The sequence below is a fragment of the Camellia sinensis genome, chromosome 13 (genome assembly GCF_055761805.1).
Source record: "Camellia sinensis isolate YWXY chromosome 13, ASM5576180v1, whole genome shotgun sequence".
Classification (NCBI taxonomy): Eukaryota; Viridiplantae; Streptophyta; class Magnoliopsida; order Ericales; family Theaceae; genus Camellia; species Camellia sinensis.
Genome location: NC_138973.1, coordinates 72,184,498 through 72,256,586, shown reverse-complemented (window position 1 = coordinate 72,256,586; position 72,089 = coordinate 72,184,498). Strand labels below are relative to the sequence as shown.

The following is a 72,089-nucleotide window of genomic DNA, read 5'->3' as shown; positions in this document are numbered from 1 at the left end:
GCACTTTCTAAGCCTAAATGGAGAGATATAGCGGGAGATAGATGTATATGCCTTAGCCAAATTCTGAACCTTCTACAAGGAAGGGAAGGCCTTCCTTTATAGCCAAGATGGTCCAAAGCTTCTCAAAGAAGCTAAAAACAAGCTTGAAGATCCTCCATACACATGTATGGAGGATCCCTTCTGTGCCTTCCAATTGGTACAGCTGGCAATAACTCACAGAGACAAGACTGAGGGAGACAGGCCAACCAGTTCAGGTGGTCGGCCGACCACTTTCCTTGGTCGGCCGACCAGTTCAAAAGGTTCAAGTGGTCGACCAGTCACTTTAGGTGGTCAGCCATCCAGTTCAAAAGGGTCAGGTGGTCGGCCAGCCCATTTGGTGATCTCCCAACTGAATGCAAGCTAGTGGTGTGGTGGGAGACTAGCAATTGTGGCCCAAACATGAGGGAGACCAGTTACCTGACAAGAAAATCGGCCGGCGGGGGAAAAGTGGTCTCCAAGGAGAAAAGGTGGTCTCTCACCCTTGTACCACCTTCCAAACAATGAAAATAAGGTTCATGCCAAAAATGAACCAAGACGGATGCAAAACAAGGGTTCGGGGGTTAAAACGCACAGCCGGGTGCCCTAAAAACTGACTGTTAAGCATCGAAAGTGGCGTGTGACCACAAAGGTAGTCTCCCGGGCCACAGTGTCCCTCTAGAGAGAGGAAACAAGGTGTGTGCCAAAAACCGGAGCAAACGGAGAAAGTTAAGCGGTCCCGAACTGAGGCGCACGGCCGACGGCTCCGAAAATCAGAAACTAGTCTCCAAATGAGAACAATGGTTTACGACCACGAAAAGTAGCCTACGGCCACTGAGAGATGGTCTACAAGACCTCTCCCTCCCTTTGGGAAAGGAAAATAGAACCTGGTTCGCAAACCGAGGCAAAGCATAAAAGAGCCCCGAGGTCCAGAGGCAAGGCTCTCAACCAAGACTCTGTAACCTCAGAACAAGCACAACATGTGTCATCACCGAGCGCTCAATCGATGACATCTGAGTCTTAAGATCGGTCAAAAATGGGGTGTCTACACATAGGAACAATATTTTTGTTTTTGTTTTTTAGCATTTGGTTGACACTTGAAATAAAAATATTTTATTACTTAAAAGAGAAATTTTGATTCAATAAAGTATCGTTTATGATTTTTTTGTGAGTTAAGATATTTATTTAAAAATGCTAAATATGTTAAAAATGTTGCGAGTAAGAGCATCTCCAATCCAGCATCAGATATTTTATCAAATTTGAAATTTGATAAAAAGGGCCAAATGAGACACTCCAACCCTTCCACCAAATTTATATCAAATAGATGCAAAACCAAAGCTTTCATCAAATTTAAATTTACCATTGGGCTAGACATCCTCCCGGAAGTCCACCAAGAGCAATTTTGACAGGTTTTTTGTTCATGTCCGGATGACCTCCAAGACATCTGCTTGACATCCTCTCGGATAACTGGGGATGTAAAAAAATTTGATAAAATTTCTAATCTTAGCATTGGAGTGAATGATATCAAATCAAAATTTTCATCCAAATTTTACTCAAATTTAATGAAATTTTTTATTCACCATTAGAGATGGTCTAAGAGTCAACTTTATAAAAATTGACTTGTGCATTTTTTAATTTTTATAGGTAAGTTATTTTTCAAAAAATGATACAAAAATATTTTCCTTAAAAAATATTTTACTTGCTTTTTGTTTAACCAAAAAATGGAAAATGAGTAAAATATTTTTAACAAAAATATTTTTCTTAACAAAAATATTTTACATCAAAATAAACGGAACCTAAATTTTCTTGAAATTTGAAAAAAAAAATACAATAAATCCATAATTACATTGATTTTTGAAAAATCTAAAAATCCAGAGATAGTGATTTGTGATTATGATTCAATTTTAAACAATTAAAAACAATCTCAATTAAACAATCAATAATAAATTGGTATAACGATTTAACATGGAAAAAAAATCACAATTGGACTCTTCCAATTGTGATTAAAAAAAAAATCACGGGTCAATACCACAAAACAATCCATTAAGAAGATAAAAAGAAACTACACAAGAGAACTCTCAATTACCTAGCGAATCTATGCCTGAATTGAACTAAACCCGATGTGCCTCTTCCAATACCGTCTTTACCTTGGAATTGCTTTACCCAATATTGAATTCACAACGCCGATGTCGAATCCACGACGATAAGCCATTTTGGACCACAAAAGCTTCAGGCCTATGTTCACTAGAATCTACCGATTAACAACTCTCTCTTTTGTGAATTAAAAAACATAATTAACTCTTGATGATTGTTAATATGTAATTTGTTGATCAATCGATTATTTTCTATACATCAAGGAAATTCATATAAACCACCATCTAATGTAGAACACTTTATATTTTACTCTTTGAGAATTTGGACTGGTCTAATCCTAAAAATGGCAAATGGCATACTTTATATAAAACAGAGTTGCGAAAACCGCTTGAGCACACGCTTTACTGCTCAAGCAGTGTAAGTAAAGGCAGTGCAAACATATAGACTAACTGTTCGAGCGCAACATCCACCACTCGAGCGGTGAAACATATTTCCCAAAAGTGTAATTTGCAGGCATAGACACTGAATGAACCACATCACCGCTCGAGCGCACAAATGACCGCTAGAACGGTCAAACAATTTTGTCAGCAAAGTGGCAAACAAAGAATGATAGGAAATGTCAACACAAACTCCTCTACTCTGGTACAACTCGAGTTAAATTTGCATCTAAACTCTCATAACTCACAGATACAATAAAGTGAATAAAAATACAACTAAATGGAGTTTTGTCCAACGGGCTTACCAATTACAAAAACCTAACAATTTTCTTAAGGTTTAATTCACTTGATAGTTAATTCCTTTTTCATTACTAATTCTTTAGTAACATAAATAGAAAAATGATAGTGTCATATGTTATTCAAATTGTGAAATTAATTAAATAGATTTATGAAGAAATCAAAATTATATACCGAGAACATATGCTGATAATTACAACTAAATTTCAACAAAAATACACAAACAATAAAATGATAAAGAAACCAAACTGAAGCCTGCACGGTAGCAGTTTCCTTAAAACAGATTTCGCCGCCTTACGGGTCGAGTGCTTGAGGAATCCTGGCGTCTGTCTCCCAGGATACGACGGTCAAAAACCAGCTACGGCAGAAGCACTCTCTGTCTAGTTAGCGAACAAAACCAGTGGCAGCACTCTCTCACAGTAGGAACTTTCTGGCAAACTGACTAAAGAATGGAAGAAACAATTTCTATGTTGGAGACTTGACAGAAGGGTCTCAATTTATACATGTATAGAGGAGAGAGGAGAAGCCTCCAGCCTTTATGGCTGGTCACTAATGCACCATTAACCTCTACAATAAAGGCAGGAGTTACAAACTCCATTAATGCACTATTAAACTCTGCAATAAAGGTAGAAGTTACAAACCCCATTAACTCTTTCATGAAGCTAACTTCATGGGGCAATTTCTCATTCAATTTTCAATGGTTTTGGCTATACTATTTGTGGTGTAAAGATCTCATTGCAAAGTATCTAGACCCACTTGGACCCAACACAATAGATGGTTGGGACCCACTTTAATATTTAATTAAAGTCACCAAAAAACCATTTTTTCCAACAATCCCCCACATGAATAAAAATTGACCGAAAGACTCAACAAACGGACATCGTTCAACAATAATGACTCGAAGAGAGAGTGCAACGAACTAACCCCGACATCAGAGAAGGTAGCTTTTGGCTTTGAACCTCTGCCAGTGAAAACCTATCGAGTTTACTGGCTGATCAGTGAATAAGACATCTTGAACTGCTCTACCGTTTATGTAAACTGAGACAATAGATCTCACACGGGAATTACTCCTACCACCATTCTGTTCTCACTGGTGTGCCCTGTGTGGCCCTGGGCACTAGCCTGGTTCAGCGAGTGGTTTCAAAGAATCTTGGCCTACCCAATTCTTCTAGAAGTGGCCCCACTTCAAACTAATTTTAGTAATATTTTTCATCTATATAACTATTAATTTGATACCAATTTCACACTTTAAATCTCTCTCATAGTCATTTTTACTTTGATATTTCATCGGAGATTAAAATATATATATATATGTATTAACTATAGTAGAGCGAAACGGTTTCGAAGACGGATTATAAATTTTAAAGTTTAATCCGCAGTTAGCGGATAGATCGATGGGATCGGTGCAAATTTGGAGATTTTAACGGATTTGACGTTATTTTTCTCAGCCCTAGTTGGCTTACATAAATTAAAAAAAAGAATTAGACAAAATAAAGAACATATCTTTTTCATATGTTAACTAGTGAAAAATGAAACGTGTGGTTGAAATTGTTCTTAGAGACAAAATCATTTCTTAGGGACAAAATATCTTAATTATCAAAAGTGTCATTATTGTATTTTTAGCGACAAAATTAGATATTTAGTAATTAATTGCTATCCTTTTGGGACCAAAATATTTTTTCAAAAAAAAAAAAAAAGGACAAAACAAAACTTTCAGTATGAAATTGTTTTGTTGTTAGAAGTCCCTTTTTTTGTACTTTACGTGACGAGCTTTTTGTGACAATTCACATGACGCCTAGAATTAGTCTACTAATATTTGTTGCAACAAAAATTTCACTTTTGGAAATGAAAAAAATTCAATCCCTAAAACCCTCATATTTTGCAGTGTGGCTTTAGGTTTTGATTTCTGATTGAGAAATGCTAAAGACCCACGCTTTTATACCTACAATGATATGACAAAGAAGTTGAGTTATATATCATTAAATGTGTAATAAATCAAAATTTAACACCTATTATATCACATTATTCTGGGTGGATCTCCAACATTTTCATTTCTGATTATGAAATTTTTGTTTACAAAAAAATTGCACCCAACAAGGAGTATGACGGGCTTGCACTATTTTATGGTGTTTTCCTTTTACTGAAAATTTTGATCCAAAATTTGTCCCTATAACCTAGTTGGGAAGTTCTTCTTGATTCTTTTCTTCAATGTGAAGTTAATATGAAAAATAGAATTCTCGCTTCTCACATGAATGTTTCTTTCTTCTTCATAGTAAGTTGGTAATCATGTTACGGCTTTAAAACAATTAATGATAGTTTGGCATGTAACATGTAACATGTAACATAAATGACAAATTTTATTAATGGAGAACCAAAAGCTTTGGCAATATTCGTTGAACATCTAAATTAATAATGGTTTAACTAATCAATTAATTAATTATATTTTATGTCATTCAAATCAAATTATCATCGGCTTCTTATATTGTGGTAAATTGTTACATACATAATAGTTAACGTTAATAATTACATATTCATGACAATCAACCTCAATTTTGACTTTGGGTTGCATAGTGGAAATTGTTTCTGGTGATATTATAATTCTATCCAAAGAAAATGGACGATTTTTTAAATTTTTTATTTTGACTTGTTTTGTTTAAATATTTTAATTTCGTGGCACATCAACCTAGTTAATTGCTTGTATTATGTAAATGTAATAATTCATAGAAGGCGGCCTCCCATTTTTTTCTTATGTTTTTTTGTGATTTTTATTTTTTTTTATTTCGTTTTTTTTAATGATGCCACGGAGGTAGAACACCCCACTTGTTTCTGCAGAAAACGATTAGTGAAATATATATATATATATATATATATATACGTGAGTGTTAATTTTTGACCACACAACCAAACAGGAAAACTCAGCAGAAGAGCACCGGCAGAATAGATTAAGCCCGAACAACCTGTCACAGAAAAATAAGAATTCGGCGGTGGTTCGTCCACTCGGGGGCACTCCGACGATCAGATCAGTAACCAAATATCTCTCAAAGATAACCAATAGTGCTTAACTTACTTAGACAGAACATAAAAAGCATATTGTAGACCCACCGAGGGTGTCTTACTTTTATAATGATCAGCGTCCAACTTCTCTCTATAAGTCTTACTTCATGGGACTTTAGTACATAATGCTCATCTTGGATTCTTAGCCAAATATGGATAAACTCCCTGAGAGCTCTATCTTTATCCAGACTGAGATCCTCCCCTACTCTAGGACTCTTGTCTCTTATCTGCTTATCTCAGATTCCGGTATCTCCACAGATAACCTCGGCCTAGCCAAGATCACCTCGGCATCAGGACCTTGCCACGTGGCACCTTGACTGACACTTTGGCGTCACCTTGGCCACATGATGTCATTCACAAAATATGCTCCCATAACTACCCCCTAGGTTCTATTACCTCGACAACCTGAGGTGATGGGACCTATATCACTAGTTCATTTACCACATCGGCTAAAATTCGTTCTTTCTTCTTCGTCCGAGATCATTACTTGTCGGCTTCATGTACCCAGGACTCAATTGTCCACTCAGCACAAACCAAGAAACCAAAACCAAGGTCCTTAAGTTTTTTCAACCGAAATCGTTCCTCTAGCTGAGGTTTTTGCCTCATTAAATCAAGAACTCCAAAGGTTTTGATTGCAAATGAGTTGTCACGCATGGTTTTCTCAACCGTTTCCGCCACACATCCTTCTCTCATTGATTCATACCTGACACGTGCCATCGGGTCACGTCGCTTCTATGCACGCCGCCTGACAGACACGTCGTCCAAGGCCTATTATTATGGTTTGTCGCCTTTTCATAATTTTAACAAAACTCTTTCCTCTCTCTCCGTCTCTTCACTTCGTATTTTTGTATTCTCAATTTTTCCCTCTCTAAAATTTCTCAATCCTCCATTTCCGTTTCCTCAAAGCTCTGCAACTGTTTTATCCTTTTTTCTCCAGCGAGCTTTCAACTGCCCTGTTCCGTTCAAGTTCTTTAACCCCGGCGTTCTCGCTCTCGGCCCCATTTGGTAAATTTCTAATTTCTTTTTCCTTAACTTCAGTATTCGTGCTGCTTAATATATCTCTGTGTTCATTCATATTGTTCGTGATTCTCGCACATACGTACGTAGTGTTCATAGGTCTAAAGCTTTAACAATTTTGCCACATTCGCACACACCTACTCAGTGTTTCTTGAAAAATGTTACTTTCTTGACTCGGAATCATGTTCTTTTCTGTTTTTCTTTAACTTGTTTCCAGATTCTTGCCCTTGACTCTTGTTTCCGTATAGACTTGGGTTTGGGATTTGATAGAAATCACATTCTTTAGGGAAATTGAAACAAATTCCCCCTAAATCTTCAAAAACCTTTGCCCCGGTTCCAGTTTTGGTCTTAACCGAGGTTATCAATCCCTATCATTTTCTTCTCTCTGACATTCATCCCAAAACACTCTAAGATAATGGGTATGTTTAGATGGAGGGTAAATACCCTAGAAAAACTTGAACACTTTGGGAGAGAGTTTTCTATCCCAGCCGACGTCCAGCTTAGGCTAGCTAGGGAGGAGGACTCCATTATGTCGGATGGGGATTCCATGCCCTTCCCAGTGGTTGCCTTTATCGAATGTGAACTTCGGTTTCCCTTTGACACTCTCTTCCGAGAAATCCTCCATTATTACAAACTTAACCCCATGCAACTTGCTATAAACTCATATAGGGTCATAAATGGCATAATTGAACTAGCACTCCGAGAAAAAGCTAGGATCACTTTAGCCGATATCCAATTTTTCTATACCACGTGTGGCCTTAAGTTTGAAAAAGGCTACATATACTACCTCAAGCCCAAGTCCACTGCTTATAAACTAATAGCCGACCTCCCAGACTCTGACAAGGGTGCTGGAGATGATTATTTCATCGTCTCAGGCAACTGAGAATTTGCACCTAATGACGACCTTCATCTCTATCATCTACGTCGATCGGTGTTTAAGGAGGGTGATGGTAAGAGCTGAGTTACTTTTAATCATATTTCGGCTAGGATTTGTCAATATATACCTGTGATGTTCCTGTTCTTACTTTTCTTTGCAGTTCTTTCCCAGCCAGCAAAGGACTTTCGACAGACCTTTTTCCCTGGTCCTGATCTAAAAAGGCTCTTAGGTTTGGATATCAACAAGCGCAAAGCACCTTTGCTGCTTAATTACATCCCTACCTATAAGTCTGTATTACCCGACGTCCCACGCCAAAGTAAGACTCCCCTATCAGTAACAACTCCAACAGTTGCTTCCTCACCAAGGCCAGACTAGGCCTCATCTTCAGATCCAGCTGAGGCTGCATTAACATCTGCCCTCCAACTTATCCCGACATCACAGCGCCAACGCCGACGTCAAGCTCTACCAAACATACCAGTAGACAGAACTCATAGCTGCAAACGTCAGGGTTTTGAGGCATCGGCTCGCGATCCAACCAATCCTCCTATCGCACTTCCTGACATTCACTTCGGTACCAAAGTTACACTTGCTGCCACTGCCGACGAAATGGGCCGAAAACCAGCCGTCGTTAAGGACCTTCTAGCCAACATTCCTGGGGTCATGATGGTGTAGTCCTCCTCTTGTCCATCTCAACCAAAACCGAAGTTGAAAAGAATAAAAAAGGCCAAGGCTAAGGCCACAATGACTCAGATTGACTCTAAAGACACTGTGCCAATCTCAAAACTAGTCAAGGTCGAGAAAAATACTACTGCTGTCGAAAAGAGGCCATTTGAGGAGGTAACACCTGAAGTCTCCCCATCGAAGAAGCCGAGGTCAGATTGCCCAGAGGGTAGTAGCAGTTTCCCTCGCAACATGACCTGGGCACCCGAAGTCATGGTAGGAGACAGACCTTTAACAACCGGCAACAGCGCGATCAACGACATCGAGGTCGGTGCGGCCCTGTCAACGGCCATGCTCCTACCCAAGGACATGAATCATATAGCTGACCTCCATGAATACGAGAACTTCGGCCTGATGATACAACACTCAGTCTTGGTAAGTCACCTTCTTTATATTTTTTTTTGAAGTTTTTCAATACTTAGTCAAATTTCACTAATCTATTTCAATTCTTGCAGGCCATCCAGCATGCGCATTCGTATGCGGTTAAGACAGAGATGGCAAGGAAGGAGTTGGCAAGGAAGACTAAGGAAGTTGCCAAACTCCTCTCCTCACTCAATCATGCCAAAGCCAACAATCGAGCTCTTTGGATCAGGCTAAGGCTTCTAAAGCTGCTCAGAATCAAGCTGAAGAAAAAGCAAAAATGGTCGATGCTGAAGCCGTAGCCACCAAGGCCGATCTTGAGGCTACCAACGCCAAGGTAGCTGAGCTAGAGGCCAAGCTCCAAGAGCCCTTGACGCAAAGCATGTCGAGGTCAAGGCGGCCGATGAAAAGGCCTTTGAAGAAGGACAAGTCGCCGTTCGCGACCAATACAAAAAGCAAGTTAACTTGGCTTGCAACCGAGGTTATTACCTCGGCTGGATACTGGCGCTCAACAAGATGGTTGTCCTAATGGACTCCCCACGTCGTGATATTGACCAGTTCCAAGTGTCTTTCCCTTCGGCTCCACAAGAATCTAATGATGATGCCGAGGAGGATGACACCGACGAGGAGGCTGCGAATGAAGACGATGCTGCTGTTAAAGCCAAGTCCTCTACTCTGAATGAGCAAGTCCTTGACTTGACTTAAGGTAAGGAGGACGAGGTCTCCAACCAATGCCGAGATTGAGGCATAGAGAACTATCGAGAAGCTTTCCCAACTATCTGCCGAGGTCAATACACAACCAATCGCTGAAGTAGAACAGTACACTTAGAATCTCTTCCCTTTTTGTACTTTGCTCTCTTTCCTTCGTAGTCATTGTAACTTTTTGAACAATGTTTTAGCTTTAGTTTGGCCGATGTGCCTTTTTTGTACCCGAACAAGTTGTCTTTTTTCCAGGCCGAAGTGTCTTTTTGTTTGTGAGCAAGCTCTAACTTGTGAGTGCAAGTCTTATATTTCCTTCAAAGTGTTGAATGCTTTGCTTACTGCTTTCTCTCTATGCATTGCATGCTTTCATACTTAGAATATTTTTGCATGCCTTCAAAGTATACCTTAACTGTATAATAGCTCCGAGATATAATACCTCGAAAATAAACCTTGAATGTTTTCCTCGGCCAACCATTAGCATACCTCGGCTAACACTGTAAAAAATATCAAAATATTTTTACAAGTATTATTCAGTATTGCTTTGTTACCTTCATGTGCTATCTTTTATTAAGACTTCACCCTTTCCAAGTTTTGTCAACCTGGTTGGTCACCTCGGGGTAACATGTATCTCGGATACTTTATTCATAATTATCTCAGCTAACTCCAATTTGTAAATTTCTCCGAAATTTCAACAAGTGTCAAACTCTTAAGTTTGTTCATCACTCCAGCTCTCTGGCCCCTAATGTGAACCTAAGTTCCACTTAAGTTCACATTAAGCATGTGACTATGGTCTTTCGCCGAAGTCAGATTCAAACAAAGGCTCCCCGAGTTGTTTCAACCTTGGTTTCTCTGTTAATGAACTTAGTTTCATTCTGAGTTTGACTCTACCGGTATGGCAAGTCCAGGTTAATTCAACTTAGTTCAACTCCATTATATGCAAGTATAATTCAACTCTGTCATATAATGAGCCTAAGTTATTCGTCATGTTTCATTCGGAAACATCGCCAATTTAGTTCAACTCTATTATATGTAAGTATAATTCAACTCTGTCATATAATAAGTCTAAGTTATTCATCATGTTTCATTCGGAAACATCGCAATTTAGTTCAACTCTATTATATGCAAGTATAATTCAACTCTGCCATATAATAAGTCTAAGTTATTCATCATGTTTCATTCAGAAACATCGTCGTAGGACTAGTTAGTCCTATCACACAAATTTCAAATTCATAAAAATCAAACTAAAATTTTATTATTACTTCGGCTAATGACATAAACTTCAAAAAAAAAAATCTAATGATAGAAAAACTTCAGGTTGCAAGTGTTCCAGGGTCTAGGAAACTCTTTGACATCACTGTCCTCAAGCCAATATGCTCCATTGCCGGTGACCAAGATGACTCTATAAGGCCTTTCCCAATTTGGGCCTAGCTTGCCCTCTCTAGAATCCTTCTTATTACCGACTACTTTCCTCAGCACAAGGTCCCCAACTTTGAACTCTCTTGTGTTGACTTTCTTGTTGTATGCCCAAGCAAGTTGTTGCTGGTATGCCCCCAACCGAATTGCTGCTCTCTTTCTTTTCTCCTCTAGTAAGTCTAGATCTCAAGCTAGAAATGCCTCATTAGTACCATTTTACATTCCCTGGGTTCTGATCCCTAGAATGCCAACTTCTAGTGGGATAACTGCTTTAGTGCCATAAGCCATGGCAAATTGAGACTCCCCAGTTGAACTTATCAGCGTAGTCCGATATGCCCATAGTACATTGGGTAAATTTTCCACCCATTTTCCCTTTGCTGCTTCTAATCTCTTTTTGATCCCATCCAAGATAGTCTTATTGGATACTTCTGCCTGACCATTACTCTGAGGGAAACTTGGAGTAGAGTAGTAGTTCTTGATTTTGTACTTTGCACAGAAGCTTTTGATTAACTTACTGTCAAATTGTGTGTCATTGTCTGTTATTATTGCCCTCGGAATCCCAAACCTGGTGATGATGTTCTTCCATATGAAGTTCTTCACAGCAATATCTCGAATCTTCGCAAGAGGTTCAGCTTCTATCCACTTTGTGAAGTAATCAGTTGCTACTAACAGAAACTTCCTTTGCCTAGTTTCTTAGGGCAGTTGTCCAACAAGGTCCATGCCCCACTAGGCAAATGGCCAAGGGCTGGACACTAGGTTCAAATCTGCTGCTGGTTGATGTATCAAAGGTGCAAACCTTTGACACTTCTCTCACTTTCTGATAAAGGCTTCAACATCCTTCTGCATGTAAGGCTACCAATATCCCTGAGTAATAACCCTATGAGCAAGTGATCTACCCCCAGCATGGCTGAGACATACCCTTTCATGTATTTCATACAAGAAGTCTTTAACCTGGGAGGGATGCATACACCTTAAAAAGGGACCAGTAAAAGACCTTCTATAGAGATGTCGTTTTGCTGTTAGCCTAAGTGTTGCCGACTGCAGTCTGGTCTTGTACGCCTTTTTGCGACCATCTGGTTACTTGTTGTCCCTAAGAAACATCACTACTGTATCCATTCAACTTGGACCCATCTCTATACACATTGTTTCGAACTCTGTGATTAGTGGTTCCACACTTGGGCCTGACAAATAATCAACCATTATTGTCCTTGCCTCCCCTTATTTCATTGCACTAGCCAGGTTAACCAAGGCATCGGCATAGCTATTGTCATCTCAGCTAACCTGCTGTAATCGACAATCCTGAAACAAGGCTAGCAGTCTAACAACTTCTTTGACATAGACTATCATTCTTTCATCTCGGGCTACATACTCGCCTGTTGTCTAGTTCATAATAAGTTGGGAGTCACAGAAGACTACTACTTCGTCGGCTTCCATTGCTACTGCTAACTTCAACCCTATAATTAGTGCCTCATATTCTACTTCATTGTTTGAGGCCTTAAACCCCAAATGAATAGATTGTTCTAACATCCGCTCATCTGGCGATACTAACACTACTCCTACCCCTGCTCCTTGACGGTTTGAACTTCCATCAATAAACAAGCGGAAGGAATTACCGATGTAGATGTCGCAGGGCTTTGGTTTTCCTACCTTCTTCTGCTCTGCTATGGGGTTTTTTATTCCCAGTTGGGTCTCTTCTTGTTCCCCTAGACATCCTAAGTGGTGGCTCACCAGAGACCGACATGGGAGAGCACCAGGTGTGAACTTTGCTAGAAAGTCGGCCAGAGCCTGGCCTTTGATTACTGTTCTGGGCCTGAACTTTAAGTCATGTTGGCCCAACACTACTGCCCATCTGACCACCCTGCCTGTCAGATCTCCTTGTTACAGTAGGGACTTCAAGGGATACTCAATCAACACCACAATCATGTAGGCCTGGAAATAATGATTCAACTTTTTGAAAGCCATCACTATGGCCAGTGTCAATTTCTCAAGGGGTAAGTACCTAGTCTCTGCGCCTGCTAAGGTTTTACTCACATAGTGCACTGCCCTTTGTTCTCCTTTCTTTTCTCTGATTATCACTGCACTCACTATGTGCTCTGAAACGGCCAAGTATACGAATAACTCCTCTCTAGGTACTCAATTTGACAGAACTGGAGCTGTTGTCAGGTACTTTTTCAAGTCAGCTAAGGCAACTTCGCACTCCTCTGTCCACAAAAAATTTGTGGCCTTTTTTATCTGAACTTTTGCTTATAAGCCTGTTCAGGGTTGTAGCCCTTCCTGTCAACATCTGTACTTGTTTTGCCAATGTTAGACTCTTCAAGTCAAGGTGTAGACCGCCCGAACTCTCTTTGCGTGCCCCCCTTTTCGGACAGGGCGCAAATTGGGTTCCTGCTACTACAGTTCGGACTCCTGTCACGGTTCTAAATCTAATCTCACAAAGTGCAATGTAAGACTGATAAATCACCAAAGAGTCCAAATCTGAAAAATCATTTTAGAAAATCGATTTTATTCAAAAAGTACCAAACATGGACTGCTTTGCCAGATTTCAGAGTCGCCACCTAAATATTTTATTTTGGAAAATTTAGGAAACCCTGACTCGTGCCTAAGGCCATGTGTCCGTCATCACCAAAGTTACCTCGACTTGGAAACTTGGGTACGAGACGGGAAGGTCATGAAATGAGCATCCCCGCTCGCCCGATCAAAGGATCGGTCTCTACTAAACATGATATGTTGTTTTTGAAAACACATGTGTTCTTGTTTGATTATTAGCTAACTTACTATCTGATGCGCACAACGCACAAGTATAGACTAAATCGCTTGATTTGGAACAAAACATCTCATGTTTGTTTTTCGAAAATTGTTTGAAGATGTTACTCGCAAGTAGGCTAAAACACGGATTTGTCACCAAACAATCTAGGCTTAAAACATGATGATTTGCCACTCCAAGTAGGCTTAAAACTCACATTTTGATGAATTGTTCCAATTCAAGCAATGAAGCCTTCATCCACAGGCATTCATGCAGTTAATCAATTAACAAATAGCCTCATGGCAAGCATGCTAACATGACAACACTCACACTCATGCAAGGATGCTAAAGCGTAAACACTTACAGTGTACTCACAGCCAAAACAGAAGCTAATTAGAAATCAATGCATGATCCTAACTATGTTAAGTGCCTAATGCAACACATGCAAAAATGCAACTAAAATAGGCTCGGCTATCTAAGATGGCATATGAATGCAACACTTGATAACATGCTTTGAAACACGTATTCAAGTAAATGTATTGAAATACAATGCGGTTTGAATGATGCACCGAGCCCTGTGCATGCAAGACAAATGAATGATGCTAACATGCAAGCATAAGGTATGCTAATCAAAATATGCCCTAAAACTAACCATCGAAAGCGGTTAAGTAAAAAGGAGAAAGAAGTAGGGTTAGAAGACATGCACACACACACGCACCCTTATTACAACATTATGCCCTCTCGACGGAGAGTCCGAATAAATATGCTAAGCTAAGCTAACTAACTAATCTAATTAAGCTAATTAGACTAATTATTACAAACCAAATGAATAACTAGTAAACTACTTACTAATTTTTACAACAATTAACTAATTAACAAATTAATTAATTTACAAATTCAAGCTAACTAACAAGTAAAGCTTTAAAACTATGCTGCCTCAGCTCTGTTCGAAGAAGTAGAAGATGCATGCTCGGTTTTCACCCCGAAAAGCTCTCCGGTTTGCTCTTTAGAGGCTTTGTTTGCAGGGTGTCTTCAAGAACTCTCTACTAAAACTTACCAAATCCATGCTGGGGAGTGCACCAGTGGCCTGCTAGCCATGAGGAGCTGTTGCCGGCCACCTACCGACCAAAGATGGGCCTCTGCTGGCCAACAATGCAAGGGTGCCGGCCATCAATGTGGCACTGTCGGCCATTGGTGTGCTGTGACACCAAACCTTGAAGCACAGCAGCAAGAGGACAACTTCTAAGCCAAAAACCAGCTTTTTGAATGCCAAACAAACCTCCAAGGACCTCAGCTCCAAGGTAGTGGTGTTTGACTTGGTGTTTCTTTGCAAAAATGTGAAGAAAACACACTTCTAAGCACTATAGAACACAATATAGAGAGAAAGAGAGTGAAAATTCTAGAGAAAGAGAGATTTTGTCTCTAAAATTTTCTGAACCCCTAACAAGGGGGAGGGACCTCCCCTTATATAGGCAATGCAAGCAAAAGCTTGCTCGACAAGCTTAAAGCTTGTTTACATCCCTCCATACACGTGTATGGAGGATAGCTCAGTGAGCCACAACAGGCTCAAAAAATCTGAGAAAATATCTGTTAGAACAAAGGTGGCCGACCAGCCATCAGTGATGGCCGGCAGTGCCTAATGATGACCAGCAGGGCCTAGCCCATGGTTGGCAGCCCTCTATGATGGCCGGCAGGCCATCAAGGACACCACAGAGCAAAGACCAACACATGGTCCAAAAATGAGACAGAATGGAAATAGGGTTTGGAAGGATCAAACCTGGAGCATTCTGTCGCGAAAGTTGGACACTCGACGAGCAATCAAACTTGTTACTGGATGAACCTACAAGAACATCCAAGTCTTAAGGACGGTCAAAAATGGGGTGTCTACACAAAGATAGCCTTGATTTGATCTGGGCTTACCTCAATGCCCCTTCTAGTAACCAGGTATCCTAGAAACTTACCAAACCCAACTCTAAATGCGCATTTCGAAGCATTGAGTCCGAGCTGATATATTCTAAGAATATCGAAAATTGTCTTCAAGTCGGACAGATGATTCTCGGGTTCTTTGATCTTCACGACCATCAATGTATACTTCCACTGTTTTGCTAATCAAATGTCTGAACATCTTGGTCACCAGCCTCTAGTAGGTTGCTCCTGTATTTTTCAACTCGAAAGGCATCACTCTGTAGCAATACAGCCCTTTGGGGTGATAAATGCAGTCTTCTTCTCGTCGAGGGGATACATTGTTATTTGATGGTACAGCCTATAAACATCAGGTAGCTCATCCTTCTATGCCCTGAAGTGGCATCCACTAATTGATCGATCTTGTTGAGTGAGAAACTGTCTTTGGGACAAGCCTTATTCAAGCTGGTGAAGTCCACGTAGACTCTCCACTTCCAATTCTTCTTTTTCACAACAACTGTGTTTGACAACCAAGTTCGGTAGTTTACCTCCCGAATGGCTCTAGCCTCTAACAATTTGTCCACTTCCTCATCTACTGCCTCCACATGAACCAACGTCGGCCTCTTTGCTCGCTGAATCACAGGTTTAGCCGACCTGTATATATTTAGTCTATGGCAAGTGACCTCAGGATCAATGCCTGACATCTCGTATGGCATCCAAGAAAGCACCTCTATGTTTGCTCGCAAGAATGACTCTAACTCATTCTCCTCCTCATCGGCCAAGCCTGAGCTGAAAAGGAAGAAGTGCTCTTCATCCCTTTGTTGGACCAGAATTTTCTTTAAGGCTTCCTCCCTTTTGTCCGCCGGCTCTTTGCTGACATCATCCAGGACCTCCATGTCCCCGTCCTCAATCTCTACTATTTTTGCTTCTCGCACGTTGCAGACGGATTTCATTGCTTCCATGGAGCAATTCTTTGCCTGCACCTGATCCCCTCTAACCTCCTAAATTCCATGCTCCATTGAGAACCGCAACAGTTGGTGCAGTGTTGAGGAAACAGCCCTCATTGTGTGCAACTATGGCCTTCCCAAGATAACATTGTAAGGGGAATGGGTGACAATTATTGTGAACTTTGTGCTTACCTTCTTGGTGCCTGCCTGTACCTCCAAATTTATTGCTCCCCGGGACCATATCAGCGTTCCATTGAACCCAACCATTGGGCTGTTGGACTGCTCCAAATCATCTCGGTGAAGGCCGAGCTCCTTGTAATATCTGACATACATGATGTTACAAGAGCTGCCTTGGTCAATCAGAATGCGCCTTACCTAGCATTCTCCAATCTTGAGGGTTACTACCAGAGCATCGTTATGTGGATGTTGCACCATGTCTAGGTCAGCTTCCGTAAAGGACAGCATTGGTCCCTAGTACTCGTCTGTCCTAAGCCTCTTTTGCTGGGCCTAATATACATGTTGTAAGTGCTTCACCCTCTAAGTCTCCCCACGTACCTCGTTCTCATTGACCCTTGAGTGAATCACATTGATCACTCGAGGTCTGTCTGCTTGCAGTTGTGGTGCTGGTGGAGGTGGTGCTACCGGTGCCTGGGGCAGCCTTGCCTGCTCTTCCCTCGTTCTGGCCTCATCTACTAGGTCCCTTAAGTGACCTTGTTTGACCAAATCTTTCAAATGCGCCTTTAGGGCTCTACAACCCTGTGTCAGGTGTCCATCTTCATTGTGGTAGGCACAGTGCTTCCCTAGACTTCTCTCCATAAATTTGCCAGTGATTCTCTCCGGTGCTCTGTAATACGGCTGGTTCTTGATCCTTTCTAGGACTTTATAAATCGGGATCCGGAACACAATGGTGACTGCCTGTGCAGCCCTCAGTCTTGTTTCTTGCCTGTTATATCCGGTATTACCTCGGCCTCGCTTCAGCGAGCCATTTCTCTTCTCCGATTTCGATGCCTTCGTCCGCGGCTTATCCTCTTTACTTTGGCATATTTCTCGATCCTTGCCATGAGTTTTTCCATACTCTTTGGTAGAGTCTTTTCTAGTGACTTCCGTAACATGCAATCATCCTCCAAGCCGTTTTTAAAAGACACGACCGCCAACTCCTGGTAGAATCCTGGTATTCGGTTGAACACCTCATAATACCTTTTGGCAAAAGCTCTGAGACTTTCATCCTCGCCAATTTTCAGAGCCATCAAGGAGTCTACCCTCAACGGCTGCAATTTGTTTGTAACAAACCTAGCCACAAACATTTCGGCCAAGCCTTCCCAACTCTTCACAATTCTTTTCGGCAACTTGTGAAACCAATCTAATGCGATTTCCCCAAAGGATGAGGGGAAAACCTTGCAGAGCAACGGTTTGCTCTCAGTATATAGTGCCATCGAATTCAAATATAAGCTGACGTGAAAGTTTGGATCGGACTTACCGTCATATATCTGGAACCTCGACATATGGAACCTCTTTGGGGCCTCAAACTTATCCAACTCTACTGAGAATGGCATTCTTGGTTTAACCGGGATGTTACCTTGGCATTCTGCAACTTCCTCTGGAGGTAGTCCCTCAAATCCTTCTTGGTCCGACTAGGAGCTCGGCTGTCAACGGACTTCAGTCTTTTTGGTGCGCTGCTCCTGGTGTCATTATAAGTCCTCTTGGACTTCTCTTCATTCACTATATCAAAACAAAGTTCCTTCCCCTGAACATGCCGATGTTCCGTGACATAAGTTCCCTTGGTTGGAGGCGTCCTCTAAGACTCTCATCTCATTAATTTGCTCGCCTAACGTCCCATGAAGGCCGATGTGAGCATTCATTCACCTTGTCATGCTGAGGGACTATTGGGATTGCTTTCAGCCCCCCTTTTTGGGCGTCGTTCTTGGCCGTTGGAATCGGCGTGCCTTTCAATAGAAATGGTGATTTCATGACGTTGTTCTGCATCATGAAGTTAACAACTAATTGTAGGTCTTCCAGCTTGTTTGCCATTCCTTTCATCTCGTTGTCCATCCTTAGGCATCTATCTTTCCATACCTGGAGGTCACTTTCGTTATAATACTCGCCTTGACCCGCTTTCTTTGGTATGTCTCCCTCTTGGTTGACGTCCTTTTCTCCGGGATTCTAATCCCGGGGTCCTTCATTATAGTTTTCCTCCTCCACATTAAGATCGGCATGTTTGCCACTCTCACTAGGGATGTCGTCCCCGACCTTTTCTTTCTGTCCGTCGTTGGCCATGTATTCTCCTTACGTTTCCCACAGACGACGCCAAATTGTGGGTGTTGATTTTTGACCACACAACCCAACAGGGAAACTCAGCAGAAGAACACCGGCAGAATAGATTACGCCCGAACAACCCGTCACAGAAAGATAAGAATTCGGTAGTGGTTCCTCCACCCAAGGGCACTCCAACGATCAAGTCAGTAATCAAATATCTCTAAAAAATAACCAATAGCGCTTAACTCACTTAGACAGAACATAAAAAGCATACCTTAGACCCACCGGGGGTGCCTTACTTTTATAATGATCAGCGTCCAACTTCCTCTATAAGTCTTACTTCATGGGACTCTAGCACATAATGTTCATCTTGGACTCTTGGCCAGATATGGATAAACTCCCTGAGAGCTCTATCTTTATCCAAATTGAGATCCTCCCTTACTCTAGGACTCTTGTCCCATATCTGCTTATCTCGGATTCCGGTATCTCCGTAAATAACCTCAACCTAGCTGAGATTACCTCGGCATCAGGACCCTACCACGTGGTACATCGGCTGACACTTCGACATCACCTTGGCCACGTGCTGTCATTCACAAAATATGTCCCCACAATATATATATATATATATATATATATTTTATAGTTTGGTGTTTGATATGACAAAAAATAAGTAAATAACAGAAAAAGATTTCTGTAATAAAAAATATAAAAAAAAAAAAAAACTTGTTTAGGCCAAAAAATATTTTCAGACTAAAGTTTCACCAATGCTACCCTACTACCGCCATCCAGGGGCGACTCTACATGTAAGGGTGGATGTTCAATTGAACACCTTGGCATTTTTTATTATGTAATTCAACTCAAAACTTTATGTTGAACACTTTAATCCACTTTCTTGAACACTCAACCCAGTTGAACACCAATCCCAGCCCATTTTCTTATATACCCAGTTGAACACCAATCGCAACCCAATTAATCAATAAATATTAGGAGTGAATAAACATCGGGCTAGGCTAACACTACATAATGGAGGACTTTGTTTCTGACCAAGCTCGGTCCAGCCCTAACATCGGGCCTCTATATCTGCCCAAGTTCGATCTAAAAAATAATTTTAAATCTCAAGCCCACCCATTGAGCCATATGTTAAAAAAAATTAAAACATTTCATAATTAAATTCAATCACACGTTATATTTCTTAAATAAATATATTAACATCATTATAAATTGAAAGATTTTGTGTATAAATTGAAAGATTTCTTAAATAAATTCAATCACACATCACAATAAGTGTGAGTTTTAACAAAATCAACAAAAATAAAGTGTAGATCCTAACAAATATATATATATATATATATATATTTATTTTAATGTAAGGAGATTTGGTCAAAATCCCCCTCATAATAAAGCTTTAATGCATTAAGGGCAAGCACAAAAAAAAATTCTTAAAAAGTTCAACACATACCACTATTATCAAAATATCCTTAGTGAGTATTTTAATATTTTAAATTTTAAAATAATATAACTTTTGATTTAGATATCATTTTTTAATAAAATTAATGTTTTTAAAATCATCTCATCAAGATCTATCAAACAAAATCCATGTTGACTATCAAATTCATAAAAATAAAAAAAATATAAAAAAAACTTTATTATCGAAATATGTTACTAATTACCAGAGTAACACTTTACTTTCTTTTAAACAGAATATCGATTTAAAAAAAAAAAACTGAGTATGAAAGGAAGTTCTACAAGTTTTTTCACTACAAATTTACAAACAAACATATCTAAAGAAAACTTTACAAACATCCATCAACAAACTCAACAAATTAATTAACAAATTCCTTCCAATCCCACCACATTTTTTATCAATAGGCCCAATCCCACTAAGTTTCTACATCCACTACTACTTTCATCAAAACTTAACCAAGACCCAACTTATCAGCATAAAAGTTTCTTCCTCTCAAAACTCTTCGTCTTCTTCATTTTGGTTTATGAATTTTTGGAGTTAGATTTTGATTTCTTAAGTTCTTGATTTCCATGAGATGAACAATGGGTGTTATTGTGTGAAGGCCAGTGAAAGCAAACTAGATATATACATAAGTGCAAGATTGTCCAGAAAAAAAAAGAGGAAACATATTAGCATGTCCATCATAGAGAAAGCGCTTGTTGCTTAGGGGGTTTAGAAATCCTTTACACACTAACATGTTAGACCTAAAGGGTTTTGGCTAAATTTCCCTTTAAAGTATTATAAATAATTAATTAATTTCATAGCGGGCCAGGTTGGACTGGGTTGAAAGTATAAATCTTAAACCCAACCCATTAATATTTTGGGCTGAAAATGTAGGCCATATGGGCTAAGACTACCTTCCCAAACCCTAGAAAAATAGGGTTGGGCGAGCCAACGATCCGATGCCCATTTCTAATATATGTGCTTTGTAAAATGAACACACAACATGATTTGGAAGTTTTGCTTCCTTAACCTCTGCAAAGTACTTCTTTGACACAATTGAATGATTTTGCAATTCTCAACGAGTGTACCACTTGAATGTTAATGTTGATTAGCAATTTTATTAGCTTATCTCAATTTGAATTAAAGGAGCTTTCTTTATTTTATTTTATTTATCATGCTACCTATAAAAATAAAATATATTTATATAAATTTTTGTATCTACATTTTATTTTTTGAAACAATGATATCAGTATATTAGAATTTTTTTTTATTTATTTATTTGTGTGTAATTTGAAAAGTCTAAAAAAATTGAAATTTTCAATGTCTATTTTGAAAAAATTTCCTGGAGTACCCATTGTGAACATCCTAAAATATATTTTTGGAGTCACCACTGCCGCCATCACCATCCCACAATCACCGTCGCCACCAGCACCAGCACCAGCACCAGGGATGGACCTATTAGCATTTGTGCCCTCAAAAACCAATTTGTTGACTTTATTAACTGATTAAATAAATTGCTTTGCATTTTATTTTGTACTTTGTATATTATTATCCTGGATAATGTTATATATGATGTGAACATAAAATTCCTTAGGTAATATTGTAGAAAAACATGCTAATGGTTAATGAACCAAAAGCTGAGAGTTATGATTTTTCAGTGCCTTGTAAACCCAATTAATGTTCCAGGCTATGGGTGTTAATTAGGCGACGCACTACTATGGCCTACACCTGTTTTGCTGCTATATAATAAAATGATTAACTTCATCATTGAGATAGTGACCTTAGGCAAATAGATGGGTGTTATGCAATAAGTACATATACTGAATAGGATTGGTTTTGAGAATACCAATGAAATGATCAGTGTCAGTTTAAAAGGTAGTTCTATTACAATGTACTTATTTTCCTTTGACTTGTGAGGCTTGTATAAACTAATTAACTATTCATTTAACTTTAATATTGTCAATCGGTGACGCCAAACCAAAGGTTGTACACGGATATGTTAGGTTATGTGAGTGGTAATTGATTTATATAGGTGCTTAACATGGGATCCATCATTCTTAAAGTGAGAGAGTATTTTTAAGCAATTTTTCCTATTAACGTTGGACCAAAATAAAATCGGCCGGTAACTCTTTCATAAAAATATTTTTTATATACATGTATAATTGCAAAAGTACTAATTTTGAGAAATGCTTTTGGGGTGTAATTAGAAAAAAGAAAAATTTAGAATTCAATTACATGAGTTAGGGTTTTTAATAGTGATAAATTTGTCCATACCTAGTAATTCATATGGAATATGGTTTGGTGGAAGGAAGTTTGTGACTAATTGTAAGAAAAGACCTCACTTGTAATTCTCTGCCTTTAGGGATTTAATTGTAATGTGTTGATAGACATTATTACAATTAGTAAAATTTCTATATTATCTATTTAAAAGATAATTAATAAAAAATTAAATAAATTATATCCTGCATATTTAAGATAAAAGATACCATATGTTTAACTTATATATGTTCTACCCCATAAAATATATTTGATAAATTTACAATACACGTATCATAGTTGTAGCTAAAGAGCCATGTGAATCAATTTAAACATTTGACCAAAAAAATAAAAATAAAAAACTAATGAAGTAAATTGTGATATCTTAAATTTTTTAACTTAGGCCCCGTTTGGGGACTTACTTTTTTAGCCAATTAGTCAAAAAGTTACTAAATTAGCCAAGAAGTCAACAACTCATACCAAAAAGTCAAAGATTATCTTTTCTCTCTACTTTTTGCACATCTTTTCGTAATTAGCCAAAAAGTCATCTCAAACATACAAGTTTTTTTTACCTACCTTTTTAGCCAAATAGCCAAAAAGTTACTAAATTAGTCTGTTCCCAAATGAGGTCTTAGTCATCATTTTCAAAGTTTGATGAGAAGGCCTCTCTCTCTCTCTCTCTTTCATTTTTTTTTTTTTTTTGTCGATTCCCTCTTCTTTTTTTGTTCTTCTTTTGTTTTCGTTTTTTTTTTCTTCTGATTCTCTCTTTTAACTCGATTTTCATTTTTAATTTCTTCATCTTTTTCATATCTATTTCAAATTTTCTTCTGTTGCTTCTATTCTTCATCTTCTTCTTATTTATATGTTTCGATTATCTTTTTCTTCTTCTTTTTTCATTATCATTATTTTAAAAATTGAAGATATTTGCGGGAATTGAACACTTGATTTAAGGAGAATGTGATCCTAGTAAAAATAGAATGTATGATCACATTTTTTTAATTTATATAATAGGTGAAGTAGAAACATTTAATAATATAGTTTTATGATATTTTTTACATTTTGTGTTGATAGAAATTGATATTGTATTTACATGTCTTACAAAAATTTTGGTTATATATTCGCCTCCTCAAAGTTAAAATATTGTGTCCGTCCCCAACAAACACCATCCTCTACCTCTACCACCACCCTTTCCACCCCCACTGAGACTACCAATAACACATAAGTTTAGGTTTAAGGTCGCAACCAAACATAAAGAAACATTTTGTACGAAATTCAAAAAAAAAAAAAAAAAAAATCTATAGAAAGAAACGAAGTGAATAAAATGTCAAAAAATAAGTGTAATTTATTTTGAATATAAATACTTCAAATACACTCATTATTTCATCACTTTTCAAATTATTCGTTTAAGTTCCATAATTATCTTCTTCTTTTTTGTCTCTCTTTTGGGATAAGTACCCATGCTTTTCAAACTAGATTTATTGGTGGAATCTTTTAACCAATCTTCCATAAATCAAACCCCAGAGGGGCCAAAAGAGTTGCTCTAACTTGAATTTAATGAATGCATTAAATAAATAAATAAAAAAAAGAACTAATGGACCACCTCCTTACTAAACAATGATGTTCCCCTCTTGGATCATTGCTCTTCTTAGCAGACACAAAAAACAAAAACAATTAAAAAATTTGAAATCGTTTTTTCACTCTTACAATTCTGATGCCTTTGTAAAGTAAAAGTGACAGAAACGATACGGTATATTCATAATCACTATGTGCTACATATATGCACATCTTAAGAAAGAAAAAAACGTACACCTCCTTGGTTACTACGTTATTAGGAATGTTACGGTAAGATAGTAATTGAATTTTGAATTTAAGTATAGATTTATGAAACAAAATAAAAATGAAAGAGAAAAGTGATAATAAAAAAAATTATTTCTATAAATTCCTATTGAAATTCAAGATTCAAACATAATTCAATATTAGTACGAGGAACGCAATTGATACTATTCCTACTAGTAAGATTTGTATAGGTGATTTTATTTGAAAGTCGTTTCAGTTATCATAGAAGTTCGAACAATATCCTCACTAATAACTGTTAGTTTTGTAAATATCGGTGAAAACAGAAAATCGTTTCAAATTAGTGTTTTGTTTTTTTGAAAGATGGTTTGGTTTTAGTTCTAGTTTTGATTAATCAAGAACTATTGATTACGATGTGATTAGAGAATTAATATGAATCAAATGGAACCTTTTTTATTTATTATTATTTTTAATTAATTTTAGTAGGTAAAATAAAAGGTATTGAAGTGCTGGCAGGAGGTATTAAATCTTTGTCGACCTTCCACTATATTTTCCATCCCTAAAGTAGGATATTAAAGATTAAGAGTTGACCTAGTAAATGAAATGTTCTAAGATGTGCATTTGGGTCTTACTGTTACATAATGCAAGATTCTGTTTACTCATTTCGCCTCCTACCGATTGTTAAAAAACCAAAAGCTAACTAATTTTATTGATATGAGAGGTTCTTACAAAGTTTCAATAATTTTATTTAAGCTAGTAGTAGTTGTAGGCCTTTGCAATTTTGGTGTTTTCTAAGTTTTTGTTCTAAGCTCTAGTTTTCTGTCATGTTTGCCCTTGTATGTCTGGATATATTTCTCTTTTATCAATCAAGTTGTCTTGTTTGTCAAAAATAAAATAAAATTATATGACCAATATTTTTTTTTAAAAAAAAATTTCACACACATACATATTATATCATCTTAGCCCTTGGCATTTTTCTTTAAAAAAATAAAAATTTAACAACATAGGCATTTTAGTCTTTTCCTATGTCCTCACTTCTAGACCACCCTCAAATATGGACACGGTTTAGCAACTTGTAAACAATTACTAGCCATCCATTGAAGATATGTTAGATTTCTTTCTGGTTCCTATATTATGAAAGCTCAGTGCTAGCAGCTATGAAGAATTTATTTAATATTTTTTGCAATGACTTCAAAGAATGATGAGGATAAGCCCTGATATATTAAGCAGATGTCAATTGTACAATCAAGAAGAGAGAGAGACTTCTAATTTCAAACAATCTGAACTACATCATGACATAGCAAGCAACTTCACTCTATTTACATTCATTGACCTATCTACAGCTTAGTCAAAATTTATTCCAAGCAAACTTTTAACACGACATAGCTTATACACAACGGTAAATTTAACATCATCATCTCACTTGACTGTTTTTCCTCTTATCTCAAGGTTGTCAAGCCTTTTGGGTCTTTTGTAATACTTAAGCAAGAGAGAGCAGCAAACAACACTAACCGAAGAGACAGCCATTGCAGCTCCAGCAATCCATGGTGGTAATCGAAATCTAGTGGATGGGAAAAGGGCTCCAGCAGCGATTGGGATGCCAAGGAGATTGTAACCCAGAGCCCAAATGTAGTTGAGACGTATACGGGAAAAGGTTTTCCTGGAAAGGTCAATGGCAGTTATCACATCCTCCAAGTTGCTCTTCATGAGAACAATGTCAGCTGCCTCAATAGCAATGTCTGTTCCAGCACCAATTGCCATTCCAACATCTGCGGCTACCAGTGCTGGTGAGTCATTGATTCCATCACCCACCATTGCCACAATGTATGAACCCTGTGTATCAAAGTTGTATGGTTACATCATGTGGAAATAATAAAATTTTTGATAATTTGAATAGCCAAGGAATATGAGAATATGTAATTGCTGAAATTATGAATAAGCTAATGACTTGGGGGATTTCAAAACCTAATAAGAGTGGTCAAACATTCTAGCTAGACCAAGACAAGTACTAAAAGATTTGGCCAAGTCATGCCATGGATACAACATATCCAACACATGACCAAGGTATGCACTCTTGTTTTCACATGAACATGCACTCTTGTAGCAACCTGTAATTCCTTCACTTTCTCCGCTTTGTGCTCAGGCTTGGCTTCTGCAACTACAGTGTCAATTCCAACTTCCTTGGCAATTGAATTGGCTGTTTCCCAATTGTCACCAGTCACAATTACACTTCTGACTTTCATGGACTTGAGAATGGAAATGACTTCACGAGCACCAGGCTTCAATGGATCAGAAATGGCAAGCACTCCAACCAGCTCCCTGTCCATAGCTACAAGAATAACAGTTTGAGCCAAACCTTCAGTTTCTGCAAGCATTTCTTCAGCATCGACTGGAATGGAAATGTTTTCATTCATCATCAAGCCCTTGTTTCCCACAATTATTTCCTTGTTCTGAACAATGGCCTTCACTCCATGGCCAGTGATGGATTCAAAGTCTCGGGCTTCTGGCCAAACAGGATTCTCTTCATCTTCTCGGAATTTCTTTGCATACTCAACAACGGCCTTGGCCAAGGGATGCTCACTGTTAATCTGATAAAACACACCAGTATAATCAATCACCAGTCATCTTTAGATAGGAAATCTGGAAGAATATAAATATAAAGGGCAGTTTGAAATTTTAGAAAATTCAATCAGCGATTCATACTTCAAATCAAACCTAGTTATAAACTAAAACTCCATTGTGGTCAACATAAGTATTCTTCGTATTTTGTAAAACAATTGGTTTCGCGGCAAATATGCTTTACTTTCCTTGGTGTATGGGTTTGTGTGTGTTTGTACATGTCTGCCTGTGAGCTCTCTTAACAAGAGACAACAGGTTTTCAATCTAAGAACATAAAAGAGCATTTAGCAACATGAAATTGCAATTAGAGGCCACCGTGATAAAAAATTTGAACTAACATGGCCTTAGATTCCAAATCCAATTCCATGTTTCTAAAGGAAGCATAAGTTTAATTTGCAGGCACAGCATACTTCAAAGGACAGTCTGAATCTGATTCTTGAACCTACTTTTTGTTACCAAATAGCCCATTTAATAAGCAAGCCCTTAAAGTCAGAAAAATTCATAAATGTCATTTCCAAGGCCAGAGATATATTTTGTTTCCAATATAATGTCGGTGAGAGTGAGGTGCAAACCACTCATGGTGGTTCACAAAAACAAATATAAGAGAGGATTGATAATATGAAAAATTGATTATTTCACTCAAATATGTAGAATACACTGAGGAGAGAAAAAATACAATTTTACTCTCTAACTCTCTTCTTTCTCTCACACTCTGAATTTTCAAAATATAATAGCTATATATAGATAAAACTAGTAATGTAAAACCATTAAATGCAAATACGGCTGAGGCTGTGAATTTCAAACGGTTGCAACCACTTTTGACAAAACTTAATTTCAGCCTCCATTCTACTCTTAGGCCGGTGGAAAAAACAATTATAGGTGAAGCAAGTTTACTTCACAACATCCCCCCTTAATCTTAATTCTCCATGCTGCTTCATCCCAAGCATCAACTTCATTCTGTTGAACAAATCATTTTTCAATGGCATCGTAAAAATACCTGCAAGCTGATCTTGAGATTTGCAAGAAAATAATTCCACCTCTTTATTTTTCACATGCTCTCGGATGAAATGATAGCGGGTGTCAATATGCTTATTTCTTTCATGATAAACTGGGTTCTTTGCTAATGCAATTGCTGAGCGATTATCAACATAAATCTCAATAGGATTTTCTTGTGGAAATCCTAAATGCTTTAGCACATTTCTTAACCAAATTGCATTACACACAGCTGAGTTGGCTACAACATACTCAGCTTCGCAAGTTGACAGTGTCACGATAGCTTGCTTCTTGGATGACCAAGTGAACACTGTATTTTCCATAAAGAAAGCAAACCCAGTAGTACTCTTCCGCTCATCTAAGTCGCATCCCCAGTCACTATCTGAATAGCCAACAAAACTGAAATTATCAATTGGTTTATAGAATAAACCATCATCGATTGTAGCTTTGATATAGTGAAGAATTCTCTTTGCTGCATACAGGTGTGACTGATCCGGTGTTTCCATATATCTGCGCTAGTCAGTCCTACTCCGTAGAGTATGTCTGGCCTGGTGCAAGTAAGATAGTGAAAACTTCCAAGTAAACTCTTGAAATAAGTTGGATCCACATCACCTGCCTTTGTACCTTTTTTGAGCTCCACTCCACTGTCTACAGGAGTGTTCACTGGATTGCAATTCTCCATTCCATATCTCTTGAGAATCTCCTTGGCATAGCCACTTTGGGAAATAAAAATTCCATCTTTTCTTTGTGCTACTTCAATGCCGAGAAAATGAGCCATCAATCCAATATCTGTCATTTCAAATTCTTGGATCATGCTTCTTTTAAATTCTTTGAACATGGCTAGATTGTTTCTGGTGAAAATTAGATCATCAACATAAAGACAAGCAAGCAACATGCTTCCATCAGCTTCATTCTTCAAATATAGTGCGTGCTCATATGGGCATTTTTCAAAACCATTGTCATGAAAATACTGATCAATTCTAGTATTCCATGCACACAGAGCTTGCTTCAATCCATAAAGTGCTTTCTTCAATTTGTACACTTTGTCTTCATGCCCATTCTGAACATGCCTCGAAGGTTGTTCAATATAGAATTCTTCTTCAAGAAAACCATTAAAAAATGCAGATTTCACATCAAGTTGATAGATCTGCCATTTGTGCTGGGCAACCAAAGAAATCATTAGCCTGATAGTCTCCAACCGGGCAACTGGAGCATACACCTCTCCATAATCAATTCCAGCTCTCTGCTTGTAACCTTTTGCCACTAATCTTGCCTTATAGCATTGGACTTCGCCTTGTGCATTCCTCTTTGTCTTGTATACCCATTTCACTCCAATAGGTTTGTGCCCCTCCGGTGGACTGGTAAGCTTCCAAGTGTCATTTTTCTCAATGGCATGAATTTCGTCATCCATTGCTTTCTTCCATTTATCTTCTTGAATGGCTTCTGAAAAAGTAAGTGGATCATTATGTGCGAGTAGGCAAAACAAATTTAGATCTGCTTCTTCTGTACCTTCATATATCTTCTGCAAATTTCTCATTAGTCTTGATTGTTTGAAAAAACTATCATCTGATGATGATGATGATGATGATGCATCACTCCTGTGAGAAATTGGCAATCTAGGTGCCGGTATTCTACATGGAGGAGTTTGTGGCTCATCTTGAACTTCTCTTGTAATTTCAACCGGAGCTTTTGATGTTTCATCTTCAAGAATGAGTTCTGCATCTTTAACAACTTCATCTTGATTCCAATTCCAAGCTTCTTCTTCTTCAAATATCACATCTCTACTCATAATCACCTTTCTGGTAATAGGATTATACAACTTGTATCCCATTGTTCTATCTCCATATCTGACAAGGATACATTTTTCTCCCTTATCATCGAGCACACCCAAATATTCTGAGATGGTTGACACTTGGCTTATGTGAACTCCAAGCTTTTTCTAGAGTCATAGAGTGAAGGCTCCTGGTTGGGCATCTATTTAGTAGATACACAGCACATGATAGGGCTTCAGCCCAAAATTGCTTGGTCAATCCTTTTCCTTTCAACATGCTCCTTGACATATCTAAGATTGTGAGATTTTTCTTTTCAACAACACCATTCAGCTGTGGCATATAGGGATGGTGTTGTTTGATGCTGGATTCCATTCTCTTTGCAATAATTCTCGAAAGCATCTGAAGTATACTCTCCACCTTGATCTGACCGCAATGTCTTGATGTAGTAGCCGCTTTGTTTTTCTACAAGAACTTTGAATTCTTTGAAGATACTGAACACCTCCGATTTTCTTTTAAGAAAATACACCCATGTCTTCCAACTATAATCATCAATGAAGGTGAGAAAATATTTATTCTGTCCATTTGACATTGGCTTCAATGGACCACACACATCAGTGTGCACTAGCTCCAACGGCTTTGTTGCTCTCCACTTCACTTCTTTGGCAAAGCTAGTTCTGTGATGCTTTCCAAGAATGCAACTTTCACAGACTTCATTACTATGAGCAATATGTGGGAGCCCTTTCATTATATTATTGCTTGACAACAGCTTCAAGCTTCCAAAGTTGAGATGTCCAAACCTCCATAGCCAATCTTTGTCTTTGATGATGGCACCTAAACACTTTGCAGCATCATGTTGGATGTTCAACGCAAACATTCGATTCTTGGACATTCTCACCCGAGCGATCAAATTTCCATGATTGTCTTTGATGGTAAGATGACAATCTTTTATACTGATGTCGTATCCTTTCTCTAGGAGTTGTCCCATACTCAAAATGGTGTTCTTCATGGAAGGAACGTAATAAACATTGGAGATGTAATCATGATCTCCATTCTTGAGCTTGATCAAAATATTGCCTTTTCCTTTCACTGGAGTCTTTGAAGAATCACCAAATAAGACTTGTGCTTGTACGGTCTCGTCAAGCTCAACGAACAACTCTCTTTTACCACACATGTGATTACTGGCTCCCAAATCTAGATACCAAACATTGTTTTGGCTTTCAGTATCTCCATGGTGGACAAACAGGGCTATAGGTCCGACTTTGTTTGTTTCTTACTCGGCAAAATTTACTTGCTTTCCAGCTTTCGTTGTTGTTTTACTCCAACATTCATTGCTGTAATGCCCGAACTTGTGGCAATGGTAGCACTGAACATTGCTTTTGTCAAATCCTGGTCGGTTATTGTAACCACCTCCTCTTCCTCTTGCTCTTCCTCTTGGAGCAAAGTGTGGTTGACTTCTTCCTCCTCCGGCTGGACCTCTTCCACCTCTTCCTCGAAAACCAGAACTTCAGTTATTGTAACCACGGCCTCTTCCTCTGCTTCTCTGTGATGTCCCCCCCTTTGCTCGTTTTTGTCATCTCTGAAAGACAGCTTTGATTGAAGAGCTTGCTCTAGAGAACTTGAGGAAGTCTTCTTGTTGATCCTTTGTTCATGAATCTCAATTGTGCCCATCAACTCATCGGTGGTCATGGCACTGAGATCCTTGGACTCTTCTATTGCTACAACCACGAGCTCGAACTTGGGACTGAGTGATCATAGAATCTTCTCTATCACTTGAAGAGATTCCATTTTCTCTCCATATCTTCTCATCTGATTAACAATGGTCAATGTTCTATTGAAGTACTCAGAAATTGACTCATTCTCATTCATGTGCAGCATCTCGAATTCGCCACGTAACACCTAGAGTCGAACTCTGATTGTCTTCTCAATTCCACGGTGTGAATTGTGAAGAATAATCCACGCCTCTTTAGAGGTTGCTACTGCTGAAATCTTCTCAAAGCTTGACTCATCAATGCCTTGATAGAGCAAATACAAGGCCTTTTTATCTCTCTTTCTTGAATCTTTTAACGCCGTCTTCTGAGCTTCATTTAAATTTCTTTCATCTTGGAGAGTAGCTGGCTCGTCATATCCTCGATCCACTAACTCCCATAAATCTTGTGAGGCTAGTAGGACTTGCATTTGAATACTCCAATTTTCATAGTTCTCCATGCTAAGTTTTGGAAACTGGGGTTAAAAGAAATTATTTGTGTTGGCCATTGGTTGACTTTAAGAAATCTGTAAATTTTTAGGATGGAATTTGCAAATTCTGACCGTACAGATGTGTCTGGAATATTCCAAATAGTTGGAAAGCACTATTGGATCATCAAAAACGGACTTCAAACGGCTTAGATCTAGAAAAAAAATAATTGAACGATTCAGATCAGCGGATTCTGGGACTTCTGAGAAGCATCGGATAATTTTCTGGACCAGATGACGTCAGCGTGACGTCAACGGCGTGGCTCGGCTCGTCTGAGGCTTGGCGGCGCGGCTTAGTTGCGGCTCGGCTCGGCTCGACTTAACGGCTCAGATGACGTCAACAATGACGTCGTCAATGATGTCAGCTCCTGGATACGGATACGGATCCAGGCTAATAGATCAGATCGTGCGTCAGACGAGTCGGACTCTGCAATCCGGGCGAAGAAAATTGGTGGAGGCGCGTGGGCGCGTTTATGCGCGTGGCGACAGCGTTAGAAGGCACGTGGGGCGCATGCGGGCTCTGTGGGGCTCTGTTTTCAACGTGATTTTTTGCAGTGTGATCGTCTCGATGAAACCTACACACTGGTGTGATCAAAAATTTATTTCAACAACTTTGATTTCTGGGCAAGATTTGAAACGATGCTCTGTTCTACTTTTTTTTTGAAAAAGTAGGCCATCTTGGTGCTCTGATACCACTGTTGGTGAGAGTGAGGTAAAAACCACTTATGGTGGTTCACAAAAACAAATATAAGAGAGGATTGATAATCTAAAAAACTGATTATTCACTCAAATATGTAGAATACATTGAGGAGAGAAAAAATACAATTTTACTCTCTAACTCTCTTCTTTCTCTCACACTTTGAATTCTCAAAATACAATAGCTATATATAGATAAAACTAGTAATGTGAAACCATTAAATGCAAATACGGCTAAGGCTGTGAATTTCAAGCGGTTGCAACCACTTTTGACAAAACTTAATTTCAGCATTCATTCTACTCTTAGGCCGGTGGAAAAAACAATTATAGGTGAAGCAAGATTACTTCACAACATATAAAATATTATGAAGCAAGAAAATTACCTCAGCTGCTGCAACCAGTTCATAGAATTCTCGAAGTACCATAGTTTTGAAGAGCCTTGTGTAAACAACCACCGGCTTGCCAATAGTGAGAGTTCCAGTCTTGTCAAAGACAATGCAGTTCACCTACAACAAAACTTTCACTTCAAGATTTTAGTGTTCCTAACGTCAATTAGATTTTTAATTAGTGTCTACATTAGTACTCCATAAAATATCTTGGATTTTGGAGGATTTAACTTTCAAGTGGATTGGAAAAATAGATTGTGATTACACATTGGAGTTTTAAAATAAATCAGTATGGGGAGTAAGTTTTTGAAGTGTGACTGGAACAACTATCGAAAAAATATTGATTTCTTATGTTGACCTTGTGTGCACTTTCTAGTGCTTGTCCTCCTTTAATTAGGACACCTTGAGAAGCACCAACTCCAGTACCAACCATAACAGCAGTGGGTGTGGCCAAACCCAGAGCACATGGGCAGGCAATGACCATGACAGAGATGCCAAACTGCAGTGCAAGCTGAAAGCTATCCATGGAAGAAGGTATCCAAGATTTTGGGTAGCCATTGAACTTTCCAGCTAAAAACCAGGCAAGCCAAGTGGAAAAGGATAGCATTATAACCTGCAAAATACAGTCAATTTTCAATGAGGGCCAAGAACTATCCCATTTGAAATAGGGCTGTTCATTAACCGTAAGATCTGAATAAACCGACCGAGTCGACTCAAACCGTTGAGTCACAGTCGATTTCGATTGTTGTACGGTCGGTCAACGGTTTCAAAAGGCCAAATTTTTTAATATAACGGTAGGTGTTCGGTCTCCCATGGAAAAATATTCACTACACCCAAACTGTCCGAATTTATAATGTAAAGTATACATGACATTTTAGGATTGGAAGTCAAAAATACATTTTATCTACCCAGGCTTATCCCCTTCTCTATTTAAACTCTCCAAATACACTTGGCAGCATATGATAAGTTGTCAAAATAGCACACACTATCTTTGACTATAGATTATCAATTCGAAAAATGACTCGTAGCTCGAATTTGGTCTGGCTCGAATGGCCCGAACTGTCCAAAACGACGTCGTTTTGGGCAGTTTTTTTTTTTTATCTTTATCTTTTTCTTCTTTCTTTCGTTTTCATTTTTTCCTCTTTTTTTCCTCTTCATTCCTTCGAACACAGAGACAGAGAGGGAAGGGAAGAGAAGAGGAGGGAGAGAGAGAGAGAGAAAAGAGAGAAGGGAAATTTGATGTCTGGATCTGCATCTGCAAAAAAATCTGCATCTGCATCTGGATCAAAAATATGAACAAAAAAAATCTGGATCTGCAAAAAAAAAAAAATCTGCATCTGCATTTGGATAATGTCTGGATCTGCATCTGCATCTGCAAAAAAATCTGTTCATTAATTGGATCTGCAAAAAAAAAAAAAAAAAATTTGATGATGATAATGTTGATCTAGATCTGTAGTGGAATTTTTTTTTGTTGTTGATGAAGATGATGTTGAAGATGATGAAGATGATCCAGATCTGCAGAGGAATTTTTTTTTTTTTTGTTGATGAAGATGATGATGTTGAAGATGGGAGTTTGATCTAGATGTTGAATTAAAAATGGGAGTTTAATTGCAATTCTGAAGATGATGAAGATGATGATGATGATGTTCAAAATCTGAAGCTGTTGAAAAAAAAAATTTTGATCCGGATCTGGATCCAAAAAAAAATTTGTTCAATGGATCTGGATCTGCATCAGATTTTGATCAAAAAAATCTGATCTGAGTCTGTAGATTTTGAGCAAAAAAAATTTGTACAAAAAAAAAATTTGATGTTGATGAAAATGGATCTGGATCTGCATCAGATTTTGAACAAAAAATTCATGTTCAAATTCAGAGGTTGATCTCTCTCTCTCTCCTCCCCTCCCCTTCTTTTTTCTTCAATCTTCTTTCTTCTTCGTCGCAGTTTCAAACCAGAGAGAAGGGGAAGAAAAAAAAAATTAGCAAAATGACGTCGTTTTGGTGAGCCAAATTCGAGCCTCCAAATTTCGAGCTACAAATCGGAACTGTATCAATTCAACTACCTTCTCTCTCATAGTCCCAATGAGTCATTATGACTTTTATCTTTTGCAGAGATCTATATGTTAGGGTTGGTTTGACGTATAAATAATATAAAAAGTCACTATCCTATTTAAGTCATATCATCTTATTTAAATCACATCACCTCTCTAACACATCACATCAAACCTAACTCAAACCCAACTCATATAAACCAATAAGTCAAAAGTATACTTTTTAGAACATCCCAAACCAACCTTAGTAATAGACTATTACGGATCTAACTCTCTCTCTCTCTCATATCTCTTTGCTTTCTCATTAATAAAGATGTTGTGGCGTGCTCTCTTTCTCTCAGATTGATGAGATGACGACGTCTTCCTAATCTCTTGCACCGACTGGCTCGTTCTCAACATTGATCATCTCCGGTGGTGGATTCTTGATCTTCTCTCGGCGGTGGCCCTCATCTCCTCTCTTTCCATTTCTGATCTCTCTCTCTCTCTCTCTCTCTCTCTCTCTATTCTCTCTTCCTAAAACCATTCTTTTCTTCATCCCACTCAAATTTGTTTGGTGGAGGTCTGTTCTTGAAGAGGAGATCTGTTACAGTTTCGACCGAAACTCGACCGCTAAATCTCCGGCCCGAAGTGGCTGGTTTCGAGCAGTTGGTCGGACGGAATTGGATGATGGATTCTCCCATCCAAAGAGCTCGGTTCGAGTAGCGGGTGTATACAAAATCCGAATGTACTTGTTACTCTACAATGTCTACATAGCACATTTTACAAAACAAATCCAATGTATATACCACATTTAGAAATATTTCAAATATTCCCACCAAAAGAAAAATGGAAAAAGGAAAGCATTATACGTACTTACAAGGGGCACAAAGAATTTGGAAATGCGATCAGCAAATTTCTGTGCTGGGGCTTTAGCCATCTGTGCTGATTCAACGAGCCGAACAATTTGCGAAAGAGCACTCTCTGATCCAACCCGAGTTGCCTTAATATGTAAAACACCATTCTCATTCACAGTGCCTCCAATCACTGAATCTCCCTTTCTCTTCGCCACTGGCCGGGCTTCTCCTGTAATCATGCTCTCATTTACATGGCTTTGCCCCCAAATGACAAAACCATCTGATGCTACTTTTGCACCTGGAATAACTTTAATCATGTCATTCTTTTGTATCAACCGACTATCAATTTCTTCTTCACGAATTACATTTCCTTCATTATCAAGGCTCAACAATATTGCTGTGTCAGGAGTCAAGTCCATAAGCTTTGCAATGGCCTCAGATGTCTTTCCTTTGGCCAAAACCTCCAAATACTTTCCAAGTAGAATAAATGAAATGAGCATCGCACTAGTCTCAAAGAAATCTGCGGCCTCGAAATTTGGAGAAGTTGCAGCCCTCAACACTGAGTAGACTGAATAAAAGTAGGCTGCATTTGTTCCCAAGGCAATCAAAACATCCATGTTGGCAGAACCATGGCGCAGTGCATTGTAAGAACCAGTGTAGAATCGCCGGCCAATAATGAACTGAACAGGGGTAGATAACACCCACCTTAAAATCTCTCCCACAGTAAGCATATTCACAACTTTAGTATCCAATCCATGCTTGAGTCTAGGGGCATACATAAAGACCATAGAGGTTAAGAAAACAGGAATTGTAAACACCAAGCTCCACAGAAAGTATTTGTAGTACTGCTTAATTTCATCCTGTCTATGGGCTTCTCTTCCTCCTCCTTCAGGGAATATCATTGCTTTGAAATGCCCCAATCCAGTAGACTCGATAACTTGAATAAAATCTCTGGGTCCTGTCAAATCTGGTTTGTAAGAAAGGCAAAATTTTTTGAGCTCAGGATCAATATCTATATCTTGAACACCTGGAAGTGCTTGAAGAGAATTTTCAATTATTCTCATTGAAGTATCAGTCCAAACTCCATCCATTTTTAACTGTATTTTGTTCCTATCTTCCCCTGTACTAATTAATATGGCTTCAAACCCAGTATTTTTTATGACATCTATTAGCTTCTTGTAGCTGACAATCTTTGGATCGTAACAAATTTCTGCTTCTTCAGTTGCCAATGCAACTTGGGCTTTTCGTACACCAGGTACTAATTGCAAAGCAGATTCAACAGTTGTAGAGCAAGAAGTACAAGTCATGCCCTTAATCTGTATTCGACATACTTGAGTGGATTTCTCATTCATCTCATCTTCAACCAATGTCGCCTGAAATCCAACATCTTCAATGGTTTCTCGAATTGTTTCCTCCTAGAGAACAATAATAAATACTTACTACCATGTGATACAATGAGAATATGGAAAGGGAATATAAAATGGAGTGCACAGCTTGAGCAATATATAGACAAAAAATGAATATATTTATAAATGGAATGTGGTGCGATCCCTTAGGAAAAGTGGTATGATCAAGGAGAGGAATACTTAAATTGACATGGATTTAATTTCACTGAGCATGTAACCCTTGATATAAAATATATGAAAAAAATATATATATATATTCATATAACTGACCCAAATAAATTGGGACACAACACAAGGCTTGATTTGGTTAATTTAATCCCACATGCTACAAATATTTCATAATAATCATGGAAGGACATGCCACATTATTTAGACCCTACATGCCTACATTTATCTACAAAATGCCGCAAATCCGACTTTAACCATGTCCTCAATCCACAGTCAGAAGATTAAATGGATCTTAAAGATAAAAGAGGACGAGCTTCCCAAGTCCACATAACACAATAGCGATAATAATGCATAAATTACCATGTACAATTGCAACAATAAGAAGTGGCAGCCACAGCCCCCAAAAAAATTGCTGCTGCGGAGTCAAAATGCCATCACTAGGGTGTGGACAAGAACTACAGACAAATGAACAGCAAGCACTGTTCCTGGTCTATATATATATACATATATGTATAGGGTTGTTTTGGAAAGTTGGTAAAAAGTTAACTTTTGACTTTTTACTAAGTTTTTTGGCTTTTTTGGAAGTGATTTGAGAAGTTAGTAAAAAGTTGACTTTTTGCTTTTTAGTTTAATATTTATTTATGGTGTCAAATCAAATTAAAATGACCAAAATACCCTTACCCAACATAAGAGATTTACTTTTTTATTTTTTTTCATAGGCCCTAATTTGTAATTTTAGGGCTATGTTTTTGGCACTTCCCAAAGGGATTTTGTTGCGTTTTTGGCAGTCATTTTGTCCAAAAACGTGACTTTTTACTATGTTCCCAAAATGGCACATATATATATATCTACATCTAATGTTTGATCTTGAACTAATTTTATACATAGATTTTTTTATTCACCACCCAAAAAAATAAAAAGAGCATATTGTTATTCAAGATCAAAACTTATCTAATTTTCAAGTCTAGTAATGTGACAATCAATTAAGATATTAGCAGTAACACTTTCTTTTATTTTTTCTCTAATTATCAACATATCAAATCACTTAAACATCATTAAATCTATAAAATAGGTCTAAAAAGTGGATTTACATATCATTTTTTTTTTTAAAAAAAAAAAGGTTAAGTAAAAGAAAGTACAGGATGCAAGATTGGCTTGAAAAAAGAAGAGGCACATGGAGTGGTCTATAAGCTTTCTTTTCGTGACAGACAAATAAAGGAAACAACTACCACCATCTTTCGATGCTTCCTGACAAAAAAAAAAAAAAGGAAGAAAAACTCAAGAATAAATGTGCCTGCATTTATCTGAGAAAATTTGAACTGTTAAACATGCTTTGGCAAGAAAAACTTTTTGTATAAACACATATTATGTTAGATTTGTTATATTAAAAGAAATTCAAATAGTTCACTTTGGGAGCTCTTTTGACGTTGAATTCAAGTTCCCAAGCTAGGCTTACCCTTCAAAAAAGTACAAATAAACTGACCTCAAATATTATATCAGTGTGTTTGGTTTTAATTTTTCGAATTCAATTTTTTAAAAATTGAGTTTTTTATTTTTTTTATTTTTTTTATTTTTAGTAAACATTTTTAAAATTTTAAACAATTTTTTTATTTTTTTAGATGGACCTTACTTAGATGTATCTAAATAGTAAAATATTTGTGAAAAATTATTTTTAAAAAAATTAATAAATATATAAAAATACGAAAGATATAATGACTTTTTTGTATTTTTTTTAGTGAATTTTTTAAATATTTTTTTCACAAATATTACACTTTTTAAGTGTATTTATGTTGTGTCATAAAATTTAAAAAATTACTTAAAATATTAAAAAATTCAGTAAAAAAAAATAAAAATAAAAAAATTTTAAAAGTAAATTTTGAAAATAAAAACCAAACAGTGATTTTTTCTCCGAGTTTTACTTTTCATCTTTAACTATTCCCTTAATAACTTGAACATATGCAACCGTAGAAACAACACATGTCCCACCGTTGTAGCAGAATCCTGCTCTATGTGGGCAATATTCTAAATGAAAGGCAAAAAAATTTGTCTGCCAAAGAACATTTGAAAAGAAAAAGGAAGATAGATATTAAATACAAACAAATGCAAAAAAGAAATATGGTCAAATCTCAACCTTAATTCTTTCTGGTTTGGTTGAATTTTGTAATCAATTTTCTCAACTAAAAAAAGTTGAAAAACAAAATTATTATTTTCATATGATTTTCTCTTTGGGGAGGAAAATAAGTTGTGAAACTTGATTTTTATTTTATAATTATTTTTTAAAAAATGATAAAAGAGCTTTCTTTTTTATTGAATAAAAGAGTTCATTTCTTATCATTTTTCAGCAAATCACTCCATCCAAATGGAGTGATAGTGTTTAATTTGGCTGAAATTTGTAGTAATAGCTAGAAAATTTCGTTTAGAATTTACTTATTTAGTAATTTTTTAATTTTTTATGAAAAAATTATAAAAAATAAAAAAAAAGTATGATGTGACAAGTTAACAATTAAGAGCATTTCTAGGCCTCGTTTGTTTTCAGAGATAGAACGGAGGGGATTCATAGTGAGGGGATTAATGGTGAGGGAATTGTTAGTGAGGGGATTAATAGTGAGAAATTGTTAAATTATTTTTATATAAAATAATAAAACAAATAAAAAAATATAAAAAATTAAACATTAATATTTAAAAAAAATTCCCAATATATAAAAAATAAAAAAATAATAAAAAAATTTCTAATCCCCTCACTATTTTTCTAATAACATCTCTATCTCCTCCTTACCAATCCCCCTTCCAAGAGGATTACTAATATCAAGAGATTAATAGTCCCCTCCCCATCTCTCAAAACAAACACCCCATTAATAATACGAAGGGATTAGTAATCCCAATGCCCTCCCTATAACCCCAAACAAACGGGTCCTAATGTTGTATTTTTTCATTCAATTTGAATAAAAAAATTGAGTAAAAACTTCATCTGATATTGCACACTCCAACAAACTGTCATCAAATCACCAGTTAATCGAGAGGACGACCGAACGGACGTCCGGCCAGTCGATCGGTCAATGTAATTTTCATTCAAATCTGAAATATGCTGAAGGCAATTTTAGACAGAAGTGTGAGGACAACCAGTCGGACATCCAACTGATTGTCCCGTGGTGTTGTACTACCTGCAACTCAGTCTTTGAATAGTAAATAGGTGAAAATGACATCCATCCTCAATTTGATTCAAATGATAACATATTTTACATTTGATATTGATTTGATGAAACCATTGAAGTAACAAAAAAAATTATTTTTTTTATCAAATTTAAATTTGATGAAAGAAAATGAGCTGAGTTGGAGATGGTCTAACATCCTTAAAATTGTGCAACTAAAAAAATTAACTTTATAAACCCTTAAAAATAACAAGCCATTTTGAACTTCATGTAATAAGAGAAACTCCATTTGTTCAATGATCACGCAAACAATTAAAAAACTTGAAAACAACACAAAACAAATTCACAGAATATAATTAACATACAAAAACAATTCTATTCATATAGAAGAGAAAGATTAGAGTTCGAAAACTTACATTGACGAAACTTGGGTAAAACATGACCTGAGCTCTGTTGTTGAGGACATCAACGAAGGCCTCTTTGATTCCGAGAAGGCGCTTCACGGCCTTCTCGACTGAGCCAGCGCAAGCAGAGCAAGTCATTCCGATGACGGAGAACAAGGCCTTGGCCTCCGAACCCTCCATGTTCTTCTCCTCATCGGAGGATACGCCTTTCGGGTACCTTGGCATTGAAGGGTAGTGAGGCCTCGGCGACAAATCTCCATGGCTACTACTCTCGTTCCTCAAACACGCCAGCGACAGAAACTTGACCGCCATGATCACCGCCTCTCTCTCTCTCTCTCTCTCTCTCTCTCTCTGTCTCTGTCTCTTTGAATTTCTTTGTCGATGTATATCTGCAGAACAATATACATATATATACAACGACAACCGGTTAGTCGGTTTGCGTCCATTTTCCATTAATTGAAAATAATACCGGTGTGTTGGCGTATCACTTTGGTGGGGTTTGTTTTTGAAGGATTGGGCATGGATTGATTATTAGTCTAGTTAGATTAGTAGTTTTTTTTGTTTGGTAGTTAATTTTTACTCCAGATTAATAATTTTTTCTGATTACTAGTTTCATATTTGTTGGATTGTCGTATTTCATGGGGGGAATGGGATATAAATCATGAGAGAATTCATCCTGTGAGATTAACTTATTAAATTATATTTTTTATCCTCTTATATTTAATATCTTTTTTAGTGTTATTAATTTAAAATTCTATATTCAATAAAAAAATATAAATTATAAATTTAATTTAATTAAAAATAATAAATTACAAATTATAGTCTTATAAATTAAATTTTTTGTGTTGTTAAAAAATTAAATTTATATATTAAATAAAATTATTTTTTTAGTGTTCTTAATTTAAAATTATAGATTAAATAAAAAATTATAAATTTAATTTAATTAAAAATATGGCCTTATAAATTAAAAAAAATTAGTGTTGTTAAATTATAAATTATAGATTACAAATTTAAAATTATCTATTAAATAAAAAAAATAAATTTTAAATTACGAGGGTAAAATAGTCTTTTGAACATTTATCCTTATTCAGTCCATCCAAGCAAACATTGGATTAACTAAGCCTTGGTTTGGTAAACATATTGGGACTAAATAAGCACATAAGAACAAAAAAAAAAAGCCACAAAATCACAAAATGACAAAACAATTGACTTTTGATGCAAAATCACCAAATTGACCCATATACAAACAAAGAGTCAAAAAAGTATCATTTCCAAGTGGAGGGCAATTTTGTCATTCCAATACAAAAAAGCCAAACAAGAAAACCAAATGAATAAAAAGCTCTCAGGCTTAAAAAGTCAAAAAACCAAGTTTGCCAAACGACACCTAAAAATAGTCAAATCCAAACATCTAATTGCTTGACTAAATAAACATAGGATACAAATCCAGTCCAACCAAACAGTCCAGAGACAATGTATTCCAGGACTAACAGTCCGATGGATTACAATATTTTCTTATCCAATCCGTCCAAACAAACATGCCCTGGGTTGTTATGAGAATTAGGGGAAAAAATTAAATTTATTGACTTTTTTTTTTTTTGAATGTACCCAAAAATAAATAATAATAATGTGATCCAAATAAATGAATGGCAAATTAGGCTAAAGTTTATAAAATGATATACTGTTTTAAAATTGAAAAATGTTTGATCTTAACAATGTGTAACGATATATATTAAATTAATGTTTAAGAGCTCGAATTTGGCCTCTCTAATCCCCCTAATCTCCAAAACGACGTCGTTTTGGGGATTTTTTTTTTCTTTTCTTTTTTCTTCTTCCATGTTCGACTCTGCAACAGCTCGGAGGGAGAGGGAGAGAAAGAGAGAAGAAGAGGGAAAGAGAGAAGAGATCGTCGCCCAGCACGTCGCCGCCGATCGCCCAGCCCGTCGCCGCCGTCGCCCAGCCCGTCGCCCAGCTCCGATCGTCGCAGCAGCTCCGCCGTCGCCTCCGACCCCGCCTCCGCCTCCTCCCACTGTTATGGCCCCCTCTAGTCCACTCCTCCTCCTCCTTCCTCCTTCCTCCTCCTCCTTTCTCTTCTCCTTCTCTACTTCTGAAAAAAAAAAAAAAAATCAAGATTAGGGAGATTCGGGGGAGCTCGTTTTCGAGCTCCCTAGCACGGTCGTAAATTTTAATTTGACACATATTTAATTATGTGGGTGCAACTAGGATTGATAAAATAAAAAAATGTAACAAACTCTTTAAAATAAATACATTAATTGACTGGTAATAAATTACATAGGAACCACTCACCCATCAAGTTCGGGAGAGGTTTTAAAGTAATGTTAAGGACTCGAAATAACTTATTAAATATTTTATCAAATCTCTTACATTGATAATGTTATACATAAATATACATGTGTTTAGGTCTCACATTAATATGAGAGGTTTGATAAAAATATTTGGTAAATTATTTGAGATTTCTAGCATTACTCGAGGTTTTATGATAGAATAATACTATATATACCAATTAATAAACACACTAATATATTAACCGATGATATGGCATAATTGTATGACTTTAGATATTTATAACTTGTATAATAAATATAATTAATAATAATATAATAACACTAGTTAATATATTAATATATATACTAATTAGTGTATATAATATCACCGTTTATAATAATTTGCTTCCATCTCGTATCATATTGGGGGCTAGTTAAATTGGGAGTGGTGGGGTAGATGTGATATAGAAAACGATATTATTAGAAAACGATAAATATCTTTTTTCATTCCAATATAAAAGTAACGATAATATTATTTTTGTTTCATTTAGATAACTAATAAATGATATTATTAGACAGCTAATATCATTTTTTAATTTCAAATCATTTTTTCATTTAAACAACTAATAAATTTATGACAAAATTGGTGCCCATTGTTGTATAAATTAAAATTTTAAAAAAATATATATATATATATATAATTATACTAAATTTATTGTAATTTTTTCAAATATCTAGTGAGTGTAATTTATCCTGAATTTAATCGTCTCTGTAGTGAAAAGAAAATGTCAGGGTGGACATAATTCGGACCTCTTTTGGAAAGTAAATTAAAAGTTATTTTTTAACTTGTAACTCATTATGAGTCATATTATCTCTCACATTTTTTATATATTTTTTCAAAAAAAATTAAAAAATTAATTTTTGACTATCTTTTCAAAACACAAACGATGGCCAAGAAACATAAATTGGTAGTGGATGTCCATGCCATATATAATATAATAAGAAAAATTAATGAAGTATCCCTTTCTAATGTTGTGCGGTAAAATAGGTCTAAGATTTTTTTTTTTATTAATTAGGGTCTTTCAATATTTTTTTAGAGAAAATTTGACTTATAAAAATTTTGTCAAACTCAGAAAAATTTCAGTCCTAGCTTAGAGAAATTTTGAAATTTCTCTGTGAAAAATTTTTCTATGAAAATTGAAATTTCTCTAAGTCGAGGCAAAATTTCTCTAAGTTGGATAAAATTTTTCTAAGTCGAATTTTCTATGTAAAAATATTAAAAGATCTTAACTATTATAAAAATATTATATATTCTTGATCTTAAAAAATTTTGAGCAATGATTCATAACTCTAAATTTGAAACTCTAACAATAGCTCTAATGATGTGGAATGAAGCAAAAAAAAATAAAATAAAACAAAAAAATAAAAAAATAAGACACATACATCAAATCATTCATGAGTGAAGCTCACTGCCATATAAGTTGAGCTCTCATTGAAGCTCCACTTTTAGTGCTCTCAAACATTTTTGTAAAATTTTAATATTATGAATCTTAAAAAAAAAAATCTCAATAATATATATATATATATATATACACTATATATTAAGCAAAAGGAAGTTTTTAACCCCAAGCCTTGTGGGAGCCCCAATCACCCAATCTAAATGTCTTGATTTTTTTATTTAAAAAAAAAAAAAACCTTAGCATTTATTAACTTCTCATATTCCCCAAGTCTTACTCTCATAATAACATTTTAATGTGTTAAGAACAAGCATAAATTTTTTTTTTGAAATCCAACACATATGATTATTATCCCTTATAATAACACTTTAATGCATTAAGAACAAGCACAAAAAAAATTTCTTGAAAAGTCCAGCACATATGATTATTATCAAAATATTAAATTTTAATATAATATAATAAAAAAGAAGAAATTTAATTCCTTAAAAAGTCCAACACATATGATTATTATCAAAATATTAAACTTTAATATAATATAAAAAAAGAAAAAAAGAAGACATTTAAATAAAAAAAAGATATTTAAAAATCACAATTCACATATATAGATAATTGTAAATATATTAAGGAAAATGGAGTTTCTAAACCCTAAGTCTTATGGGAGCTTCAATCTCTTAATCTTAATTTTCTAAATTTTTTATTTAAAAAAAAAACCTCAGTATTTATTGATTTGGTCAAAATCCCATAATCAGCATTTATTAACTTTTTCTAATCCACATGCCTACATTTATTAATTTGGTCAAAATCTCTCATTAGCATTTAATCATCTCATACAAATAATTATTGACACAGCCTGTGCATAATTACTGCAGTAGCCTTTTTAATTTCTTATATACATTATGGTTAGTAATAAGATTATTAAATTATTTTTATAAAAAAATCTTAAAAAACATAATTTATATATTAAAAAAAATTAAAACAAATATAAATATCTATAATTATCTCGTGCATAGCACGGGTGATAGGCTAGTATCTATACTATATATTAAACAAAATGGGGTTTTTAACCCCAAGGCTTGTGGGAGCTCCAATCTCCTAATCCTAATTTTTTAATTTTTTGATTTAAAAAAAAAATCTCAGCATTTATTGACTTCTCCCAACCCAACCTTAGCATTTATTGACTTCTCCTAACCCACAATCTCTTTTAACTTCTCTCATAATTATTGCAACACCCTTTTCAATTTCTCTCATACACTATGGTTACACACAAAAATAAAAAATAAAAATAAAAATTTAGCTATAGATCTCAAAAAGATATAACATCTAAATTTGAATTATGATTTAATAATATAATTATGTATTTTTTTTATGTATATCTATCAAAATTTTAAATCACTTAATGAGACAAATTAATCAATTTTTCAAAATTATTGATTTTTAATTTACAAAATAGATAAAAAAAATATTGACTGATTTATTTATTTAATAACAAAAATATTTCATAATCCCTCCCTCCTAATCTCTCTCACAAATTTTCAAAAAAAAAATATTAAAACTTGCATTCATTTTCTCTTTCCCAAAAAAATCAGATAATATTTTTTATTAAAGTTGTAGATATCTACCTTTATTTTATATATTATATTATAACATAACAAAAAAAAAACTATAAAACTAAAAAAAAAATCTTTAAAGCTTATCTAAATAAACTTTAAATCAATAAAATTCGCATGTCTATCACATATCTAACTCACATCATAACTTACCTAAATAATAATAATTAAAAACAAATGGAAACCACAGATAAATTAAATTTAAAAAAAAAAAGATACCCACAGCTCCATCTTAAATAAATTGAAAAAAAAATACCAGAATAGAAACCACACAAAAATAAAAATAAAAATAAAAATAAAAAATATAACTATCTATCTATCTATATCTATACTATATATTAAGTAAAATGGGATTTTTAATCCCAAGCCTTGTGGGAGCTCAAATCTCTCAATCTAAATTTCTTGATTTTTTGATTTAAAAAAAAAAAAAAAACTCTTAGCATTTATTAACTTCTCCCAACCCCCAAGTCTTATATTCATAATAACACTTTAATGCATTAAGAACAAGTATAAAAAAAAAAATTTGAAATCCAACACATGAATTCCTTGAAAAGTCTCAACACATATGATTATTATCCCTCATAATAACACTTTAATGCATTAAGAACAAACATAAAAAAAATTTCTTGAAAAGTCCAACACATATGATTATTATCAAAATATTAAACTTTAATATAATATAAAAAAAAGACATTTAATTTCTTAAAAAATTCAACACATATGATTATTATCGAAGGGTATGGCTTCTGTCCAGTCCGATGGACCGTATTGTTGGGCCCGTGGGGGTCCATCACGGGTCTTGTTTTGATAATCTGAACTGTTCAATGTGTAGAAATCGTCGAGTACTATATGTCTGTAAAAAATCACATTGATCGAATATCGATAGTTATATGATCAAAACAGTTTTTTGTCAACCGTTAATTTGTTCATTGTCCAATTTTTTTAATACGAAACTGATTTGATCAGATAGCTATCGATATCCGATTAACGTGATTTTTTACAGGCATATAGTACTCGACGAGTTCTACACATTGCACGATTCAGATTATCAAAACGGGACCCGTGGTAAGCCCCCACGAGCCCAACAGCACGGTCTAGTTCGAACTGGACAAAAACCATACCCATTATGAAAATATTAAATTTTAATATAATATAAAAAATGAAAAAGAAGGCATTTAAAAAAAAAAGAAGAAAACGTTTAAAAATCACAATTCACATATATAGATAATTGTAAACACAATGGGTGATATGCTAGTATATATTAAGAAAAATGGGATTTCTAACCCCCCAAGTCTGTGGGAGCTCCAATATCCCAATCTAAATTTCTTGATTTTTTATTTTTAAAAAAAACATTAGCATTTATTAACTTCTCCCAACCCCCAAGTATAAAAAAAATTCTTTGAAAAGTCCCAACACATACGATTATTATCCCTCATAATAACATTTTAATGCATTAAAAACAAGCATGAAAAAAATTCTTTGAAAAGTCCATCACATATGAATTCTTTGAAAAGTCCAACACATATGATTAGTATCAAAATATTAAATTTTAGGGTTAATTACACTAATAGTCCCTATAGTTTGGGACTTGTGTCACTTTAGTCCCTGACTTTTCAATTGTGACACATTTGACCCTGAATTTTGAATTTTGTTCCAAATAAGGATAATTAAAAATATCATTAGATTTTTCAAGGGTAAAATCGTTAATTTGATAAAATATAAGCTAATTTGACAAAAGTAAATGTCAAAAAAATATTTTTAATTTTTTTGAAATTTTTTTTATCCACCAATGATAAAATTATGTAAAATTAATAAAAATTACATGATTATTTTTTTAAAATTAATTTTACATGATCATCATCCAAATACATAATAAAAATTAATTTGGTAAAAAAAAATAAATGTCTAAAAGATTTATCAATTTTACATAATTTTATTTTTAGTAGGTAGAAATAATTTTTTTAAATTAAAAAATATTTGTTTGACATTTATTTTTGCCAAATTAGTTTATATTTTATCAAATTGACAATTTTACCCTTAAAAAATCTAATTATATATTCAATTGTCCTTATTTGGAACAAGATTCAAAATTCATGGTCAAATTTGTCACAATTGAAAAGTCAGGGACCAAAGTGACACAAGCCTCAAACTATAGGTACTATTTGTGTAATTTGCCCTAAATTTTAATATAGTATAAAAAAAAAAAAAAAAAGCCAAAGTGGTGAAACACAACCCGTGCATAGCATGGGTGATATGCTAGTCTATATCTATACTATATATTAAGCAAAATGGGGTTTTTAACCCCAAGACTTGTGGAAGCTCCAATCTCCTAATCCTAATTTTCTAAATTTTTGATTTTTTTTTAAAAAAAAAACCTTAGCATTTATTGACTTCTCCCAATCCAACCTCAGCATTTATTGACTTCTCCCAACCCGCAATCCCTTTTGACTTCTCTCATAATTATTGCAACACCTTTTTCAATTTCTCTCATACACTATGGTTACACACAAAAATAAAAAAATAAAAATATAAGAATTTAGCTATAGATCTCAAAAAGATATAACATCTAAATTTGAATTAGGATTTAATAATATAATTATGTATATCTATCAAAATTTTAAATCACTTAATGAGACAAATTAATCAATATGCCAAAATTATTGATTTTTAAAATTTTGATAGATATACATAATAAAAAATACATAATTATATTATTAAATCCTAATTCAAATTTAGATGTTACATCTTTTTGAGATCTATAGTTAAATTTTTGTCTTTTTTTTTTTTTTTTTTTTTGTGTAACCATAGTGCATGGGAGAAATTGAAAAGGGTGTTGCAATAATTATGAGAGAAGTCAAAAAAGATTGTGGGTTGGGAGAAGTCAATAAATGCTGAGGTTGGGTTGGGAGAAGTCAATAAATGCTGAGGTTTTTTTTTTAAGACAAATTAATCAATTTTCCAAAATTATTGATTTTTAATTTACATAATAGATTAAAAAAAACTATTGACTGATTTATTTATTTAATAACAAAAATATTTCATAACCTCTCCCTCCTAATCTCTCTCACAAATTTTCAAAAAAAAAAATATTAAAACTTGCTTTCCTTTTCTCTTCCCCAAAAAATCAGATAATATTTTTTATTAAAGTTGTAAATATCTACCTATATTTTATATATTATATTATAACATAACAAAAAAAAACTAAAAAACTAAAAAAAAAATCTTTAAAGTTTATCTAAATAAACTTTAAATAAATAAAACTCACATATCTATCACATATCTAACTCACATCATAATTTGCCTAAATAATAATAATTAAAAATAAATGGAAACCACTGATAAATTAAATTAAAAACAAATGGAAACCCCTTAATGTGAACTTAAGTTTCACTTAGGTTCTCATTAAACATGTTATTATGACATTGTTGCCGAAGTTATTTTCAAACAGAGACTAGCCGAGATTCTAAACCCTGGTTCCTCTGTTAATTTTACTCAAATGTACTTAGTTTCAATCTGTGTTTGACTCTGTCGATATGGTGAGTCCAGGTTAATTTAACTTAGTTCAACTCCATTATGTGCAAGTGTAATTCAACTCTGTCATATAATGAGTCTAAGTTATTCGTCATGTTTCACTTAGAAACATCGCCAACTCAGATCAACTCTATTATATGCAAATATAATTCAACCCTGCTATATAATAAGTCTAAGTTATTCATCATGTTTCACTTAGAAACATCGTCAGCTGACTGGTCAGTCGTATTACACAAATTTGAAATGAAAAAATCGAACTAAAACTTTATTATTACTTCGGCTAATGACAAAAAACTTTAAAAAAACAAAAAGAAATCTAATGATAGAAAAACTTCAGGTTGCAAGTATTCTAGGGCTTTGGTAACTCTTTGCCTTCACTGTCTTCAAGCCGATATGCCTCATTGCTTAGGACCAAGATGATTTTATAAGGTCCCTCTCAATTTGGGCCAAGTTTGCCCTCTTTGGGATCTTTCTTGTTGTCGACAACCTTTCTCAAAACGAGATCGCCAACTTGAAACTCTCTTGTATTGACCTTTTTATTGTAAGCCCTGGTAAGCTACTGCTGGTATGCCCCCAGCTGAATTGCTACTTTCTCCATTCTTTCTTCCAACAGATCCAGATCTTAGGCAAAAAATGTCTCATTGGTCCCATTTTCTACTCCCTGGGTTCTGATCCTTGGGATACCGACCTCCAGTGGAATAACTGCTTATGTTCCATAAGCCATGGCGAATGGGGATTTCCTAGTTGATCTTCTCGGCGTAGTCCGATATGTCCAGAGTACACTAGGCAAGTCATCCACCCACTTTCCCTTTGCTGCTTTCAGCCTCTTCTTGATCCTATCCAAGATAACCTTATTGGATGCTTCTGCTTGACCATTACTCTGAGGGAAGCTTGGAGTGGAATGATAATTCTTGATTTTGTACTTTGCACAAAACCTTTTGATTAGCTTACTATCAAACTGTGTACCATTGTCTGCTATTATCACCCTTGGGATTCCAAACCCGGTGATGATGTTCTTCCATATGAGGTTCTTTACATCAATATCCCGAATCTTAGCAAGGGGTTCAGCTTTGTCATGACCCAAACCTGCCCCTATGGGTTTAGCACCGTAACCGGCCAGTAATCCGAGATTACCGAAGGCCTGCTTAAAAGTATTACAGTAATACAGAGTACAGGGGCAGGCGGAAGCCAATACAGTAAATAAACAATGTCCAATGAGCTGTGACAGTCTGTATGCCAAAAAGACTTTTCATTCAAATATATACAGTCGGACAAAACAGTATGTACATATATACAATCATTCAGTTCATGGACCTAATCCTTATCAAACAGTACAGTAACAGTCTATACAGTCGAACAGGACAGATACAGAGACAGACGGGGAATTTAAAAACACCCCTAAGCCGTAGCTTGACAGGCTCGGAACCTCGCAGTGAGGCACAACGGTTGGCTTGACAAAACTAGAGTTTACCCCGATGCTTCTAGCTGCGGTCTGGTGACTGCACACCTACATATATATATAAACAGTGAGCTAAAGCCCAGTGAATAACACAATGCATAAAGAGGTTAAGAATAAATGTCCTTGCAGTAATGAAAACAGTTCATTAAATCAATATTTCAGTCGTTCAGTCGATACAGTCATATGTGGTACATCCATTAGCAAAACAGTACAGTAAACAGTAGGTCTTAAAAAGACCGAGCAATAAATGATGGCCATCAGTCAGTAACAGTAGTGGTTCTAACGAGGGAACCGACAAAGATCTCTATAGCAGTAACAGTAAACAGTAGTTGCTAAGGATGCAACAATACAGTTCAGAATATAGGACATACATTCATTCAATTAACAGTATCAGTTCAGAAAGCAGTACGGTTCAATTGTTCAGAAGATAATCATTTTGAACATATCTTTACACAGTTGTTACTCACAGAGTTCTGGGCTACAGTAAGCTAGAGCGCGTCCCCAGTCGCCAACCCTACACAGTTACAGATTGAACACACACTAAGCTACACAGTTGGGAAGGATAATAACTTAACCCCTAATTGCCTCGGTGTGTTCTACATCTATATCCTCATTAAGATGCCTTAAACTAGGCCTAAGAATGCCTAGGATGAGATGAGGATGCAAAGATGCACTTGAAAAAGCATTTCCAGGCTTTTCAGAAAACAAGAGTCACGCTCGAGCGTAGGTTAATCCGCTCGAGCGGACATACAGACAAAGGTTTCCGCTCGAGCGTAGACTTACCCGCTCGAGCGTTCTGCAAAACAGTCAAAAGTGCTGGATAGGCGAAAATCACGCTCGATTGGGCGCTCGACACCCGCTCGAGCATGAGACACAACGCTTCGCTCGAGCGTCAATTATTCCGCTCGAGCGGACTTCAAAACAGAACGAAATGCTGGGATCACGATTTTCACGCTCGAGCACCAGTCACCCCGCTCGAGCGTGAGTCCAAATTCTGGAAATCCCAGATTTGAACCTCAAGCTCAAAACCAAGTTTTAAACCATAAATTTCGATCCTCTTGGGCCAATTTTCCAGAAAACACATCAAAACTTATACTTTAACATGATTCAAAGCTCAATTTGTAAAATCAAAGCCCAAGGGTGTTTCAAATAAATCCAATTCAAACCAATTTCCATGAATATGAAGAACATGCAAACATACATGAATTTAAACCATTTCAAGCTTCAATTTCATGTTCTAATGAGCCAATTCTTTCAAAGACAAGGTGAAAACATGGTCTATTGTAAAAATATGAGCATGCATGTACAATTTCATGAAGGACAACTTCAAAACTTCAAAGTAAAGGCATGCATGCATGAACTAGGCTCCAATTCAACATCATGAGACCAAAACTTGACTTAAATCACTAAAGGCTCAAGAACCACGCATGAACAAGCTTAAATACAACAAGGAGAGGTTGAAATTCCTTACCTAATTCTTGAATTAGAGGTATGGAGGCTCAAGAAGGCAAATCTCTCACAATTTCTTCAAGATTCCAAGCAATTCAAGATGAATTTACTCTAACTCCCTATTCTCCCTCTCTAGTCGGCTAAACACTCAAGAATAATGGCTGAGCAAATGTTTGTAATGCAAGACTAAGCCTTAGATAAGGTTTGGTGTAGTGGCCCACTCAAATGGCAAAGTTGTAGTTAAGTCAAACTATGTAACTTCTCAATAATTAACCTAATTTAATCATACCGAATTAGTTTTCAGATAAATATACCATAAAATCACATTAATTCTAAGGATCACAAATCATCAATCAATTTCGGATTCGGCCGCCGATAAGGCCTTCAATTTGCAATTAAAACATAAAAGCACGAACAGATAATCAAATAACCAAACAGATAGAATTACAATTAAACAGGTATACTTAGTCAATTCAGTTTCAATTTCAGTCGGTCAGTTTAGTAGTTTATTCAGTTCACTTATCATTCATAATCAGTTCAGTTTAACGGTAATCAGTGGTTAATCAGTAAACAGTGACGAGGGTTGTTACAAGCTTCTACCCATTTGGTAAAGTAATCTATTGTCACTAGTAGGAACTTCCTTTGTCCAGTCGTTTGAGGCAGTTGTCTAACAAGATCCATGCCCCATTGGACAAATGGCCAAGGACTGGACACTGGGTTCAAATCCGCTGCAGGTTGGTGTATCAAAGGTGCAAACCTTTGATACTTCTCACACCTTCTGACATAAGCTTCAGCATCTTTCTGGATATAGGGCCACCAATACCACTGAGTATGGCCCTATGAGCAAGTGACCTGCCCCCAGTGTGGCTTCCACATACTCCTTCGTGTATTTCGGACAGGAGGTCTTCAACTTGTGAAGGATGCACACACCTCAAAAAAGGTCCAGTAAAAGACCTTCTATAAAGATGTCTTTCTGCTGTCACACTTAATCTTGCCGACTCAGTCTGATTTTGTGTGTTTCTTTATGATCATCTGGCAGTTTCCCATGTCTAAGGAATACTATTATCGCATCTATCCAGCTTGGTCCCATCTCCACACACATTGCCTCATGCTCTGTGTTCAATGGTTCTACACTTGGACCTGACAAGTAGTCAACCATTATTGTCCTTGCCTCTCTTGGTTTTATTGCACTAGCCAGGTTGGCCAAGGCATCAGTATGGCTGTTGTCATCTTGGCTAACTTGTTGAAGTCAGCAATTTTGAAATAATGCTATCAGTCTGCCCACCTTCTTTACATAGGCCATCATTCTTTCATCTCGGGCTGCATATTCGCCTGTTGCCTGGTTGACGATAAGCTGGGAGCCACAAAAGACCATCACCTCGTCGGCTTCCACTGCTGCTGCCAACTTCAACCTCGCGATCAGTGCTTGATACTCTGCTTCGTTGTTTGAGGCTTTAAACCCCAAACAAATGGATTGTTCTAGCATCCGCCCATCTGGAGATACTAGCACTACTCCTACCCCCGCTTCTTGTCGATTTGAACTTCCATCAACAAACAGGCGGAAGGAGTAGCCGACGTAAATACTGCAGGGCCTGAGTTTCTCTTCTCTCCTCTATTCTACTATCCCCAGTTGGGTTTCTCCTTGTTCACCTGGACATCTTATACCCCGGCTTAACGGAGCCCGATGTATAATTACGCCTAGTGTGAACTTGGCCACGAAGTCGGCCAAAACCTGGCCTTTGATTGTTGTTCTGGGTCTGAATTCCAGGTCGTATTGGCCCAACACTACTGCCCATCTTGCTATCCTACCTATCAGATCTCCTTGCTGCAAAAGGGACTTCAAAGGATACTCAGTTAATACCATAATCTTGTGGGCTTAAAAGTAATGATTTAGCTTCATGGAGGCCATTACTAAGGCCAGTGTCAGTTTCTCCAAGGGTAAGTATCTAATCTCTGCATCTGCCAGTGCCATGGTTTTACTCACGTAGTAAACTGCCATTTGTTCTCCATTTTCTTCTCTGATTACGAATGCACTCACTGTATGTTCTGAAACCACCAAGTATAAGAACAGCTCCTCTCCAAGTACTGGATTTGAAAGAACTGGAGCTGTGGTCAAGTATTTCTTCAAGTCAGCCAAGGCGACTTCGCACTCTTCTGTCCATAAGAAATCTATGGCTCTCTTCACTAAACTAAAGAAAGGTTTGCATTTGTCAGAACTTCTGTTTATGAACCTGTTCAGGGCTGCAGCCCTTCCAGTCAACATCTGCACTTATTTTGCCAATGTTGGGCTCTTCAACTCCAAAATGGCCTTGATCTAATCCGAGCTTGCCTCGATGCCCTTTCTGGTGACCAAGTATCCCAGGAATTTTCCTGACCCAACTCCAAATGCGCACTTCGACGCATTGAGTCGGAGCTGAAATGTCCTTAGGATATCGAAGACTGCTTTCAGGTCGGCCAGATGATCTTCAGGTTCCTTGGTCTTCACGACCATGTCATCAATGTATACCTTAACTGTTTTGCCTATTAGATGTCTGAACATCTTAGTCACCAATCTCTAGTAAGTTGCTCCTGTATTTTTCAACCCGAAAGGCATCACTCTGTAGTAATACATCCTTTTTAGGGTGATAAATGCAGTCTTCTTCTCATCTGTGGGGTACATGGCTATCTGATGGTACCCCCTATAAGCGTCCAAGAAGATCATCCTTCCATGTCCTGAGGTGGCATCCACCAGTTGGTCAATTTTGGGGAGTGGAAAACTGTCTTTGGGACAAGCCTTGTTCAGGCAGGTGAAATCCACACAAACCCTCTACTTCCCGTTCTTTTTCTTTACAATAATCGTGTTTGATAGCCATGTTGGGTAGTTTACCTCTCGAATAGCTCTAGCCTTCAGAATTTTATCCACTTCCTCTTTTACTGCCTCAACATGCATCAACGTAGGCCTCCTTGCTCGCTGGATAATAGGTTTGGCCGACCTGTCGACATTTAGTCTACGGCAAGTGACCTCAGGGTCAATGCTAGGCACCTCGTATGGTGTCCAAGAAAACACCTCAAGGTTTGCTCTCAAGAATGTCCCTAATTCCTTTTCATCTTCCTCAGCCAAACCTGAGCCGAGAAGGAAGAAGCGCTCTTCATCCCCTTGGTAGACTAAGATCTTCTTCAGGGCTTCCTCACTTTTCTTGGCTAGTTCTTTGCCGACGTTCTCGAGGACCTCTATGTCCTCATCCTCAATCTCTACTGTTTCTGCTTCTCGTATGTTGCAGATGGATTTCATTGCTGCCATGGAGCAATTCTTTGCCTGCACCTAATCTCCTCTGACCTTCTCAATTCCATGTTCTGTTGGGAACCGCAACAGCTGGTGCAATGTTGAGGGAGCAGCCCATATTGCATGCAGCCATGGCCTTCCTAGGATAGCATTGTAAAGAGAGGGTGTGTCAGTTATTGTGAACTCTATTTTTACCTTCTTGGTGCTAGTCTGCACCTCCAAACTTACTGCTCCCAAGGGCCACATCGGCATTCCGTTGAACCCTACCATAGAACCATTAAATTGTTCCAGATCATCTTGGTGAAAGCCAACCTCTTTGTAGCACCTGACATACATGATGTCACAAAAGCTGCTCTGGTCTATTACAATTTGCTTTACCTGACACTCTCCAATATGGAGAAATATTACCAAGGCATCGTTGTGTGGATGTTGCACCATCTCTAGGTTGTCCTTAGTAAAGAACACCATTTGTCCCTAGCACTTGTCTGCCCTAGGTCTCTTCTTTTGGACCTGACACACATGTTGTAAGTGTTTTACCTTCTGAGTTTCCCCACGTACCTCGTTCTCATTGACCTTCGAGTGAATCACATTGATCACTCGAGGTCCGTCTGCTTGTGGTTGTGGTGCTGGCAGGGGTGGTGCTGCTAGTGCCTGAGGCAGTCTCGTTTGTTCCTCCCTTATTCTAGCCTCATTTACTAGGTCCCTTAAATGGCTTTGTCTTATCAGGTCTTCCAGATGTGCTTTTAGTGCTCCACACCTTTGAATTAGATGCCCATCCTCATTGTGGTAGGCGCAACGTTTCCCTAGAATTCTTCCCATAAATTCACCAGGAATCTTCTCTGGTGCTTTATAATAGGGTTGATTCCAGATTCTTTCCAAGACTTTGTAAACCGGAATTCGAAATGCGATTGTGACTGCCTGTGCAGCCCTCAGTCCTGTCTCCTGCTTATTGTATCTACTATTACCTTGGCCTCACTTCGGCAAGCCGTTTCTTTTCTCTTATTTTGACGCCTTTGTCCCTGGCGTGTCCTCCTCGGCCCTCGCATACTTCTCTATTCTGGCCATTAGTTCTTCCATACTTTTTGGTAGTGTTTTTGCCAATGATTTTCAGAGCAGGCAATCATCGTTCAGGCCGTTCTTGAAAGACATGACCGCCACCTCTTGGTTGCACCCTTGTATTCGGTTGAACACCTCATAATACCTTTTGGAATAGGCCCTAAGGCTTTCATCCTCGCCAATTCTTAGAGAATCAGGGAGTCCACCCTCAATGGCTGTAGTTTGTTTGTCACAAACCTAGCCACGAACATCTCGGCCAGGCTTTCCCAGCTTTTCACAGTTCCTTTCGGCAACTTGTGAAACCAGTCTGATGCGATTTCTCCAAAGGATGAGGGGAACACTTTGCAGAGCAACAAAGTTAGGGTCAGACTTACCGTCGTATATCTGGAATCTCGGCATGTGGAACCTTTTCGGGGCCTCAAATTTGTCCAACTCTACCGAAAACGGTGTTCTTGGCTTGACCGGAGAGGTTATCTCGGCATCTTGTCGATCCTCTGAAAGTAATCTCTCAGATCCTCCTTGGTTCGTCCAGGAGCTCGGCTATCAACGGATTTTAGCCTCTTTGGTGCGCTACTCCCGGTGTCGTTATAAGTCATCTTGGACTTCTCTCCATTAGTTGTGTCGAAACAGAGTCCTTCCCTTGAATATGTCGATGTTCTTTGGGGTTAGCTTCTTTGGTACGATGCGTCCTCCGAGAATCTCCTTCATTGACTCTCCTCGCCTGACCTCCCTTGAAGGCCGGTGAGAGTGTTCCTTGGTCCTAGTGTGCTGGGGGACGGCAGGGACTATTTTCTACCCTACTTTCTGGGCATCGTTCTTGGCCGCTAGAATCGACGTGTCTTGTAACGGAAATGGTGGCTGCATGACATTGTTCTGCATCATGAAATTGACGACCGATTGCAGCTCTGCCAATTTATTCGCCATTCCCTTCATCTCTCCATCCCTCCGTAGGCATCTATCTTTCCACACCTAGAGGTCGTTCTCATTATAATACCCGCCTTGGCCTGACTTCTTTGGTACGTCGCCCTCCTGGCCGACGTCTTTCTCTCCGGGATTCTGATCCCGAGTTTTCTCGTTGCAATTATCCTCCTCTACGTTAGGGTCAATGTGCTTACCACTTCGAGTGGGGATGTCATCCACAATCTTCTCTTTTTGTCCATCATTGGCCACCTATTCTCCTTTCTTTTCCACAGACGGCGCCAAATTGTGTGTGCTGTTTTCTGACCACATTGCCAAACAAGTATTCAGCTGGAGAACATTGGCAGAATAGATTGCGCCCCGAACGACCTCTCATAGAAAGATAAGATTCCGGCGATGGTTCGTCCACCCCGGGGCACAGTTATCTCTCAAAAATAGCAAATAATGCTTATATTCATTGTCAGAATCTAAAAAGCATACCTTAGATCCATGAGGGTGCCTTACTTTTATAGTCAGCACTAACCTGATCCTTGTAGAAGCCTAGCTTCTCTTGGATTTTGTCCCAATACTCATCCTGGACTCTCCAATAGATAAAGATAAACTCTCTAAGAGTTTTGTCCTTATCCTGGCTGAGGTCCTCCCTCATTCTAGGACTCTTATCCATTATCCGTTCATCTCGGATTTCGGTATCTTCGCAGGTAACCTTGGCCTAGCCGAAATCACCTCGACGCCAATACCAGGACACATGGCACCTTAGCTGGCACTTCGATACTACCTTGACTACGTGTTGTTATTCAAAAAAATATGTCCTTACATTATAGACATAAAAATTTAACTTATAAATTTTGTATATACTACAAAATAAAATATGAAATTACTTCAATATATTTATAATATATTTTTTTTAAATTTATAAAATTCCGTACATAACACCCTTTATCACTAAGTATATATTAATTGGAATATGTCGATGTAGTTAATTTCGACAGAGAACTTTTCAATTCGTTCATTATACGAGGATTACTGTATTTCCAATCTTTAAAAATCGAAAAAATTACTAGATCCCAGGAGTAAACGCGATATTTATTTAAATTCAATTTTAATTTAATTTACAAAAAATATAATTCATTTAAATTCATTTATAAATTTTAATGGGGTTGTCTAGTTTGGGAATTGCATATAAATTTTTATCCCATCACTTTTTTATTTTTTTTAATTTATATTAAAAACAATCTTGTTGGTTTATTTGCTACAAGTTATCACATTATTTTTCTACTTTTTTCCACATATTTTTATAAAAAATCAATAAATTACTAAATATAAGAATTGTTTTGAAAATTTGATTAAAAATTGATTTTTTAATTTTTTTGAGAAAATATGAAAAAAAAAAATAGATATGTGATGTAACCCAGGTTAAAAGTTGACTTTTGACTTTTAGCTAAATTTCCAAATTGAGCTTAAGGTCTAGTTTGGAACATACTATTTTAGTAACTTCTGACTTTTTTATAAAAAGATGTACAGAAAAATAAATAGAGTGATATAATAATATATAATGACTTTTTAATTAAAATATTTAATCCCCAAACGAGACCTAAGTCATGCCCAAATCACCTTTGCTTTTTTTTGTTGCCTTTTTATTAGGTGTTTGGAGATAATACAATTCAGGTGTTTTAAAAAATTATTATATATTAATGAGAAAACTTATAATGTTAATGGTTAATATTTATATAATTTTCCACTTTTTTATATATGTACTGTATTTTTTTTTTTCTGACATCCTCTAACATGTAATTCTCCCATTGCACATCGGGTTAGCTTTTTAGGTTTTGAAAAATGTTATAATATGATGTGACATCAAATGGTTGTAATGTCAATTTCCTTTTTTACCCTCAAGACTATGGGAGAAAATTCCCTTTTTATCCTCATGCCTATGGGACATGTGAGGGTAATTCGATAATTCTATATATAAGAGCATTTTGCTTACATATATATATATATATATATATATTTTTTTTTTTTTCCTTTCCAAACGCAAAAATGAACCAGACGAGCTTATGGCATTTCAGAGTTTTTCTTGTTTAGGCATTTTCCAAACAAGCTGCTTCTAATTTTTAGTTCATTCCAAAAGATACTGAGAGGGTAGTTTTGGTGAAAAGGCCGAAAAGTTACTCCGGCCCAAGAGAGATAAAGTTACTCTGGCCCAAGAATTGTAAAGTTACTCCGGTCCGGGAGCAACTTGGAGTTAGGCCGGTCTCAGAGTTAGTCCGGTCATGACGAATTGAGGTTAGAACGGTCAAAACCTTGCTACTCGGTAGCTCGGTCTAAACATACCATGGTTTGTACATGAAAGAACCGAGATAGGAAGTAGAAAAGAAAGAACCGAATTAAGGATAGTTCGGCCTACTCTGTGGCTCAGCATAGCCAGTATTATTTCGGTCATGTGGTAGTTCGGCCATGGTAAAAACCATCTCACTTGGTTTAAGCAGTGAGGGGGGTGTTGAAGGATAAGCATTATCTTTCAAGAGTATGAATCCTAGGAGGACTCTGCATGGAGAAGTAGAAATCCTACTAGGATTGTGCCACACGGAACTTATAAAAGCTCACAAACATCACCTTGGAGGAGGTAACACACAACTTTGCTTTCTGAATTCCCAGAGCTTTGTCTATTTGTCAAGTTTGCTGACTTAGGCATCGGAGAGGTTTCCGGCACACACCCGCCAGCTAGCTCACGTTTGTGTTTTCAGGTGATAAGGCGACGTCGTACGGCGGAGCGCAGACTTGGTCAACAGGGTTATACGAGAAAATTTATTTATTTCCCGTACAATTGGCGCCGTCTGTGGGAAGAACAGACAGGACAAAATCTCTTGATTAAGCTCCTCCTCTTCAGAAACAATGGTGCACATTGAAGAATTGCCACAGTCCGCCATCGACGGACAAACTCCAGATGGGGGCGCAAGGCGTGAAGGACTACCTTCTATCCCTCCCATGGAAGATTTGGAGCCCCAACGACATAATACCAGGAGGGATACTAGGGGAAGGCGGAATAACAGCCCCCATCGCTCTCATTCGCAAAGTCCTGACAGGCAAAGACGGGGGATTGATCCTCAAGCTTTGGAAGACCGCGCGAAAGAACAAGATGAATTAATAAAAAAGATGGCGGCAGACATGAAAGCTTTGAAGCGCCAGATGAAGGGAAAAGAAGTGGCGACAGGAGAGGGGCGCAAAAGCAAGACGCCCCCTCGCCACTCAGAAAATCGGAGTAGGAATACCACACCCTCGCAAGGAGAGAGTAGAAGCCTCAGGACATGCGATACTCAATCCTGGTCTTCCAGAACTCGTCACTCCAGGTCTGAAAGGACGAGATCTGAAAGATCATATACTGAAGGAAGCACGTATTGGCCCTCGCATTCGCACCAAACCAGATCTAGACAGACGGAATTACCCAGATCATCCGACTTACGAACCGTGCTCGAAGAGAAAGCACGATGCAAGGAGGATGCCAGGGCGTGGGATCCGCACAGAGTTTCTGCCTTACAGCGGTTGGCTCCTCGGACGCATGGAAGCGTCGAGGTTGGAATGTCAATACCACGCCCTGCCTACGAACCAACGGACAAAGCATTAGCAAGGCTACAGACTTCGCCGTTTGTTCCGGTGATTGAAAACGCGCCCCTACCATCAGGCTTCCTTCAGCCCAAATTCACTACATATGAAGGGAAGACGGACCCCTACTCACACTTTCGCCACTTTCGCCAGGTCATAGTTGTGTACAGGCGAAACGAGGCCTTAATGTATATACTCTTCCCATCAAGCCTTGGCGACCTAGGCTTGACTTGGTTTGAAAAACTTCCAGAGGGCAGCATAGCCTCCTGGGCACAATTGGCAGAGGCGTTCGTAACAAGGTTCCGAACAAACACTAAAACCCCGGTGGAGATCGACCAGCTACTCTCCATCGACATGGGTGATAAAGAGACCGTAAGATCCTACAACAGTCGCTACTGGGAGACATTCAATCAGATTGGGGACTGCCCCACCAATCTCGCTATCGCACAGTATAAAAGAGGCCTTCCAGTCGGGAACAGACTAAGGGACTCGATCACCATGACGCCACCCCTCACCATGGAAGCCCTGATGGAAAGAGTGCATCAGCACATCAGGGTAGAAGAAGATGGCACACGTGCCAAAGCAAAATCTGGTGCGACCGCAGTACCAGAAAAGAAAACCTCAACAAAGGTCAATGCAGTAGATCGTCAGAACAGAAACAGACGTGGCAGACGAGATAACGGAGAAGACCCGGATAAAAGATGGTTGAGAATCCGCACTGCCATAACCACGGTGTTCAAGAAATCGATATATCAGATTCTGAGCGAAATAAGAGATGAGCCTTTCGTCAAGTGGCCAGCCAAGCTAAGAGAAGCCTAGAAGGACTATGACGAAAGATCGTGGTGCACCTTCCACAAAGAAAAAGGGCACCGAACTGAGAATTACACACCATTGAGACAGCACCTGGAGGAGTTGGTGGCGGCAGGTCACTTGGACAAATACATTGAAGGAGGGACGCAGCCTGCCCCCCAGGACCATAATAACCCCAATGGAATGCCAATCGACGCCCCACCTCAAGGCATTATCAATGTGATACATGGAGTTTTTGAACCTGAGCGTGTATGCGAGCTCAGGGGATCAATCAAAAAGGCTGAGCACTTTAGAGATGTGCTAAGTGCCCAACCTGCCATCAAGAAGGGGAAAACAGAGGCAACAAACGTCATGTCCTTTTCGGATAAAGACTTGGATCGAATATACTGTCCACACAATGATGCCCTAATCGTCACTCTCCGAGTCAAGGATTTTGACGTCAAGCGGATTCTGATTGACCAGGGTAGTTCATGTGAAATCATGTACTGCGAGACATTTAAACAATTGAAGCTGCAAGACAAAGACTTGGCGCCTGCCGTATCTCCCCTAATTGGATTCAACTCCATGCCAGAATGGCCCGTCGGTAAGATAATTCTTCCAGTTAGAGCAGGAAGCGTGACAAAACAAGTGGAGTTCTAGGTATTGAAGGTCCCCTCCACTTACAACATCATCTTGGGCAGAACATGGCTGCATGCCATGCGTTCGGTGGCGTCATCCTACCACCAAGTAATGCGGTTCCCCAACGACACCGGTATAATTGAAGAAGTCTATGGAGATCAGATCATGTCAAAGCAATGTTTCGCCACGATGAATGGCAGCCGTGCTACCAAAGGATACGTTCATTCGATGGAAGAACCTGAAAGCAATGAACTATTCGCGGATGTTGGCAAAGAGGTTGATCAGAAAGCAGTGGAGGACTTGGTGGAGGTAAAAATAGATAAAAAGAACCCGGATAAGTTCTTCTTGCTCGGTTCGTCGTTGTCCAGCACTGAGAGATTAGAGGTCTTGGAATTCTTGACCTCTAACATCGAAGTGTTCGCCTGGACACCCTACGACATGCCAGGCATTGATCCAAACTTCATCAGTCACCAACTTAATGTCCACCCATCCGCCAGACCAATCATCCAACGAACACGCAGATCGGCACTCCACCATGCCGAAATAGTGGTGGAAGAAGTAGGTAACCTGCTGGAGGCAGGAGCAATTAGAGAGGTGCACTACCCGAAATGGATCTCCAACACGGTCGTAGTGCCAAAGAAGAATGGCAAATGGTGTGTCTGCGTCGACTACAAAACAGTCAACAAGGTATGCCCAAAAGACAGCTTTCCTCTACCACGGATAGATCAACTGGTAGACCTAACGGCAGGGCACAACCGACTTAGCTTTCTGGATGCATACAGAGGCTACCACCAGATCACCATGCATGAACCAGACCAGGAGGTCACATCCTTTACAACTCCAAGAGGACTATACTGTTACAAGGTCATGCCCTTTGGCCTAAAGAACGCAGGGGCGACATTCCAACGGATGGTCACCAAGATGTTTGAACCATTGTTAGGCAGAACAATGGAGGCTTACATCGACGACATGGTGGTCAAAAGCAAAGATGAGAATGACCATCTCAAGGACTTAGGAGAGATGTTTGAAATCTTGAAGAAACATAAGTTGCGCCTCAACGCATCCAAGTGTGCATTCGGAGTAGGATCTGGCAAATTCCTAGGCTTCCTCGTGACCAACCGAGGTATAGAAGCAGACCCCTCTCAGATCAAAGCAATCCAGGATTTGGAGAGACCAAACTCAGTAAAAGAAGTGCAGCATCTCACCGGCATGGCGGCTTCACTCAACCGATTTATCAGCCGGTCGCCAGACAGACTACGACCATTTTTTCATGCCTTAAAGGCCAAGTTTGAGTGGGATGAAGAATGCGACCAAGCTCTGGAAAGCTTGAAGGAATATATGTCTTCCCCACCACTGCTTGTTATCCCAGTACCTGGTGAAGAACTCTTCTTGTACCTGGCAGTCTCTCAGCACGCAGTTAGCGCAATGTTGGTTCGTGCAGAAGGAATCCAACACTTGCCTATCTATTATGTCAGCAAGACATTGCTGGGAGTCGAAACAAGGTATTTGCCACTGGAAAAACTGGCATTAGCCTTGATGATGGCCTCCAGGAAATTGGCACACTACTTTCACGCCCACACCATAGTCGTCCTCACAGCTTTCCCACTAAAAGCTTTGTTTGAGAGGGCAAACTTTTCTGGGCGAATTTTGAAGTGGGCAGTAGAATTGGGACAATTCGACATCAAGTTCCAACCCAGGACCGCAATAAAAGCCCAATCTTTGACAGACTTCGTCGCAGAGTTTACTCCTGGAAGTCATCATATCTACCCAGTCGACCTAACTGACACCACCGAATTAGGGATGGAAGTTGACGCCGGAATAACGCAACCCCTAGTAGAAGGTACTCAGTCAGACTCCAAGGCAGACCAGACTAAAGACAGCAAGGCAGAAGCTACACCAAACCAAGGCTCTCCAACAAAAAAAGACTTGGTACAATCAGATAGCGAGGGGCAGACAACAAGCATGGACTTTGAAGAAAGCACCAGCAACATTCTTGACCCCACGACATCATCTGACCCCTCCACTTGCTGGAAGTTGTTCGTTGGTGAGATGTGGAAGCTCTTTGTGGATGGAGCATCCAACCGGCATGGTGCAGGGCTCGGCATAGTCCTCATCTCACCAGACGGCCTAGTTGTAGAGCAAGTAATCAACCTTAGCTTCCCAGCATCAAACAATGAAGCGGAGTACGAAGCGCTTCTCGCAAGACTCAAATCAGCATACTACATGAAGGCTACCGAATTAATGGTTTACAGCGACTCACAGCTAGTGGTAAACCAAATTTCTGGCGACTATGAAGCAAAGGATGATAGAATGGCCAAGTACCAAGAATTGGTCAGAACAGAGATCAAGAAGTTTGAAGTAGTAAGGATAGAGCAAATCGGCAGGGAGGAAAACAACAGAGCAGACGAACTAGCAGGCTTTGCCTCAATGGCAGATACATCCATCCCTCATCCATTACTCATCGACTACTTACCAAGACCAAGCATCGAAGACCCAGAAGTAGAAGAAGTATGCTGCGCAGAACTAGGCCCCTCATAGATGGATCCCATCATACTATTCTTAAAAGATGGCGTCCTACCGGAAGAAAAGAAAGAAGCCAACAGAATTAGAGCAAAATCATAGCGATTTTGGCTCTCCCCATCTTTGGCATTATACAAAAAGTCGTTCTCAGGACCTTACCTAAAGTGTGTTCACCCCAGCAAAGTGGAAGCATTCTTGTTCGAAATACACGAAGGGGTGTGCGGAAGCCATCAAGGTGGAAGATCGCTAGCTTACAAGGCCATTTCACAAGGATATTGGTGGCCATACATGCAGGCAGACTCAGAGAAATATGTGAAGAAGTGTGAGAAATGCCAAAAATTCGCACACCAAATACATCAACCAGCAAGAGAACTCCTACCATTAACCAGCCCATGGCCTTTCGCAATGTGGGGCTTGGACATAGTAGGACGACTTCCAACAGCACCCGGCAACAGGAAGTTCTTTCTCGCAGCAACAGACTACTTCACAAAGTAGGTGGAAGCAGAAACATTGGCATCAATCAAAGAAAAAGATGTGAAGAAGTTCGTTTGGCAGAATATCATCACTCGGTTTGGCATACCAAAAGCCCTAATCTCAGACAATGGCACTCAGTTCGACGGCAGAATCTTCAGAGGCTTTTGTGAAGAGTACAAGATAGAGTTCTACAATTCTACACCGGCATATCCTCAAGCAAATGGCCAAGCAGAAGCATCAAATAAAGTCGTCTTGGATGGATTGAAGAAAAGGTTAGAGAAGGCAAAAGGCAAGTGGGCGGACGAACTTCCTCATGTTTTATGGGCTTACCGCACCACACCGCGACGATCAACAGGAGAAACACCATTCTCCTTAGCCTATGGAACGGAAGCAGTAATCCCATTGGAAATTGGCCTCCCCACAATTCGAAGCGAAAATTTTGACCCCGACTTAAATGGAGAGGCCATAACATTTGAGCTCGACCTCACCGAAGAAAGAAGAGAAAAGACACTAGTCCACATTGCCTCATACCAACAAGAATTATCCAGAAAATATAACAAAACGGTGCATCCAAGACAATTCAAGATTGGAGATTAGGTACTGCGCAAAGTGATGGGAAACACCTTGATACCAGGAGATGGCAAGTTAGGGCCAAACTGGGAAGGTCCTTACAAAGTGGTTGGGTTAGCAGGCAAAGGGGCATACCACTTAGAAGACAAGGACGGCAAAGCAATCCCTAGGCCATGGAACACGGCCAATCTCAAGTTATTTTATTTTTAGTTTTTTTCTTTTCAAACATGTGTAATTTCTTTTCTTCAATAAAACAATCGATTCTTTTCAGCATGAGTTGTTCTCTGTAAAAGTTAGCTTTAGTGAAATTAGGAATATTGCAAACATTTTTGTTCTAAGTTGGCTGGAAAAACTAACTTAGAGGTTGGCTGGATTAAACCAACACCCTTCCTAAGCCCAGGATAAGGATCCAGACTGCAGGACGTTTGGTCGGAATAACCAAACATTATTCAAAGTTGGCTTGAAAAACTAACTTAGAGGTTGGCTGGATTAAACCAACACCCTTCCTAAGCCCAGGATAAGGATCCAGGCTGCAGGACGTTTGGTTGGAATAACCAAACATTATTCTAAGTTGGCTGGAAAAACTAACTTAGAGGTTGGCTGGATTAAACCAACACCCTTCCTAAGCCCAGGATAAGGATCCAGACTGCAGGACGTTTGGTCGGAATAACCAAACATTATTCTAAGTTGGCTGGAAAAACTAACTTAGAGGTTGGCTGGATTAAACCAACACCCTTCCTAAGCCCAGGAAAAGGATCCAGGCTGCAGGACGTTTGGTCGGAATAACCAAACATTATTCTAAGTTGGCTGGAAAAACTAACTTAGAGGTGGGCTGGATTAACCCAACTCTTTGGACTCTTCAGCCGAAGTATGGGTATGGCTGAAGAGTGGTTGGCTGGATTAAACCAACTCTTTATTCTCTTCAACCAAAGTATGGGTATGGCTGAAGAGTGGTTGGCTGGATTAACCCAACTCTTTGTACTCTTCAGCCGAAGTAAGGGTATGGCTGAAAGGGGGTGGCTGGATTAAACCAACTCTTTGTTCTCTACAGTCGAAGTATGGGTATGGCTGAAGAGTGGTTGGCTGGATTAAACCAACTTTGTACTCTTCAACCGAAGTATGGGTATGGCTGAAGAGTGGTTGGCTGGATTAAGCCAACTCTTTGTTCTCTTCAGCCGAAGTATGGGCATGGCTGAAGAGTGGTTGGCTGGATTACACCAACTCTTTGTACTCTTCAGCCGAAGTAAGGGTATGGCTGAAGAGTGGTTGGTTGGATTAAAGCAACTCTGAGTACTCCTCAGCCGAAGTAAATATGTCGGCTAAGGAGTGGTTGGCTGGTAAGCTGTAATAACTCTCACCACTGCTTACCGATAAACACTGATTACCGTTGAACTGAACTGATTATGACTGATAATTGAACTGATTAAAGTACTGAACTGACTGATTGAAAACTGGAACTGAATTGACTGAGTGTGTGTGTTAATCTGTATTCTATCTGTTTGATTGTTTACTTGATCCGTTTGCATTTTATGTTTAAACTACTAATTGAAGGCCTTATCGACGGCCAAACCGGGAATTGATTGATGTTTTATGATCCTCATAATTACTGTGATTTTATGGTGTATTCATCTGAAAATTGATTAGGTATGATTGAATTAGATTAAATATTGATAGATTGCTTAAGTTTGACTTAATTACCTTAATGCCACTTAAGTGGCCCACTACTTGAATCATCTTTGAGCCTCATTACACTCACACATACACATTTCATCAGCTCATTCCTTAGACTCAACCGACCAAGATAGGGAGTGAGAGAGAATTGAGTGGATCTTGAGTTCATTGGTAGAATTGCTTGAAGAATTGAAGTATAGATTACATATTTGAGCTCCTAGTCTTCTAATTCAAAGACTTAGGTAAGGATTTCATCTTCTCATTCTTGTGTTTGAGCTAATTCTTGTATGGTTCATGTTAAATTGTAGATCTAAGTCATGTTTTAGTTCATACATGTTGATATAGAGCATAATTCATGCATGCATGTTTGAATTGTTGGATTTTGAGTTGAGTTCATGGCAAATTGTTACATGCATGTCCATAATTTTGTAATGGTCCATGTTTTCATCTTGTTTTTGGATCAATTGGCTCCTTAGAGCATCAAATTGAAGCTTCAAAATGATTTGAATTCATGCATGTTTGCATGTTCATCCTATTCTTGAAAAATGGTTTGAAATTGAGTTTGAATTAAACACCCTTGGGCTTTGATTTCTCAAATTGAGCTTTGAACCATGTTATTCTATGTGTTTACAAATGTTTTCTGGAAATTCAGCCCAAGAGGTCGAGTTTTGAGTTGTTAAAACTTGGTTTTTGGCTTGGAGGTGCAATCTGGAATTCACAGATTTTGCACTTCCGCTCGAGCGGGGAAAGTGACGCTTGAGCGTAGAATCCGAGCATCCAGTCTTTTCTCTGCATTGTTTTACAGTCCGCTCGAGCGGAGTATTGGGAGCTCGAGCGGAGGCATGTGTCTCACGATCGAGCGGGCGTCGAGCGTCCGTCGAGCGGAGATTTCACCCATCCAGTACTTTTACAGTACGCTCGAGCGGGAAAGTTGACGCTCGAGCGTGTACCTTGTTGCATGACCGCTCGAGCGGGGAAACCGCGCTCGAGCGAGACTCTGTTTTTCTGAAACTTCTGAAACTGCTTTTGAGTACATCTTTGCATCCTCATCCCATTCTAGGCATTCTTAGACCTAGTTTAAGGCATCTTGTTGAGGATATAGATGTAGAACACACCGAGGCATTTAGGGATTAAGTTATTATCTTTCCCAGTTATTAGGCATTTAGTGTGTTCAATCTGTTAATTGTGTAGGGTTGGCGACTGGGGAGACACGCTCTAGCATACTGTAGCCCAAACTCTGTGAGTAACGATTGTGTAAAGATATGTTCACAAATGATTATCTTCTGAACAACTGAACTGTACTGTTTTCTGAACTTATTACTGTTAACTGAATGAATGTATGTCCTATATTCTGAACTGTATTGTGGCATCCTTAGCACCTACTGTTTACTGTTACTATTACAGAGATCTCTGTCGGTTCCCTTGTTAGAACCACTACTGTTTACTGACTGATGGCCATCACTATTGTTCGGTCTTTTAAGACCTACTGTTTACTGTACTGTTATGCTAATGGATGTACCACATATGACTGTACTGACTAAATGACTGAAATACTGTTTAAATGGACTGTTTTCATTACTGTAAGGACATTCATTCTTAACCTCTTTACGCAGTATGTTATTCACTGGGCTTTAGCTCACTGCTCATATATATATGTAGGTGTACAGGCACTAGACCGCGGCGAGGAACGTCAGGGTTACTCCAGTTTTGTCAAGCCAGCCTATGTGCCTCACTGCGAGGTTCCGAGCCTATCATGCTACGGCTTAGGGGTGTTTTAGGATTCCCCCTTCTGTACTGTCTTACTGTTCTGTATAGACTGAATGTTTACTGCACTGTTATGTAAAGGGTTGAGTCCCTAGTCTGAATGATTGTGCATTTTGTGCATACTGTTCTGTACTGATTATGTATATATGTATGAAAGTCTTTTTGTATACAGACCGTCACAGCTCATTGGACATTGTTTATTTACTGTTTTGGCTTCCGCCAGGCCATGTACTCTGTTTTACTGTTCTACTGTTCTGCAGGCCTTCGGTAATCTCGGATTACTAGCCGGTTAGGGTGCTAAACCCATAGGGCCGGGTTTGGGTCGTGACATAGGAAAGGGAGAGCCACTCACCAGGATCATTGACTTTGTTGATGACCGGATGGCCTTCAGTTCGGTGTTGAGTTGCTTGTTGTGGTGCTCCATATCTTTTGGAAGGCACACACTCTTGGCTAGGTTGAAAGCCATTAAGTGGTCCTTCTCAGCAACAACCGAGTCACTTTCCTCGATATTTCGATTTTGAAAGGAGAGAACTGGAGCCCATTTTGAGGAGTCAGCTTGGTCAGATTGCTCCGGTTGAAGGATGGGTTGAGGACTTGGTGGAGGGATGGATTCGTCCTCATCCACAAGTTGTTGTTCGGTCGGGGTAGATCGGGCGCGCTTAGAGGGACGGGATGAAGAAGGCTGTTGAGAAGGGAGGGCCACAACGGCAGGCTGCGTTTGGCCTGGTGGCGGTACTTCGGGCCTGTTTGTCTCAGTTAGAAGCGCCCTTACTCTGTTCTTTTTAGCCATTTCTTCTTCGGCAGTTAGTGGAATTAGTCTGATTTGTGGTAAGGTTGGGTCCGGCTCTGGTGCGTCTTCAAGAAGAAAATCAGTCACTCTGGCTTTTCGGCGACCACTATATTTGTAGGTCGGCTCGAACTTTAGCAATTTGGCCCAACTACGTTCTGGATACCGTAGTGCGGCGCGCAAAGTAGCTAGGTTTGGGTAGCTGTATAAAGAATGAAGGTGGGCAGAATCTGCGAAAGAAGACAACTGTTAGTTCGGCTGAAAGATTGAAAAACCGAAATATTATAAAGCAAGCACGAAAACCGAAGTAAGTATACCGGGTTCTCCTTTTTTCCAATTTATACGTCGGCCAGGAATCTGGGCTTGATGATCCTCAAAGTTCCCAGACACCCAGAAAAAATCGTCGTCGTTCAAGTCTTTGTCCGGTGTGTGTTTTATTATCTTCTCTCGGCGACGTCGTATTCTTAAATAGTAGACCCACCCATCTTCTTTTGAACCAATGGAGTATTGGTGGAAGATTTCGGCCAGGCCAAGATTTAGTCCGGCTTGGCGGTTCAGTTCGGCTATTCCCATTATTATGCAGTATGAATTGGTGGATAGTTGGGTAGGGCATAGTTTAGTTTGCCTAAGAAACTCGCAAATTAAAGGTTGGACTGGAAATCGTAGTCCGGTCTCGATTATGGACAAAAGGGTGAAAGGAACAAAGCCTTCATTGTCCCAAGGAATGACATCTTTTTCGGCTAAAATCAGGTGGACGTCATCAGGAATATTGTAGTCTTTTCTAAATTCGGCTAGGCCGCCCAGAGTGTCTACTAGATACCTATACTTCCCCATTTATTGTATAAATTATGAATAAATTAGATCGGTGCAAAAGTTGTGCTCAGTAGCTCGGTTGAGCGCACGGAGGAGTGCCTGGGCAACCTAAGTCTGCAAAGTAGAAAACAAAGGGGTTAAGCACAGATCATTGGACCATGCTACAAATTAAAAGCAAGGTAAAAGAGCCCTACTTCGGCTTTGTGGACAGGTTCTATCTCGGTTCAGCAAAATGCTTGGTAGCTCGGATTGAGCATAGGGTTCGCAAGATTGGTTTTTGTATAAGGTTGGTTATCTCGGTTTGAACTATGGGTTTTGTTACTTTGGTTGAGCCTCTAGGGGCAGCTTTTTGAGTTGGTTTAGAAACTAAGGAAGCTGGCTTAGCCCCAAAGGCTTAGCTCGGTTGAA

The 72,089-nt window shown here is 38.0% G+C and overlaps 2 protein-coding genes across 4 annotated transcripts; both read right to left on the bottom strand.

The window, feature by feature from the left end:
* Nucleotides 1–25,527: 25,527 nt before the first annotated feature.
* On the bottom strand, nucleotides 25,528–41,418 carry LOC114300527 (putative copper-transporting ATPase HMA5). Of its 3 annotated transcripts, XM_028245388.2 has the most exons (6): nucleotides 41,046–41,415; nucleotides 35,930–37,321; nucleotides 33,385–33,639; nucleotides 33,024–33,146; nucleotides 26,437–26,916; nucleotides 25,528–26,161 (listed from the first exon to the last, which is right to left on the bottom strand). In XM_028245388.2, the coding sequence occupies exons 1-6, from the start codon at nucleotides 41,343–41,345 to the stop codon at nucleotides 25,748–25,750; spliced, it is 2,964 nt and encodes a 987-aa protein (XP_028101189.2). In that variant the 5' UTR covers nucleotides 41,346–41,415; the 3' UTR covers nucleotides 25,528–25,747. The 3 variants fall into 3 exon arrangements, with proteins under 3 accessions (XP_028101189.2, XP_028101190.2, XP_028101191.2); XM_028245389.2 differs by lacking the exon at nucleotides 33,385–33,639 and having other exon boundaries at nucleotides 41,046–41,416; XM_028245390.2 differs by lacking the exons at nucleotides 33,024–33,146; nucleotides 33,385–33,639 and having other exon boundaries at nucleotides 41,046–41,418.
* A 14,701-nt stretch (nucleotides 41,419–56,119) lies between these two features.
* LOC145805481 (uncharacterized) lies at nucleotides 56,120–56,548 on the bottom strand. Its single transcript, XM_082900621.1, has one exon. The coding sequence runs from the start codon at nucleotides 56,546–56,548 to the stop codon at nucleotides 56,120–56,122; it is 429 nt and encodes a 142-aa protein (XP_082756747.1).
* Nucleotides 56,549–72,089: the final 15,541 nt, after the last annotated feature.

What these genes read in the sequence shown, in the direction of transcription:
- LOC145805481 (XM_082900621.1), bottom strand. Translation starts at nt 56,548, where the DNA reads ATGGTGTTCTTTACTAAGGACAACCTAGAGATGGTGCAACATCCACAC.
- LOC114300527 (XM_028245388.2), bottom strand. Translation starts at nt 41,345, where the DNA reads ATGGCGGTCAAGTTTCTGTCGCTGGCGTGTTTGAGGAACGAGAGTAGT. An exon ending in CCAAATTCTTTGTGCCCCTT is followed by an intron (nt 33,640 to 35,929) that starts GTAAGTACGTAT and finishes TGTATTTTGCAG; the next exon opens with GTTATAATGCTATCCTTTTC. An exon ending in CACTAGAAAGTGCACACAAG is followed by an intron (nt 33,147 to 33,384) that starts GTCAACATAAGA and finishes GTTTTGTTGTAG; the next exon opens with GTGAACTGCATTGTCTTTGA.